Raw genomic sequence first — 72,089 nt, forward strand, 5'->3', positions numbered from 1 at the left:
CCTTTGGAAGGTCTTGTTTTTAATCCTTCAGGGAGACTAGCCGCCCTCCTCACCAAACAAGTCTGGTGGGGGAACCAGTTTAGTCGCCGGTGACCCGACCATGAGGCAGGTAGTACTGGGTTACATGGTACCAGTAGCATATGTCATGACCCTCCTACATATAACGAAACATACATACACACACACACATACACACACACACACACACACACACACACACACACACACACACACATATATATATATATATATATCCTTATAATTGCTTCAGCTTAGTAGATGGTAATTTTTCGTAGTGGTTACTTTGCTTGACTGATGGTTATATTTGGGCGTTCGAAAGTCCAAATTCTTGTTGACAAACTCGCCCCGCTAAGTCTAGTCACGCAGATGACTAAAAAAACGACGGATGAGCTCTCTGTGTATACTATATATATATATATATATATATGTACGCGTGTACAGGCAGGCCTGTTGTCAGTAGTAAATTTAATTGATTCAAAAGCCAATCTTCATCAGAAAGACGCATCTCCTGACAATTCGAGCATTGTATAAAAAAAACGTGGTTAGTCTTATTCCCATCGAGTTATCAAAACTTGGAAGACAGTTATTTCTATGGAAGCCTCGCTTGATCAATATCTTTTCTTGTGGACTGTAGACATTCGATTGCTTCCCATTGTTATATTCGCTACTGGCATTATATAGAATAAAACATGGGGGCATGTGACGAAGAATTAAGGTTGTATTCGCGGGAATGGGTTTTGTTTTATAACACGAAGTTGTCGCAGTGAGTCAAGAGACAACAAGTATCGACACTTAATGTTTATTCAGTCGATTTTTTTTTCTTTCATAGCATACAAACACATTTTGGGTTAAATTACTAATGTGCTTTATTGAAAAATGATTTATGCATAAACTTTTTAATAGCTTTAAGACGTTTCAATCTATATTCATTGTGTAGGTTTCTGATAAGAAATTCATTCCCTTAAACTACCCCCCCCCAAAAGAAAAACAAAATATGGGGCATGATCAAACCTTAAACTACATATAATTTTGGGATATCCATTATTAATATGGATACTAATATTTATTATTATATATCTATATATTAATACGATAACGTGTGTGTTATTTTCTGTGTTACGCTTACGTCCGAGTCGTTTAATTGCTTTAGACATCCGTCTCTTGTAATGAATAATTTTACCAAGAATTTTTCATAAGTTTTGCCTTCGGTTTCGATTATAGCTGATACCACTCCAGTAATCTATACTTTTAAAAATAATTTATTAAGAACCCTATATAAGTTTTAGTTTGGGTTTCGATTAAAACTGATGGCAGTCAAGTTATATGTATATATATATATATATATATATATATATATATATATATATATATATACATATAATCGTTCTAAACATTTTTTTCATGAGTTTTGGTTTCGTTTTCAATTAAAGCTGATGCACCCAAGTCATATGGTTATATATATTTTTTTGGAAATCGCAGCTTTATAATATATAAAAATCGATAGAACATTAACTCTATAATAATATTCGAAATCTGTAAGAATTAAAATATCATATTTAAGCGTATTTGACGAACCTGACGCCTGTGATAGCTTAGATAAATACTTTTGCAGTTTTAACAAAAGAGCTACAATAATATCAAAGATTCTCTATTTACACAGAACATCTACAGAAGTCTAACATCAATATATTGTTTATGAATGAGTCCGCTGTGGAATATCCACAGGTCTTGCAAGTATTATAGTATTCTCATCTTGCGTGTGTTTTATATAACGTTTCAGTCTATGTAACTTCTTACGTTCTCCAGGTGTATCTGTTGGAACATGAGAAAATCTTTCTGTTGAGCTCGGGAATCTGTACGAAGTTTCGAACGGAAGCTTTTATTTAACCTATTTAATATAAAAACAGCCTACGTAAGTCTAGATTCAGGCCATTGCATTGAAAAAACTGTGTTATGTTTGAAGGCCTTGAAAAAAAAAATCTGTCAGCAGTCGGACTGTCGATAATAAAAAAATGTTTTACAAAATTTTACAACATGATTACATTTATGACGTTTTTTTTTGTTCTTTTAATAATAGTGGATCTTTCCTCTAATTTTATAAATATAATATAAATGTATTTTATTTTTATAATGATATCCCTAGAAGATAAAACCATGACCTTTGCGTTCAAACAAACCAATAAAGAATGTTTATGCTTTTTACGAATAAAATAGACGTTATTTTTTTTTCACATGAAAATATCGTTTTCATTTCAGGAACACACCATATTATTCTGCAAAAATCTTAGCACTTGTGTGTATATATGTAATATTGTCATAATGCATACGTATAGCAAGTGAGCTACACAACTGTTTGTCTGATCACTTTCATTTATTTGGATGAATTACTTGAGATATATTTTATACTATTGTAAAACTCCAAGAGTATTGAGCAGTGTTATATATATATATATATATATATATATATATATATATATATATATATATATATATATATATATATATATATATATATATAAGGGAGTAGTCACCAACAATGTGTATTTTTTAACATTATTTTATTATTTCGTGTCTTGGTTTTTCATTGAGAATTATGCTTGGATCATTGTAATAATGTTTTTAAGTCATTGAAATCGTTTACGCGCGTTTCAGACGGTCTGTGATGCGTCCTCGTCAGAAATTATTTTCAAATGTGTAAAAATGGCGATTTTCCTAGTTAGTTTGAAGTTTTTCCAAGGGGCGGAGGCTTGTAAGTGTTTATTATACATTGTTATGCTGAATTTTTATTGCTTTTTTTATTTGGTTTGTCCAGGGAGATTTTGACCTCGCTGTGGTCAGTCGCTATCTCTTTCTGCTAATGTGTTTTTCTTTTCCTTTAGGGTGGGGTAGGGTGTGTGTGTGTGTGTGTGTGTGTGTGTGCGTGTGTGCGTGTGTGTTTATGTGTGTGTGTGCGCGTGTTTGCGCGTGTGTGTCCGTGTGTGTGTTTGCTTTTATTGGTTTGGGACTGTGTATATTGTTTTATAGTATTTTTGGGTTATTTGCTTCCTTAGGAAGGCGGCTGTGGTCCGAGGTCGTTACTAATGTGTATGTGTGGGGAGGGGGGACTGGCTCTGCTGAAGTAAGGGTAGGGGTGCTTTCATTCTATTTTGATATTTATTTTTTGGATTCTTGGATTTTAGTATTGTGATTTTTCGTTTTAGTCTTATATTATGCTTGTTTAGAAAGAGGGGTGTATTTAAAATAGGGGATTTTTTAATGTTTCTATTTATTTGTCTCCCCATGTGGGTATGGCCAGACCCAGGATCGGTTCCTAGTGTGGGGAAGATTTTGTTCCCCAGAGGGGGGCATTGGAGGGGGTGTAGGTATGGGAGGGGGATGATAGAAGGGAAGATAGTCGTTTCAGTCATGAGGGGGTTCTCCTCCCCTGACTGAGGAGGAAGCGAGGTGTTGGAACAGATATTATACTATGGTTCTAGGTGTCTCTTAGTGTTGTTGGTTTCGAGGTTAATTAGGGTTGGTATTGTTCAGTGTGTTGTATTAGAGATAGGGGTGTTATGTCTGTGTGTGGTTGTATGCGTGTGTGTTTTAATGTGTCGGTTCTGATTTATGTGTGGGTGTGTATATGTGTATGTGTATGGGTGTACATGCGAGTTTACCTTGCATTTCATGTTTTTGTGTGATGGTATTAGGTTCTGTTCAGTTCAGGAGTGAATTTGGTGATGAAGTTTTTTTCCTGTGTAAGTAAATAAAAATAATTGTCTGTTTGGAAGATTGGCATTATTTTGAAGCTGTTTCCACTGCATGTGTGTACGTGTTTTGAAACATAGAGGCGTCTGTTATCTGCAATTTTGATGTTGCTCTTATGTAACATGACATCATTGTAAGGAAAAGAAAATGACTCTAAAAAGAACGTATGCACAGACAGAGGGACGTTCGAGAGTACGTAAAAGATAACGCCATAAACATGAGTGACGTCACGATCATAAAGATAAGTTATGCGTGGCAAGAAAATAAGAAAATAAATGTCGTTTTTACCAAAATAAAATGAAAGAAACGAGGTATTACTTGTTTCGGTCTCCTGCAACGTAGACTGCATACACGTGTGAGTCCGGTCTGTAAACGCGTGGACATCATTACACACGCACACACACATGCACACATACATGCACACACACATGTGGACAACTTAAAAAGAGGCATGATCTCTCATATCTTTCTATAATCAATCTTTTTTTTTCATATTAAGCTTCCTAATCTCTTTAAATCAACATTTATTTTTTTAAGTATGATGTTTTCACTGCAGTAGAAAATAGGGATTGAGGAAGCCTAGCTGTTCACTGGATCAATTTAATTTAAACAATGCTACAGGTAATTTAAACAATACTACATGTTATTTAAACACTGCTACAGGTTATTTAAATACTACTACAGGTAATTCAAACAATGCTACAGATAATTTAAACAACACTACAGGTAATTTAAACAATGCTACAGGTAATATAAACAATGCTACAGGTAATTTAAACAATGCTACAGGTAATTTAAACAATGTTACAGGGAATTAAAACAATGCTTCATGTAATTTAAACAATGCTACAAATAATTTAAACAATGCTACAGGTAATTAAAACAATGCTTCATGTAATTTAAACAATGCTACAAATAATTTAAACAAGGTTACCGGTAATTAAAACAATTCTTCATGTAATTTAAGCAATGCTACAAATAATTTAAACAATGTTACAGGTAATTAAAAAAATGCTTCATGTAATTTAAACAATGCTACAGGTAATTTACACAATGCTACAGGTAATTTACACAATGCTACAGGTAAATTAAACAATGCTAAAGGTAATTTAAACAATGCTGCAGGTAAGTTAAACAATGTTACAGATAATTAAAACAATGCTTCATGTAATTTACACAATGCTACAGGTTATTTTAACAACGTTACAGGTAATTTAAACAGTGCTACAAATAATTTAAACAATGCTATAGGTAATTTAAACAATGCTATTGGTAATTTAAACAATGCTACAGGTTATTTTAACAATGTTACAGGTAATTTAAACAATGCTACAAATAATTTAAACAATGCTACAGGTAATTTAAAAAAAGCTACATATAATTTAAACAATGCTACATATAATTTAAACAATGTTACAGGTAATTAAAACAAGGCTACAAATGATTTTAACAATGTTACAGGTAATTAAAACAATGCTTCATGTAATTTAAACAATGCTACATATAATTTAAACAATGCTTCATGTAATTTAAACAATGCTACAGGTAATTTAAATAATGCTACATTTAATTTAAACAATGTTACATGTAATTTAAATAATGGTACAGGTAATTTGAACAATACTTCATGTAATTTAAACAATGTTACAGGTAATTTAAACAATGCTACATATAATTTAAACAATGTTACATGTAATTTAAACAATGCTACAGGTAATTTAAACAAATCTACATATAATTTAAATAATGCTACAGATAATTTAAACAATGCTACATATAATTTAAACAATGTTACATGTAATTTAAACAATGCCACATATAATTTAAATAATGCTACAGGTAATTTAAACAATGCTACATGTAATTTAAACAATGCTGCAGGTAATTTAAACAATGCTACAATTAATCTAAACAACACTACAGGTAATTTAAATAATGCTTCAGTTGATGTAAACAATGCAAGAATGTTCCTCCTTTCTACTACATTTTTTCTGGGCTACTTTTAAGTGGGCGACCCAGTATTACATACACAGGGGTGTGATCTAAAGGAAAATGGAAGAACTGAGTTATAAGCTCCGTTTTCTTTTCAATAATTTTTTTACACCAAATAAGAAATGAAAATTCTTTAGGAGAGGTAAGGGTTAATTGTTTTACTTTCCTAATAAACGAAAGCCAAGAACAAGGCACAAAAGAAACACAAACTTCCTTTTAAACAATAAATAAATGAAGAGTATTTTATTTGTAGTAGGAACTGGCAGGTCAGGCTGCTAAAAGGGAAGAAGTAAAAGAAAATTCTTTTAAGGTCATCGTCGGTCAAGCAGTATCGTGTCGTCCTCGGCTGGATAGAAGTTGGCTCAAATCGAGATCGTCAATGCTATAGCGAGATGTCCGGTGGACAGGAGACGAAAGAGAATAGATGTTGCTAGGCTGGCGGTCCGGATCTGACTGCTGACGTTAAGACTTTTAGGGAGCAGATGAATCAATGCGCCCTGTTAGCTGATTAGTCAGCCTGTGACCGGAGAACTCAGAAGTGTTTAATTCACAAGAGAAAATAGTTCTCTGTGACTGCGACACTTCTATTTTAGTTTACTAATATATTTAGTAAAATAAGTTTCAACATGTCCCCATAACAATTTTTTTTTACTAAAACCATGTTTTTAGGAGAAATAATGGTGTATATGCAGAGAAGATACAGTGCTATTTTCGATAGTTTTTTAAAAGTTAAATTCAGGTTTGTTTATTAAATTGTTAGGGGAAAGTATAAATAATTACAAAATACCCCATCCTTATGTTTAGTCCAGGGTTCTAAATAATAGCATTATCATTTTAGCACACTTTCTCTGTATACGTGCCAACATAATACAAAAAAGCCATAGCAAGTTAAAATATACACGTGAAACTACGAAATAAAAAAACATCCTCGCCATTTTTATAAACTTGTTTTTTATTTTTGTTTTTATCTCTATAAACTTGTTTTTTTATTTCTTTTTATTGCAAATTCATAAAGACGGCTACTTTATTTTTAAGCACAGTTTTCATTTACATACGCTTTTAACGTCTGCGTCCATGAGCTTTGTTATTATTTTTTTCACTAAAAAATGGATTAAATAAACATCCATGATAATGAATGTAATGTAGTTTAAAAATAAAACGAAAGAACTAGTATGGTTTCTGTAGAAGACCAGTTTGTTGTTAAGAAGCATGCGTTACAAATAAACAGGTCAAAATGCTCTTTGAGGCACCAGGAACGCATGAGAAAAGTTTTTGGTTTAAAAATAAAACACTTTTTACATTTGTTTGCATCCAACAACACTTATGCTTTGAAGCCTTAAAATCAATACTGTTAAAAAAATACATAATTTAAATAATAATAAAAACCAAGTTGAAGATCTATTTGAACAATAAATAAATATTTATTCATCTTAAAAGGTAAATAGGTATTTTTATAAAAGAATAAATACACATACCATTTAAACTTGCTTAAATTTCACATTTTTATAATAAATAAATAAATAGATGAATAAATAAAGAAATAAATAGATAAACAGATAAATAGATAAATAAATAAACAAATAAACAAATAAATAAATAAATAAATAAACAAACTTTTTTAAGAATGCAAATATCTCTTACCTTACTGTATTTACCCGACAAGATTTTTTCTCTTTTGATTGCATGCTTTAAAATGGAAATTAATTCATTGTCTTTATTTTAAAATATAATATCTTACCATTTTTGTTAATTCCCCTCCGCAATTCGATAGAACAGAAAAGGTTCTGGTCGTATCTTCAAACTTTATTCCGTGACATAAGCAAGTTACGTGACTTTGTTGCAAGGACGATCTATGTTTACATATGTCGCGGTGCAAGTTTAAAATAATGCATAATTATATTTGTTACATTTGAGCTGGTGCATCTGCAATCAGTCTTTCACTCCTGGACAGGGTTCAAAAGAAAGTCACTAGCTTAATTGGTCCTGACCTATCAGCTATGCTTCAGCCTCTAACCCATCGACGAAATGTTGCACCCTTCTGCCTGTTTTACAAGTATTTTAATGATAGATATTCCGACGAACTACAAGCCCTTGTGCCCTCTCGATGTAAATACCCCTACAAGCAGCAAAATCACACCCCTACACAGTAGAGATCCTTCGATGCCAGAAATCCTTCTACTCTAATAGTTTCTTTCGCAAAATCGCCAAACTTTGGAATTCATTCCCAGGTTCCTGTTTCTCCAACTGTACTCAGATGCAGGAATTCAATTGTAATGTAAACATTCATCTTGCTGCTAAACTTCCAACATAGTATCCCTAAAAGTTATGTCCCGAGATACAATACAAAAAACTAAGAATGAAAACTTAAACCTCTAGAAAAATGTCTCTTAGAACCTGTTATTAATCAGCACATAACCATTACGCGTCAGATTTTTGCTAAACAGAACGAGAGTGAGCTATCTTTGTAGATCTTATGAGAATAACAATTAAGACGAGAAGACTTGTACGAAAAATAGAAAAGAAATTTAATTTATTAATTAATAAATATTGAAAATTTCATTATTATCAGTTGTTTTTTGTCGGTTTCTTTAAATAAAAAAATATATTTTCCGGTTAACAACTATGACTTTTATTTTCATTATTTTACTCCAAAGAACCCCGTTGCTAGTTCAAAAACTACGCTTAAATATTATATTTTAATTCATTCAGATTTCTTATTTAATATTATAGAGTCAATTTTCTATCGATTATTATATTTGGCCTAATATATATTAGGTTGGTGCAAAAATAATGTTTTTTGGCCATCAACTTCATGTCAAAAAACATTATTCTTGTATCAACCTAATAGTAATAATTTCCAAAGTTAAAAAATACTTGCGTGCAATCAGTTATAATGGAAACCCAAGCATATAGTTCTCCAACTTTCTCTGTTAGCGTATGACGTAAATAAATACCTGTAAAAAACTGCAAAACATAACGTCGTTTAAGTCATAACTTTTAATTAACGTAGGCGCTGAAAAATGTCTTTAGCCAACATACTCAAGGTAAATGTTATATATTTTTTTTACTTTTGACCCCTTAGCAGCTTTTTTACCGGCTTAATACAAATCGAAAGTGTTATGGATTAAAATACCATCGATATCAAATAAATATTCTGAAATGGGGTTAGTAGAGACTTATCGATTACACACCGACAGGATCACTTATATATATATATATATATATATATATATATATATATATATATATATATATATATATATATATATATATATATATATATAAGAGAAAGAAAATTAAAACTGTCAGTTGAACTTTACAATCAAAATTTATTGTTCGACTGAATACTCAAAAACCAATTTACAAAGTCCTTATTCCGCGGAGTGTCAAAGAATGCTATTCTTATTCTTCTTCTCATCAGATGACATAAAGAAATCAGCAAATTATATTTGTAGCAATGCTAGAATTTGCTAGTTAAGGCATTAAGTGAAACCGCAATTTATTTTAGTTATAAATTGCCAAATAAAAAAATGAAAAAATGCAGAAATATTGGATATGTAAAAAACTAATATAAAAACCAACTGCGCATAATATGTCAGCTTGAATTTAGAGTTGATCCAAAATGCAAAATAGTTCTTTAGATAGAATGTATTCCAAGATAAATCCAGCTTGACGATTGCATATTGAGCTTTTTTATTCGGTTGGGATTACGTTTTCTATATATAAACACTGTTATTTATATTAGTTTGAGGTATACCATTGTGTATATCAGGTAAACACTACCTCCATTTGTTTTCATTATATATATATATATATATATATATATATATATATATATATATATATATATATTTAGGCAACATTTTTTATTTTATGCACGTTTCATTAAATAGCGCGGACAACTCTTGCTTATTTTTCTTGTAATCCTCCTTTTCTCTTTGTCGGACCATTTTGAGAACGTTTTTTTCAATGGAAAAAAGAAATTTCCCATAATCGTGAACGTTTCGACCTCCATTGGTCATCCTCAGGCGAGTAGTAAAAAATAAAAAATAAAAAATGAAATTGAAAAATGAAAATAGCGAGATGACATGAAAAGACGATTAAAAAAACGATTAAAAGACGATTAAAATCGCTTAAAATCTGTAAAACACTCAAAAGCACTTGAGCGTGCCCTCCGTTTCATTTTGAGTCTGGTTAACCATTAATTTATCAATGTGGATTAACAATGCCTCAAAGATTGGGAGGCGCACCTCGCAATATGAGACAGGTAAAATGGCCGTTTTTTTTTTTTTATTAATATGTCTCTAAATTCAGTTTTAGGGGTGTGGTGTGCTATGAGGCGCTGATAGAGGCATTGTTAATGTTTTACTACTCGATTGAGGATGACCAATGGAGGTCGAAAACTCGCGGTTATGGAAAATTTCTTTTTTCACTTGAAAAAAAAAAAAACGGTCGGAAAATGGTCCGAAAAAGAGAAATGGGGGATTACAAGAAAAACAAGCAAGAGTTGTCTGTGCTATTTAATGAAACGTGCATATATATATATATATATATATATATATATATATATATATATATATATATATATATATATATATATATATATATATATATATCGTCATCCACATACAGTACTGTTTCGTTGTATCACAACTCATCAGTGCGGCTAGACATACACCTTTTCCCAGCCATCGTGTTGACAGCCAGCAGCTCTAACCATCGGACCAAGAATCAGTGCCCGTAAATATTTCTCCTCAAATGCCTATTAAATAAGCATTTGCCCGTCGTACAGTGCTCAAACTGTCAGTTTGTTTACAAACAACCAGTGGGCTTCGCTTAATCACTTAAATACGCATCGGGTGAAAATATATTTACAAAATGCTCAACACAAAGAAGGGCTTCTTATTAGCTTATATATATATATATATATATATATATATATATATATATATATATATATATATATATATAACCATGTAATAGTACTAGAACATTTTAATGTATAATTTAATGCAATTATGCAGAATGTAGAAACTATGCATAAATAGCATTCAGCGTAATTAATAAGTAACTACTTACACTTGTTTTCTAAAGGAATATGCAAATTTGGTAATCTCAATGTAGTCGCTTGCATATACATGACTGAGCATATCAAGACGTTCTCTTTAATAATTTTTAGATAAAAAGCGTAGATCGGGCTAAGATCCAAGCGTAGTATCTGTTCTGATGCTACATTCAAGTTAATTTCTGATTAGTCAATCTAAGTGAACCCTTCTATAATAAAGCAATTTTCATTTTAGCCTATTTTCAGAAAGGCCCGTTTAAGGAAGTTGGTTTTACACCCCATTAAAACCAACCCTGTGTCACATTTAACTCTCGTGGCGAGGCAATTAAATAGCAATAAAAAAGTGAGCATTTAATATTAATATCAGAGCGAAAAAAAAAATCTCAACTTTATAGGTATTATAGATAGAAAACTAGAGATATTTGTATCATTAAAAAAAAGAATTATTTTTATTGACTTCATCTCGGGCACTCTACAAAATGTAACTATATGGAGATGTAAAAAAAAAAATAATCAATGACGTCATAAAAGAAACAACCAGTCAGCGCTAAGAGCAAACCGTCATTTCTAAATGGGGTCGTTTACTGTGATATTTTTTTCGATAATAACGTTCAGAAGTTTATTAATTTCATTTTCTCCCATATTTACTTTAACGGTCATAGTTTTATGCCCATTTCATTTTGTTTTATTCAAATTAGTTGTAAATGTTAAACGACATTAATAAAACACAAAACAGTATACCAGGATGTTCAAAATGTTTCGGCTCGATTCCGATTCAGTTATGATCCATTTCACATGGCCGCTCGAAAACGCCCAGAGTACTTTGCAGCCAAAAGTACATAAACAAAAAGCAATGGACCGTGTTCAAAATCTAGATTCGAAAGAACTAGCTAGGTTTTAGAAGAAGGCGACCAGTTAATTATTATTGGAGGAAGACGTTATCATGTTTGTATCGATGCCTCCGTTCAGTCTCGAAAGAAAAAGGAGACCCCTGTAAGGGCAGTTGCGCGTGTAATTGTGAGGCAAGGGTCGCGCACTCCCTAACCGACCCTCTTCTGAATCGACACTGTTTGGGTCCAGTGGCAAGGAGAAGATCAGGACGACTGGAAACAATGCCGAAATAAGCGCAAAGCACATACAGGACCTGGAAGTCCCAAATTGTCACCCATATAGTACTGACAATGCTCAACGTTGCTTGATTTCGGTGATCCAACGGGAACGAGTGTGTCAACGTGATTATGCCGTATCATGTACTCGCATTATGTAGAAGCTTTGAATAATTTTATAAACTCCAGTTAACGTGTTTACCGAGTGAATCCCCCTTTTTTTTTCGTGTAAGCCAATAGGAAGGGGCTATGTAATCTGGAATATTACTCTCTCATATGCTGGTAAATACGCGAAATCTAGAAGAGTATTGGCCCTAAGAAATTTTAAATTAATTCCCCAATAAGAACAGTTAAGCGCCCATTTATGTTATTCTATTAAGAGTAAAATCAAGACATAATACTACTAAACACTACTTTTTTTTACATGTAGGTCACCACTTATCAAGGCCCGAAGGCCACTTAAGGATAAGGGTTATTGCGTGTACAGTAATCAATGAGATAGTATTGTAGTAATCATTAGTATTGGGGGTTTCGATAGAGTGTCTTACTTAAGGGGGCGGTTTGTCAGGAGTTTGTTTATGTTGGACTTGTAGTCAGGTGGGAAACAGGCAAGCGGCAGAGAGTTCCACAGGCGTGCAGTTCTAAGAAGGAAGCTTTGTTCATGGAATCTACGTTTGGATGTAGGCATAGATAAAGAGTTATAGAAATAGTTTTCTAATTGCCAGCAACATTTTTGTTTAATTCACGAAATTATTATTTTATTCCAGAAAAAGCTTAAGCTTTAAGAGTCTTTATTAGAAATTGAAATTCAGGTAATTTTGTTTTGTTTAAGGTTGTGTCATATATATATATATATATATATATATATATATATATATATATATATATATATGGTACAAATTTCCGTTTATAAGTTTTTTTTTTTAAATTTTGATAAAGTGTGGTGTAGCCTGCAAATATATCCATCCCGGAGGTCATTTATGAATATCAGGAATAATAAAGATCCAAGGATCGACCCCTGAGTCACACCCGCATTTATATCATATTGTTTTGACGTACAACCATCGAGGACAAACTGGACTCTTCTCTATATAATAAAGAGTTATCTACCTTTACGAAACAATATATTGTTTAATTATATAGATTGGCAGTTAAATCTTTCTTAAATGAAGTATAAAGCTACCAATCTAGATCATTAAACACTATATTGTTTCGTAAAGGCAGATAACTCTGCAAATACCTTATCATAAAACTCCTTTATAGATTTAGAACACAGATTAATCTAGTGAAAATAGTACATCTTTTTAAACATTTACATTACTGAATTTTTAAGATTAGAATTGATTATTGCTTGACTCCTTGGAAAATCTAATTGGAAAGTGAAATTCTCTCTCTGTCTAACTCTCTTGCCCTCTCTATCACCATCTCTCTTTATATATATATATATATATATATATATATATATATATATATATATATATATATATATATAATCCATGGAAAACACAATGAAAGTGTTTTCAAATTTTTACTGCATCTCAGAGATACATGACCTGTTAATACGTCAAATATATACTATTTTTATGAAATTCATTACGATACATAAAACTTTCTGAAAACAATGAACGTACTCCCAAATCTCTAAATGAACTCCAAACAAAATAAGTCATGGGGTTGGTACTCCCTTTAAAATTTCAAATATGTGTATATGTGTATAAGTGTATATTTAATTGCAAGTTGTCCCAAATCTTTGTTATCCCCTCATTACGTGGTACATGTTAACATGTAGAGTCCGACGCAATCATACGGGGATGAAAGACATTCGACCTTTTCAGTTTTAGACAAACGGCATTTATTCGTGGTATTTTCAACAGCGCACCGCTTCTTGTTTCAAACAATTTATTTCTCGTATCGACATATTTTCTAAGACGCTCTGTTCACTCACTTGCTGTTATTTTTCGGCCATGCATCGAACACTTGTTATTTCCCTGCACAATTCCTCTTTCGGCTGCGTGTCATACTCTTACTTCTCCGAATACCTTCTACTGTGTCTGCTGTGACGTCACATTGCGCAGCCAGCTTGGTCATTTGTAATATGTTAACACGTTGCTGTTGCTACTGACAGCGCTAGCGGCTCTCTTACACCTCTATGTACTTAATATCTACGAGAAATATAAAAACAGGAACCGCTTAAGAAATACAGAAAAAGGAACCGCTTAAAATTTCAAATACGTTTATCCAATTTTATTGTGAGAGTTAATCACACAATTGACTTAACACGTGAGTGAATTGTTCAGTTGGGAAAGTACAAGGTTGAAAATGTCGAGTGTCCGGTTTTGATTCTCACTCAACTTTCGATTTTTTAAAATAATATTCTATGAAATTAAAAGAAATATTTTGCTTTTTAATAAGACAATAAAATGTTGGCGAGAAATGTTTTTACATTCAGCACGTAACGCCGTTGTTATTCTCTTTCTGACTCGTTCTAACTCTATTTACCGTTCTCTATATAGCCATCTCGGTCACTTGCTCCGTGGCACATATATCTATATCTATATCTTATCTATCTATCTATCTATCTATCTATCTATCTATCTATCCACACACATATATATATATATATATATATATATATATATATATATATATATATATATATATATATATATATATAGAGAGAGAGAGAGAGAGAGAGAGAGAAAGAGAGAGAGAGAGGAGAGCTTTGTCTGTGTGTCTGAGTTCGTTCCCCATGGGCTTCAAAAAGTATTGGCTGACTTTTTTGAAATTTCACACAAATGTACCTTATGTGTGTGGAAGTGTCCTTAGAACAGTTTTGTACCGGAATACCCCCGATAAATATCGAACATCGATAACCGAAGAAAAAACATTAAAAATTGAACAGTTCGATTTTAACCAAAGTTACCAGTTTTACACAGTCTAACATCACAAAGACATTTTGTGAAATTCATTACCACACAAATAAATGTGTCAAGCGTATAAAATGGTTCTTTGATATGGCAGGGGTGCATTTAAAAGAAATGTTTCTGTTTAGAGTACAATTGAATCATGAAACTTAACTTTTGCATTAAAAGCTTTAATTCAAGCTATTATACGATATAGAAATACTTTTATTTATAAAATAAGCAGTAGGTCTACTACAGTGAATGTAGACTACGATTTATCGTTTCCTAAGTCATTGTGAGGAGGCATGTAAAGCGCCCCCCCCCGTATACTACGATATGTCCCCAACTAGAACTCGCAATCAGTCGATTTGATTTTTAAAATGACGATTTCACCGATTCTGATGACAATAAAAACGTGTGATACAATCGGTGATCACTATTCAATTCCAGCAACGCCAGTTCTCCCTGCTAGTATATATATATATATATATATATATATATATATATATATATATATATATATATATATATATATATATATATATATTGTTTTAACAAAATATTGGAGTGATAACAACAAGTAGTGTATTTTCATTGTTCGTTACAATTGCTTCGCGACCATTCGGACAATTTCAAACCTTCTATCGTTGGGAAATAATAACAAGAATGGCCTCTCTTCAGACGTGGAGAAAAATACTTTTTTAATGAACAATATGGAATCCATTTTTTTAGGAGAACTATGTGATAAAAAATTATCTACATACAGGTTTTTTTTTTCCGTTTTCCGTTGGTTATGGATATTTTACGAAAATAGGTAGATATAAAAAATCCATAATAAACGGAAAACGGAAAAAAACGTCTGAAGGATGTAATGTAGGTAAATTGTAAGGAACAATGAAAATACATTACTTGTTGCTATCAATCCAATATCTTTGTCTTGATTTTGTTAAAACAATATATGAATGCTCGATTACAAAAACTGGTAATAATTTTGAAACTAACAAATTAAGTGTTGTGTTTTAATAGTGGATTTTATCCAGCGTAAGTCTTTTTTCGAATTCTCGTCGCCACTGTTGTGTCTGCACAAATAATTAACAAGAACACGAAAGTAAAGGTATACAATAATATATTAGGAAAAGTTATATACATATTTACATGTCTTCAGATATACTTCAGTTGAAGATATTCCGGCAGGTGGCGTGTTGCATGTCTTACTGAAGGCAATATAGGGTTTTTGCCTATTTGGCGGTCGGTTGCCGAACTTCCCCGGTATTGGTGAGTGATACCTTTATATATCTCACTTACCCGCCTATGTTAATTAGCGGGCGTTTCCACTACATTAAGTTACCTTATACTTGCTTAAAATTGATTGGTATATGAATAATTACCGAATTCTCAATTACATAAACATAATTAAATTCGGAATATTATAAATAATATATATATATATATATATATATATATATATATATATATATATATAATAAATCACTTCAAGTTTGTGTGACTATATGTCCTTGAAAACGACGATATAGTAAACAATGAACCTTAAGTATGAGTTTATTTTCATGTACAAACGTACAAGTTTCATGTTAAGTTTCAATTGAAGAAGCTAATGACATTTTTCTAATATGTTCCACAATATACTTACTCTATTTAGAAGCGTTAGGTTTAAAGTACTATAATTTATCTGGAGAGCTTATAGCATAAGCTCTTTAATAATTACACCGAGTTTGATGTTACGCCCTTCTTAATATGATGTCGATATAATAGTATGCCACACTATAAACTGGGAAAAGGCGGGTAGCCCTGCAACTATGTATATATATTAGCATAACGGTTCAAAGCCTTTCGATCTGGCTTTCGATCACTAGCGGTCGGATTTTAATCCAGGCTTGAGGTAGTTGCCTTCTAGTCGCACTGATGAGCTGTGATAAAGCGAAACAGTACTGTATGCGGAGCACTATATATATATATATATATATATATATATATATATATATATAACTGAAATTGTTTTCCTTCAGCATTGAAACCGTTTATCCGCTTTTGCTTTACAAGTTCCGGTTTACGACTTCGTGTTTCAAAAATTCTTCGCATGCCATAAAACTTTTATATAAATCGACAATGTACGGGATCGTATTCTTTTTTCTTTTCTTTATTTTTAATAGATTTATACGTTTTATTTCTCTACAGTTTACACTCATAATAATAGAAAAAAAAATAAAACCCAACATAATTTAAAAAAAAATGGTTTGATTTCCGAAGAAAAATCGAGCAACATTGTAGATTGAGTGGCAAACTTTTCTCGATCCTTATATCACATAAAAGAAAACAAATTACCCTAATCACCGTTATGTAACTATGCAAACACTATCTAAACAATAATATCGGTATTTCAGAAGTTAACAGTTTAAAATAAGTAGAACTTCTTTTTTAAAAAATAAACAATATAAACATAACTCTTTTTGAAAATAATAAACACTTCTTATTGATTTAAAAAAACAGACAAAGGACATTAAAAAAATTTAAAACAATATAGATAGAACTTTTTATAGGTTTAAACAATATAACACTTTTTAATTTTTCATCTTATTTTTTTTTGTATAATTTTAAACAATCTAAACTTTTTTATTTTTATTTTAAACAATAAAAACTGATTTATTTTAAAAACAAATATTACTCACAAATACTTTCGATTATACAGTGAAATACTGCCCCAGAAAGCCGTGTACGTATAAACGATTATTTCGATTATATTTAAATTGCAAGTTTAAAAACAAATAAAACAAATTATTTTTCTGTAAAAAACAAAACAAAACAGGAATTTACTTGATCAAGTTATTTAAAAAAATATCCGGTATTTTTTACGACATAATTTATCTCCTAAAATAAAAGAACAATCTACTTTTTGGGCTAATATATTTCAAGGGCCTTTAAATATAATATAAAAGAATAAATTAAAAAAATAAATTATTTTAGACTGAGGGATGACTTCCCTATGTAAATTTTAATTAAATAAGCACCCACTTATTGGCCACACAGGGGTAAACGAGACATGTAATCGTTATCATATTTCCAAATTTGGTAACGGGAAGGGGAGGGAACTTTTAAAAATACGTAGAAACACTGCAATGCCTGTCTGGAGGGGATCTTTATTTAAAAATTGCTTTGAAAAACCCTCACCTTTATTAATTCTCTTTCTATCCCCCTCTCTCTCTCTCTCTCTCTCTCTCTATATATATATATATATATATATATATATATATATATATATATATATATATATATTATCATATTTTCAATTTTGTAGCGAGAGGGAGGAACTAGGTCGGTGGGTCATAAGTTCTAAACATTTTAAAAATATGTAGAAACACTGTAATGCGTGTGTGGAGGGGACTATAGAAAAAAACTCTTATAATAATAAATACATATAATCAGTCAATAAATTACATAACAAAATTCACTAACTTCCTTTCAGTTACACGTCCATATTTGAATTATAGCAGACATATTTGTTCCAAAAGAATACGAATTGCATGATATCTTTGGAAATATATTAAGGACTATATGATGTTATAAAAATGTTTTACTCTTTTTTACAACGCTGTGCTCTTCCTTTTTTTAATATCCAACAACTTTTTCCGTTTCTGAAATGGAACAGGGTCATACATTTCATTACATCGAAAATATATTTTCAAATATTTGTACTGCTGTTTTGTTTTATTAATTTTATTCATCTATAGAAAGTCTCGAAATAAAGACTAAATATTCATGAACACATAACTTGGTTTCTTCCTTTTTTTGTTTCCCTTTCTCTCTCTCTCTCTATCTCTATCTATCTATCTATCTATCTATGTCTCTGTCTGTCCGTCTCTCTATGTATGTACATATATATTTTTACCCGAATACGATGTCCAACATGTTAAAAATATACCATTTGTTGTAAAAATCTAATAGATAAACATCTGAAGAAGTTTATGAGGACAGGATATTTTTAAGGAAACGTAAATCGTAAAATTGCTAACTCATTAATGAAACAGCTGTAATGGAAAAATCCAGGATATAAACGAAGGTTATAAAAAAGAAAACGTGAGTCTTTGAATTTTCAACAAAATTTTGAAATATTTATGTATATGTATATATATATATATATATATATATATATATATATATATACATATATATATATATATCATTGCTTATTATATACATAATTATACTATGAAATGATACGGTGAATTTTTGTATATAGTTTTGTTTCATAATTTTATTTAATATTCCCAGCACATTATTATTTATTATTAGCAATATGAAATGTACTTATGACAAGTAAACAAGTGGCAGATGTTAATTCTCGAAGTAAATTTTCCAGAAACGTCTCAAAGTAGCACACTCGACATTAATATATATATTATATATATATATATATGTATATATATATATATATATAAATATATATATATATATTCAGCTAACTATCGTATTAGGAACACATGAGGGTTCTCGAAGATTCAGATTCAGTAGTCATTGCTATATCTTATTTATCACTTTATTCATTTCATCCTCTCCCGAAAAACTATTAATAACTTCGTACGCTCTCCAACACGTACTTTCGTAAGTTAATACAGGCAAAAGAATAAAAGTAAGCGATAGAGGGAGAGCAAGTGAGAAAATGGACGTGAGAAAGGTAAAGTGGTAGAAAAATAGAGTTCACACATGTATATAAAGATGGATGCATGTTACAGACCATAACGTTGAGATGGAAATGCACGGATTCTACTTGCATTCGTTTCACTTTTTGCGTAAGCAGTTAAGTAGCAGAACCCCTGCACACTAGCAGAATAACTTTCTGTCTATGCACGGGTGGATTCACGAATGGTTATTGCTGATTTATTTCTGACAAAATGAGAATCTAACGCCACCCGAGTGATTTGTCCAAACCGCAAGAGCGAACATATCCAACCTTACCCTTTTTCTACTTTCCGCCTTTCAAGGCTTAAACAGCCAGAACCCGAGCAATGCTTTCTGTAAGCTGACTTCATTAAGAAATTCTCCGGTTTCATCGCACAACTGTCAGCAACCGTTTTGCGTAGATCGAATATAGTACGTGAATAGACGTAACCGATAAATTGCATTGTTTACACAATGTGAAAGAGTAGAAACTGAACCTTGTATTTACTTTTCCATGCTTCTATTCAGTCTTGAAAGACAAAGGATACCCCTTTGAGGTAGTGGCGCGTGTAATTTTGAGGCAAGGGTTCCGCAATCCCCAAACCACACCTCTCCTGAATCGGCACTATTTGAGTCCAGTGGCAAGGAGAAGACTAGGACGACTGGCAACAAAGTCGAGATACGCGGAGAGCACATTCAGCACCTGAAAGTCTCAAATGGTCACCCATTTAGAACTGACCAGGTTCAACGTTGCTTAACTTCGGTGATCCAGCGAGAACAGGTGTGTCGACGTGATTATGCCGTATATATTTACTTCTAGTAGAGTCGTAACTCTCGTTACCTTCTTATTTTATCTTGTAGTTTACATATTCCATGGGAAATGTTTCCAACAAAACAACAATAGTTGTTTTATGGGTCAGCTGTTTTTTTAGTGGAAGATATACTGAAATTTTAAATCCTCCAATAATATTTTTATTTATTTATTTATTTTTATTGCATTTGCATCTCAAATGAGACACAAATCCACTTTGATGTAAGGAGATACTACTGGGAACATAGTTTGCAGGGATAACATGTAGGGAGTTGAGAAGCATGATGCCTGTTTACATTACAATTGAACTTCTGCATGTCAGTACAGTCAGGGGAGCAGGGACCTGGAAGAGAATTCCAAAGTCTATCAGTCACAGGGGAAAAAAAACTATAAGAGTAGAAAGCTTTCTGATATCTAGGAATCTCTACTAAGTGTGTGATTTACCTGCTTGTCGGGGTTGTCGGCGGTTTTAACGTCGAGGGGGTACAAGAACTTGAAGTTTCTCGAAGTACTTACCATTACAATATTTCTAAAACAGGCAGAGGGATGCAACATTTCGTCAATGAGATAACGATTGAAGCCAAATGAGACCTATTAGATTGGTAAACTTTCTTTTGAACCCTGTATAAGAGTCAGAGACTAGTAGCAGATGCACCAGCCCAATCGAGGAAACAATATTCCATACATTGACGAATAGTGACCTTGTGGAGGTACAAGATACACTCAGGCGTAAGTAACTTTCTAGCACAGTAGATAGAGCTCTCACCTTATTTGCAGCATCCTTGGTAATGTCTTCAGGGATTCTGTTCCAATTCACATTACCTGTGAACATTCAGCCGCGGAGTTTGAACGAAATACTGTCAGGAATGTATCATGAGACATGGTTATCAATGGTTGAGAAGGTTTCTTGTAATTATAAAAGGAAAGAAGCTAAGTCTTGGCAGCATTGAATGTTACCATCTATTTACAGACGGGAGGTTTTCCTCTAGGGTTTCTGTTATTGCCTTGGGTATGTGCTCATTCGTTTTTCTCTCGTATCTGGTATAAAAATATACACATCTTGGCATTCATTTATGAATATCAGGAATAATATAGATCCCAGGACCGATCGCTGAGGCGCACCCGCATTTATATCATATTGTTTTATTGTACGACCATCGAGGACAACCTGGATTCTTCTCTTATTTAAGAAGAATTTAACTGCCAATCCATATCATTAAACAATATATTGTTTCATAAAGGCAGATAACTCTGCAAATACCTTATCATAACGATGATCTTTTTGGATTTGGAACACAGATTAATGTAACTTCTACTGAAAATGGTACATGTATTTAAACATTTACATTTCTGAATTTTTAAGATGAGAATAGCTTAGGGTTTGACTTCTAGGGAAACCTAATTGTAAAGTGAAATTCTCCTGAAGGTGCATCCTTTGTGCGACCGACCAAAAATACAATTGCGAATTACATAGGACCGCTATCAAGTACTGGCTGGCGAAACAAGCGTATGTTACCTTCTCTAAATAAATAAATGGTCCCGTTTTAAATTCCGTCCAGATTCCCGAGTTCGACAGAAACATTTCAAAGTTCGACAAGATACAACTGAAGAAGGTCAGAGTTTACAATGACTGAAACGTTGTGAAAATGATATTGAAATTTTTAGTCAAATAGTCATATGAAAAATAATTGAATTACTCCGCAATGAAAAGCCAATATTTACCAACGCAAAACTTTCAAATACATTCATTAAATCATGAATGAGTATTTTCCGTACTTAATCGTTATTGGTAATTACAGGACGTAAGTGTGTAGAGTAGTCCACTACAATTTTCTTGCTTGTTTCGTTATTAATATGTGTTCGATTTTTCACGAACGATATTATTTAGTTCACGCAGGCTTTGTATGCTCATAATTTGACTTTCGAGATCAAGCCCTCCGTAACTTTTTAATTTGACTGAGATCTAGAGATTGACCTGTCCATTTTAGAACGTCTATTATATTCAAAACCCACAGGTCATTTTTCAGCTACACACGCTTGTAATAAAATAACTCGCGCTGCTAACTCATTTTGAAAAGTCAGCAACGTTGTTACTGAAAATAAAAATTTGCCGCTATCTTAAATACGTAATCTTGAAGCATCTGCTTTTATTTGACATATTATGTTTGTTAATATACATCATAGCGTTGACACATCAGTTCCCGTTTAATCACCAAAGTAAAGCAACGTTGACCTGGTGAGTACTAAGATGGTTAACCATTTGGGAATTCCAGGTGCTGCATGTTCTCTCCGCTAATCTCAGCCTTATTTCCAGTCGTCCTGGACTTCTTCCCACTAGACTCCACGAATGCCGATTCAAGGGAGGTGTAGTTGGAGATTGTGCACCCCTTGCCTCGCAATTACACGCACAGGTACCCCTGCAAGGGGGGTTCCGCTGTCTATTTAGACTGAACAGAAGCATCAATCTATTTTTGTTATTCCGTCATGATGCAGTTTGAAACTTTTTTTTGTCTGTCAATCTTTAGTTTGAAAGATTATTTTTTGCTGGTTCGTCGTGCTTACAGTTCAACTATTATAATCGTTGCAGTATTTTGCAAAAAGTTATTTCGTTCGTCTGTCGCTATTTAGCTTGCAATGATATTTTACTAGTCTGTCGTATTTATGTTTTGTCATATAATTTTCGTGTGTCTGTTATACTGTACTTTAGAATATTATTTTCGTCTGTCAATCACAACTTATATGTAACCTCCACTGGATTGCCATACTGAAATTTGAAATAGCATTTTCGTTGAACTGTCACGCGTAAGTTTTAATTAAGTTTTACTGGTTTGTCATGCATTATTTCGAAATAAAATATTCGTTGGCGTGTCGCGTTTAAGCATATTAACTAAAATACATTTCTAACCAGCTCCCGGCCCTGTCGCTGGGGCATTAGAATACACCGACTGCCTCCCTGCAGAGGGTAAAAGTCCCTCAATGGAGGTCCTGGATATGGCCCTAAACTATATCCAGTGGTGAGGCCCCAGCTTGCGGGCTTTGGGGGGTGTGTGGAGCCACCTTTTAATTACCAATGCTCCCAGGTCCACTCTGACCCGGAGTCGTAGTACCTGTTAGGGTTCCAACTATGGGTTAAATAGAAACCGACTTGAAAACAACAAATATATTCTATTAAAATTTTTTTCTTCAAAATCTTTGGATTCGGCATTAAATAACCCGAAAAGGGTTGATATGCCATAAAACAAAAACAACCAACCAACCAAACTAACAAGCTCCGTTTCTCAGTTTATTTGCCATGCTTAGTTCAAAATAGTATATACATTGATCTCTTGCGTAAAACTTGAAACAGTATTTTTAGATCCGTCCAAACCTTTCTCTAAAGAATTACTTTTCGTCGTGCATACTAAAAGTGCAGATTGAATTGTGGCACTATGGCCGTTTCCGCTGCAGAATGTTAGACAGTGAATCATAAACAGAGAAATAGTTCTTAAAAGTTAAAAAAGCTATTAGTAATACATAAGGTGTTGAATAACGGATCGTCTGGGCGGCAACAGTTTGGTGGTTGTGGTGGTGTGATTGTAAAATTGTTATCGAAATGGAACAGTTAATAGCGGATTTAAAAAAATCAAAATAGAATATTTCCGGTCAAATGTATAAATAAGATAAATAATTCAGCAAAACAAAAACATATTTACAGTTGCAATTTTATAATAAGAGTTTGGAATTTTTGTTTGCATAAAAAATAATAATTTCCAAAAACAAAAGGTGACATAGTTGTTCTCGTCAGAGAATCAAACAAAGAAAAAGTTTGATATATACACGTAGTTAGTCAGGGACAGAAGAGTTTGATAGCAACGGGAGCTTTTGGCTCATAAGAGATTTGCTCCCACGACCAAGCATTTGCAACTTCGAGACGTGAAATATCAGGGAATGAACTGTATTTGTAAAAATATAATAGTGTGTTGATTGTCGTTTCTTTCGGATAGAAGGAATCTTCGTTGCAGTTTTTATAGATCTGTCAGTCGGGACGCACCAAGGAAACAAGGTATGCTCCCTCTGAATATGATCTATCATCACAAAACTATAATTCGTCCTTGTAAAGAATAGTGTTTGTCACGTACAATGATTGTTTCTTATTAACTGCTATTGAAATGTATAAAACACCAGCGCACACCCAAACGAACATTATACACTACACATTAGAAGACACGAGCCACTAATATATATATATATATATATATATATATATATATATGTAAATGTATATATCTCTATATATGCATTCGTATTCCTGTCTGTTTGTTTGTTTGTTCACAATTTGATTAATATATACAAAACGTGTCTTACCTTAATCTTTCATTTATTTCTATATATAGTATGAACTCGCAAAAAATATACAATTAAGAGATCACCTTATTTGCATATAACATTAAGAAAAATCGATTTTACTAAATAGCGATATCTTAGTTAATGTTTTTAGTGAGAGAATTATTTTAATTTTTTTTATTTAAAATTGTTATTTAATACATTTTAAACAACAATTATATTGATAATATATTTAATTTAATTTATTTTGGAATTAACATTTCCAACAGCTACCTTTTTTAAAACTTTTTTTTAGAGTTATTTGCCCCTAGATGCTATTCATGAAAAAAACAAACAAACGTTCACCAAATATCATTTGGTAATTTCATTAAGTTTCTAGCTGGAAAAATAATTCATTACCAATGATGAATATGATTAGTATAGCAGGCGTGTTTCAAACGGAATTTGATGTCTACGCAGGCAACGCTGGGTACCCATGCTAGTATATGTATATGTGTATATATATGCATATATATGTATATATATGTATATATATCTATAATGAAATCAAAATCATGTAGTGTTTACCTGATATACGCAGTGTTTACCTGATATACGCAATGGTAAACTTCAATCTAATATTAATATAAGTATTTATATATACATATAATTTAATCCCAACCGAATAAAAAAGCTAAATTCACAATAGCGAGTGCAGCTTTTTATAAGAGAAAGAAAATTAAAACTGTAAGTGGAAATTTATTGTTCGACTGAATACTCCAAAACACAATTTACAAAGTCCTTAACCTGCGGAGTTTCAAAGATAGTTATTCTTGCTATTCTTCTCATCAGATGACAGAAAGAAATCAGCAAATTATATTTGTAGTAATGCTAAAATTTGCTGGTTATGGCATTAAGTGAAACTGCAATTTATTATAGTCATAAATTGATCCCCTCCCAAAAAACAGGACTTGTTAATTATTTTTTTTTTAATATTCAGTCGAACAATAAATTTTGATTGCAAATTTCAACTCATTTTATTACGTTTATATATATATATATATATATGTGTGTGTATATACGTATATATATACGCATGTATATACGTATATATATATATATATATATATATATATATATATATATATATAACCATAGGGAAAGTAATTCATCAAGGCATACAAATGCGATCAGTAATCAGGCATTTCTACTTATCATTAACACTGAATCAAAGACGAGACTTTTTCAATTCCGAGTCAATAAATTAAATATTCAAGGTTACTTTAAGACAGTTGATGACAGTTTATGATCAGAGCAGATCGGGTGAGATTTTGAAGATCCGAGGTGAGCTAAATTCTACCGAATCATCATGAGAGAATCAATAACCAAGTTATATTAATAGTATGCTAATTGGAGGGCCGTTTTCCTCGATATCATAAACACAGATCTACATAACACGTTTCGGAATCCGTGTTTATTTTGTGTGAGTTTACTTTGTTCTGTTATATTTTATATACTCGTAGGCCAGTGCTCGGTCTCTCGGCAGTCGCCAAAAGATACGAACAGTATAGAAGATAGAAGAGAAGTCGGTAGTTGGCAATTTTTGAAAACGACTCAAATTGCCTCACAAAGCGGCATCTTATTTTGTATGCGTCAAGGAATCTCTAGAATTGATGTCCCTTGCTTTATCTATCATGTTTAGATATGCACTTGTATTCACGTTGATATTTTTTGCGTAAGTTTAACAGATACTTATTGTCATGATCAATTAAAAAATATCACGATTAAATCTGTTTATCATAAGTTTACGAATAGTATGCTAATGAGAATATAATTTTACATTATTTATGCCCATATGTCGGATACAGGTGACATCAGCTATGTTAAGTCTGAAAAGAGTTGAGATAAGTACATATGGTAATGAAACGAACTTGGGGAAATGAATCAGTACTCACATAAAACAAAAGAAAGAGAAGACGACCTGTAAGTTAAGGGGGGGATAAAGTAGTCCAAAGTAGTAAAAAGTAGTCCAAAGTAGAGTGAAAACAAGGAGACATCATTCGACATGACGTATGACGTCACGGATATCCTCATTGATAAACAAGCAAAGGTCGCAGAGGAGTTTTCTTTCTTAGAATTGCACGCCTGTGGAACTCTGTCCCGTCTGCCTGCTTCCCACCGGACTACAACTTGGATGTCTTCAAGTCCAATGTTAACAAATTCCTAATAAACCGCCCCCTTAAGTAAACACTTCATCAAATGTCCACACTAACGTAATATACTTGCAATAACCCTTATCCCTGAGTGGCTTCCGGGCCTTGATAAGTGGTGATCACTGTGTCAAAAAAAAAGTTTCAGAGGAGTTTGTCTTTGAAAAGAGAGATCGGTCGCCAATAATGCTGCAATAACTGAAAGAAAAACTTTGATAATTACCAAGAGCAACATATCTCCCGAGATCTATGTTGGTGTCGTCTACCGGTTTATCCTTAACTAATTAGTTAAGAGAATGCTAGGCTCTTTCCAAAATAAACTTAAAACTAAGACCACCAAACGAATGTCTTTATCTTTCTTCTGTACACTTTAAGAAGTTGTATTTGTCTAACTAAATGTATCTTATATATATATATATATATATATATATATATATATATATATATATATATGATACATAAAATGTATCTTATCTATATATACATAAGAATATAAGATACATAAAATGTATCTTATATATATATATATATATATATATATATATATATATATATATATATATATATATATATAAGAATATAAGATACATTTTAGCTGGTCGGTTGACAATTAAAAAAGATGAATCGTAGCCGACGAAACACGTGTCAGCTAAAATGCATCTAATATATATATATATATATATATATATATATATATATATATATATATATATATATATATATATATATTAGATGCATTTTAGCTGGTCGATTGACGATTAAAAAAGAAGTATAGAACTTACGATCTAATGGACGTGCGAAAGACGCGTAAAAGAAAGCGAGCGCATAATAATAAGGTAACATTTTTTAGAAACTGAAAATATTACATTAATTTTAGAATTTAAGGGAAAAAGCTTTGTTGCTACAAAGATATTTATATACAATAGAATAGTGTGATAAACGAATGATATCAAAAATTTAACATCAAATAAAAGAGGCGATATTTTTTTGTTTGTTTTTCGTATCTTTAATTTTAATTTTAAGTCTGCGAGGAAAATATGCTTCCAAAAATACTAGGACAATTCTGACCTGAAGGACAAGTAAAGTGTTTTTTAGTCTTGAGTAACGTGACATTCCAAGCGAAGATATTTGCTCCATGACGAATGATCATAAGCAACAATGTCACGCCTTACAAGTTAAAGAAACTTACAGAGGTTTGAACAACGATCATCCCTTCCCCACAAGGAATTGTCCCTCTGTCGTTCGTTCGATCACGTTTATTTTCGAAATAGACGAAATAGAATTTTCATTTCGAAACGCGCACATTTGAATCGGCAAGTCTTAAAATATCTGTCATTATGTTTTTTTTTTTTTACCGATTTCTTTTCCATATAAATTCCGATTTTCTTGAACAAAGCCACAAGTCTTGCATCAGATAAAACGTAGTATTTATTTATATTATGACAAGAAGAAAATAAAACAAACTCATTTTTAGTGAACGGTTTAAACGTCAGCATCAACATCCGGGTCAATTCTTTCATCTTCCCTCATATGAATCAATAGCTGGCATCGTTCGCTTTTCCGATTTTCAAGACAATTCTGCCTTTTTGTTTGTTGCAGTCTCCAAAGAATCATATGACCATGTTGAGGGGGAAAAGTGTTGACCTTATCTTCATGCACAAAAGTGTCATCGAGGATCGAATAATAGATGGAATATTATGTCTCGTTTTTCATGTCTAGTGAACAAGACAACAAACGCAAAGAAAGAAAATTTATATTGCATCGCTTACTCTCTCCTTTGCGCCATGCGTCTATGTGTCTCTTTCTCTTTTCTTCTTCAGCCCTCTCTCACTCTCTCTCTTTCTCTCTCTCTCTCTCTCTCTATATATATATATATATATATATATATATAAATATATATATATAAGTTTTAAAACAAACGCAAAGAAATAACATTTATATTTCATCGCACTCTCTTCTAATAACCGCTCACTCTCTCCTTAGCTCCATGCGTCCATGTGTCTCTTTCTCTTTCCTGCTTCAGCCCCCTCTCTCTCTCTCTCTCTGTCTCTCTCTCTCTCTCTCTCTCTCTCTCTCTCTCTCTCTCTATATATATATATATATATATATATATATATATATATATAAGTTTTAAAAGCCAAAAGCAATGCGGAAAGAACCGGACCCACAATAGTAAAGAAAAGAAAAGAAAAACAAACAAACAAATAGACGGGTATGTTCGAGTAGAGAAATGTCTAACTATTATTCATCTATCATTCCTCATCTCGGTGTATAATTATTTTGCAACCAAGTTGTTGTTATGTCCGGAGTATATAAAGTCCATTAGTGGTATGGAACTTTGAAAAAACAAAATTATGTTCAAAATGAATTAAAGTTCCATATAACCAACATACCAATAATTTTGTTACAAATTAATTATATAACGAGGTGACGAAATGATAGATGAATAAACAGTTAGACATTTCTCTACTTAAACATACCCGTCTATTTGTTCCTTTGTTTTTCTTTACTTTACTCTTGTAATTCCGGTCCTTTCAGCATTGATTTTGGCTTTTAAAACTTCCATATATTCCTTTACCACCAATGCTTCAAGCAAACTACCATTTACTCTTATATATATATACATATATATATATATATATGTGTGTGTGTGTGTGTGTGTGTGTGTGTGTGTATGTATACTAGTAAAGGTACTCGTCCTTGACTGGGTTCAAAAACAGCCTACAGAAAATGGACTCTGATTTATGAAAGTATGATAGGTTATGAAAAGGAAGGGTTGTAAAGAGATAGCTTCGTATTTAGGGGTATCAAAACCAAAGCAAAATATGATGAAAGTAAAAATAAAATAGATAAACCTCATAATTTATTATACCATACCTGTTCACACTGAAACACTTATTACAATATTCTGTGGATCTATATTAAAAAAAAAAAGTGTAAAACTTTGTGACATATTTCCAATCTATGGAGTTCAGGCGCGAACGAACACCCCACCATTTTATTATACCATATTTCTTCCAACTGAAACATAATTATCAAAGTATACTTACGCAGATAGATATGAAAAGTCTTTATTAAAGTTTGTGCCTATTTCCATTCTCTGGAGGCTAGGCGCGAACACAGACCCCACAATTTTATTACACCATCCTTATTTAAGTTAAAACATACTCATCAAAGTATTCCTATGTACATCTATATCAAAAACACTTGTAAACGTTTTTTTAAATTTTTAAATTTTTTATTTCCATACTTTGTGGACCAGGCGCGAACACAGACCCCACAATTTTAATGAACCACCGTTCTACCAGATCAAACATACCCATTCCTGTGTCTTGATACATCTTCTATCATTATATATAATCAGTTTTTTAAAATAGTCAACAATATAGGAGCCTATTCGTGACCACACCCACACACACCCACACACACACACATTCAGCTTTATATTATAAAAAGATATATATATATATATATATATATATATATATATATATATATACGTGTGTGTGTGTGTGTGTGTCTGTGTTGGTTAATCATTTACTTAGTAAACATACTCTGTTTGTATAAACCAATCGTAATATATTAAAAAAACTTTTGTCATGAAGTGTTTCATAATGAAAAAAAAATTAAATATAAATTCTGTAAATTCCATCCCTATTTGTTAGCGTCTGCTTGAACTTTATTTATTTAACCTAATACCCAGTAGTGAGATCAAGACTAATATATATATATAAATATATATATATATTAGTCTTGATCTCACTACTGGGTATTAGGTTTTACATAATATTCGAAGGAGAATTGTTTTTACAATAATAAATACGTTATATGTATTGATTGAGATTGTCGGACTGACTTCCTCATCTTGGTTGTTATTGTCACAACGTTTCGGCCGTTTTGCTCTCCGGCCTTCGTCAGGTGAACGGTTTGTTAGGAGTCTCGAACCCAACCCTTTATTATTATTACGGGGGTACCGTGTTCGGACTCCAGCTAGGCTTTGGGACATAGTTGCTGATTCTCTGTTTTTCAATGTTACTTTTTCACTGCCTTCGTTCAGGATTGAACTCAGCACCTTTGGGTAACTGTAAACTTTGATACAACGTCTAGGACCACTCGGCCATATGTCACTAGGACAATTCTTAGTTGGTTTTTGTTAATGTTAAACCTATGTTGTTATTCAAGGTTTTCTCTCTCTATCAGAGGTGTCCAAATTGCATTCAGTTCTATGCTTGGTTTGCTCAGTAGGTTGTTATGTCCGAGCATGTGAGCTGTTTCTTTAAGTTTTCTCGCTTTCCAGTGGGTCTCTCTGTTTATTATTTTTACTTCATCCCATAGGGGGCGATGATCCCCCCTCTCCATCCAGACATGGTTGGCTATACCCGATTTTTCCGTCTCCCCTTTAGTTACCGCTTTTCGGTGTTCTTCCACCCTTACTTTAAGGGGGCGGCATGTTTCACCCTTGTAAACCTTTCTGCAACTGCATGGGATGGAGTATATGCAGTTTTTGGTCATGTTCTCATCCATGCGGGGCTTCACTCGTACCAGGTGTCGTCTGAGTGTTGACTCGCTTTTGAATACCGTCCTGATGTTGTAGGGGGCACATATTCTCTGAATCTTTTCGGAGATGCCTCGTATGTATGGTAGGCAGACCGTTGGAGGTTTTTGGGTTTCATTCTCCTCTCTTATACTATTAACACGTCTGGTGGATAGTATGCTATCGGGGTAGTTGTTACGACGGAGGGTATTCTTCAACCTGACCATTTCTTGGTGGTATGTAATGGTGTCGCTACTTATTGTCTCTGCTCGATGTTGTAAGCAGCGTGCGATTCCATGTTTGATACTGTATGGGTGATGGGAGTTGAAGTTTAGGTATTGTCCGGTGAAGGTAGGCTTGCGATATACGGATGTCTTAAACCCATGCTCTGTGCGTGATATGAGTATATCAAGGAAGGCCAGTTGGTTATCTTTTTCTTTCTCCATTGTGAACTGTATCGATGGTCTTATTGAGTTCACATGATCTAGGAGAGCCTGGATGTCTTCCTGATGGGGCCAGAGTATGAAGGTGTCATCAACGTATCTTAGCCACATGGTGGGCTTTAAGGGAGCTGAACCTAAGGCCATGTCTTCGAAGTATTCCATGTATATGTTCGCCATCACTGGTGATAATGGCGAGCCCATAGCTAGTCCCTCCTCTTGTCGATATAGGTCAGTACCCATTCTGAAGTAGGTTGTTTCTATGCAGAATGTCAGCATTTCCATTAAGTTTGGCAATGGTAAACGTTGTGACAATAACAACCAAGATGAGGAAGTCAGTCCGACAATCTCAATCAATGAAAACAACTCATCTCAAAAATACAGACAATTACTACGTCATATGTATGAATTACAATATCATATTTAAGCCCTGCGTCCTGCTAGGGTATATATATATATATATATATATATATATATATATATATATATATAACTATTTCATTTACTCATATAAATTAATATAGGGAAGTATAAATTTATGCGTAAACTTTAAGTATTTACTTCAACAGTACTCAATACGTAGGTAGAGCTAGTTAGTAAGTTATAAAATATATATGGCGATTATACACTGGATATTCCGCGCTTCATCAACTCTAGGATTAATCCTAAAGTGGACCAAACGCGGAATATTCAGTTTAGCTTAATCGCCATATATATTTTTTAATTTACTATATATATATATATATATATATATATATATATATATATATATATATATATATATATATATATATACTAGCAGTTCAGCTTGAATTTCCTTGGGTTCTAGGCACTGTTCATAACTTTATGTGCATATATATATATATATATATATATATATATATATATATATATATATATATACATATTAAAAAGTTTGACCCACGTCTAGGTAACCTACATCTCAAATTTTAAGTGTTTACACCCAAAATTGGAGGAGTAGTTTGGTGGAGTCTGGAAAGGTCAACTCTTTCAACCTCTTAACAGCCAAATTGTCGCCCCCAAACTGATTAAAACGCTTGCTGCCTGTCTGAATACCCTTTATGTAAAAATTACAAGGTTTAGACCCAATATTGACTGAATAGATTACTAGAGAAAACAAAGGTAACACCTTTTGAACTAGGCAGCTAATTTTTTTGTCAAAAACCATTAAAAAGCTTGCCTTATGTCTAAATATACTTTATGTAAAAGTTTAAATGTTCAGACCAAAAATTGGCTGAGTAATTTGGTAGACACCACAGACGTCAGATTTTTAAAAATTTGACTCCGATTTTAACCCTTTAACATTTATAGTTTTGGGCTCAAATCGAATTAAAATGTTTGATCCATGCCAAAGTAACCTACATCTAAAATTTCAAGTGTTTTGACTCAAAATTGACAGTGGAGTTTGGAATAGTTTTCTATAGGTCAAATCGTTGAACCTTGACCCCTTGACAGCTAAATTTCTAACCGAAAACCGATTAAAAATGATTTTCTTAAATCTCAATACTCCTTATGTCAAATCTCGAGTCTGTAGACTAAGAACTAACAGTGTAGTTTGGTAGGGAAATGTACACACACAGACTCACATGCATACAACAGACAATTTCACCCTCATAGCTATATAAATAGGTACATCAAAATGATATATTTTAATTCTAATGGAAATGATTTGAACGATATTTTCACACTAAACGACAGAATTATTTACACTCAAGAACTAAACTATTGTCGTTTTATTTAAATTTGTTTTCAGTGATTTTCTATTAAGAGGTATCTTCAATTAACTTTTACACATGCATTGCTTTCAAATATAAACTTTTATCACATGACACAAAATGGTAAATCATTCAGCTTTTAACATGCGCGCAGACACACCTATATATATATATATATATATATATATATATATATATATATATATATATATATATATATATATATTTAGAAATATGATTTTCCAATATTTCTACCTTATATTTATACCAATCCTTTAATTTAAAAAGTTTAATGTAATCAAAGTAAATATAACAAATCAATGGCAAAAGTCACTATTCTACATTTCAAGATGTTGACCATCTTACAATTTATTCTTTTAAGTTCGTTTCACATATTCTTTTATATATATATATATATATATATATATATATATATATATATATACTTAATTGCATAATAAGTAAGATCTTTTCAGGATTTCTATTTCTTTCTACCAATTTTGATCCTTTTTAAACCAATGGATAAAATCTCTTTGTCGTTTTTCTTAGGGATATAATCGGTCTCTACTGGGTTGTTTGCTAAATTTCCACTATTCAACAAAACATCTGTGATATGAATTATACTACTAATGGCATAAAATGAGTCCTATTTAAATGTACATCTTTAGTATCGTATGTTTACTTCCGATATATATATATATATATATATATATATATATATATATATAATGAACGAATGACAAAAGTCTTTATTCCAAAGTTCATGATATTGGGCATCTTACAGTTTATTTCTTTAATTCGTTTGATATTTATAATTCTTGATAGTATCTGTTTCGTAGCACATAATCAATCACTTAATTATTATATCAATCGGTGAATCTATTTTGCCCTTAACTCATCGGAAGAATAAGTAACAATCCACCCATCAAAAACAAATAAAGTGTGTTTGGCATGATTATATATATATATATACATATATATATATATATATATATATCTGTCGGAACTCTTTCCCCAAAATACAGTAAACAAATATATATATATATATATATATATACACATATATATATATACATACATATATATATATATATATATATATATATATATATATATATATATATATATACAGGGTGTCCACAAAGTCTGGCTACATAATCTACAGGGAATCCACAAAGTCTGGCTACATAATCTACAGGGTACCCACAAAGTCAGGCTTCATAATCTACAGGTGTCCACAAAATCTTGCTGTATAATCTACAGGGTGTCCACAAAGTCTGCCTACATAATCTACAGGGTTATCACAAAGTTTGGCTACAAATTCATAAAGTCTAGCTGCATGATCTACAGGGAGTCCATAAAGTTTGGCTACATAATCTACAGGGTGTCCACAAAGTGTTGTTACATAACCTACCGGATTCCCATAAAGTTTGGCTGCATTATGTAGTCAGACTTTGTGGACACCCTGTATATATATGCATGTACCTTTGTGTGTGTATGTATGCATGTATGTATAATTTTATATAAGTTTCACTGATACATTTAAAAACCATTTAGACTACTCGGAAATTTGAACGCGAATATCAGTGTTGAAATATTTACTTTTTTCCTAAGTTGTGTTGATTCATTCTCATCAACAAACATGTTTCTTTTCGCGTACGATCAGAAAAACTCTAAAACCCCATAATTTGGAAAAAAGCATATACATAGATGCACATTTTATAATCTACGCAAATGCAACATTGTTACTGCAAGATCATTATCATTAGATTGGTCTAAATTTTAGGAAAACTGGAGTTTTAAATATGTGATATTCTGTGCTTCCGTAAATACAAAATTCAGCTTTTACCATTAAATACTTGTATGGTATAGTTATAACGTATCCAATTTTATGATGGATATCCACGATTTGAGATGAAGACAGACGCTATCTCCTGTCATGGCTCCAATACGCTTTTCTCTGAAAATGATGAATAGTTTGTGCATGACAGGAATTGCAATTTCCTGAGAGTGAATTTTGGTTTCGAATTTATATTTGGTAACATTTGATTTTCGTGAGGTTATATCAACCGGCAATAATAGGGACATTTATATGATATACATGCATGTAAGCCCCCCCCCTCCAATGTTCCAGTCATCTTTGCACTCAACCAGCAGATGTCTGGTTAGTTCTTTCTCCCCTCGATCTTTCCAACCTCGTTGACCCTCATTTATTTGGCGCGGTGCCAGTTTATGGTGACACCCACTTAAAAAGGAGTGGGCGATATCTTACAGTTATACCGTTGATTCCATGTCGTATTTCTTTTGTCTTGTACATTTGTGTCTGTACTTCCTGTGTGTTAGTCTCCACATTAAAGGGGTTTACTTAATATTTCTGCAGTTTTCATTATTGTTATCCGTTGTATCTTCTTAGCCATTCATCTGATTCCAATCTTTCCCACTCTTTTCCATAATTTTAGGTACTGTTCCCAGTGTTCCTAATATCAGTGATGTTATCTTAACTTTATTCATTTTCCAGATCCCTTAGAGCTCTCTTGATATTTTCGTGTTTTTGCTCCGCTTCTCCGTGTCCTTCATCTACACTCTGTGTTTTGCTGGAACAGCAAAATCTAAAATCGGAAAGGACTTTTCTTTCTTGTTAGCTATTATGATATCTGGTATTCTTGCTTTGATGGGTTGATTATTATTATTATTATTATTATTATTATTATTATTATTATTATTATTATTATTATTATTATTAGGTACGGGCAAAATGAATGCCGATGCTCAAAATGTATAAACATTTTGACCCCTCCCTTTACATGAAAAATCACCAAACATCAGGAAATTAACAAATTTTAATAAAATTTTCAGTATTTATCGAATAATGATCGCGGAATATAATGAAATAATTATTTTTATTTAAATCTTAGTGGAAATGTATTCTTTTGTTTAAACAAAAAATACCATTACTAATATTATGGTTTTGAGTAGTAAATAAAACACGCAAGAATTTATTTTTGCTTTTTTTATATAAATAAAGGATCGTAATTTGTAACAATAAAAACATATTTCTACTTTTTTTTTAAATTACATGTTTCGCATAATTTTTATATACAAGATTTTAATAATTTCCTTGTTCGCAAGAATGTGAAACTTTCGGCGTAACATATTTATTATATAATATTGAACAATAATTAAAAAAATTAAAAACAGGAACATAGAAAAATAATTAAATTAAAAAATGGAAAAATGTATACAAACGTTCAGAATAGAAATGTACGGATGCACGTCTGGGGGAAAAATCATCCCACGCCTTCATCCCTTTTTATTGCATGACGTCATTTTCACAGTTTTTCGACTGGCTGAAATACTCCGTGTTTAGAAAAACTTTAGTTTGTTGCGTTTTGCGAACGGCAGAATCACTCGGTTTTGGGCTGATTAATTTATGTTTTGTACAAAGTGTTTTTTCTTAATTTAATTCAATATCTTAGAACTATGCTTTACTAATTATCTTTGAAATAGAGCCAGAAAACTAATTTTTATCTTTTAAAGGATTTTTTACAATGAATTTATTTAACTTCAAAATTTAGCTGAATTGAGTAGCTCGCTGTGAAAACATTTTTCATAACTTTTTTTTTCACGTGTACAACTATTTTTTTCTTTGGGAAATTAAGTTTAGTCTTTAATCTTTCAAATACAATCAAAAAGTAGTCGGAAACCTACAAAAAAATTATGATAAATCGGCTTTCAAAACTAGGCCCCCCTATCTTTGTCCATACCTAATTATTATGTACACGCATAAATATCTTTATTAGAAGTTAAGAGACGTTGATCCTATAATTTACGTACATTCATGCAAATGAGATGGCAACATGAATTGTTAACAGGGATATTAGAAAAATATAAGAGAGTGATGGAAAATATATCCTGAGAGTGATAAGCGGAATACATGTAGAACTACGAGAGAAATAGGTAAATTGTTAGGTTAATTTCAGATTAGGTTTAATTAGAATAATAAAAATATTTTCCAGAACATACAGCAGAGTATATTTCACCGTATATATTTCTTTAGTAAAGTATATAAGAATACACATAATGGAAAACAACGTCAATTGACACTCATTAATATATATATATATATATATATATATATATATATATATATATATATATATATATATATATATATATCCCGTTGACACACCGGTTCTCGTCAGACCGCCGACGTTAAGCAACGTTAAAACTGGTTAGTATCAGATGGGTGACTATTTGAGAATTCTAGGCGCTGTATGTGCTCTGCGTTTATCTCGGCATTTGTTTCCAGTTGTCTTTTTTTTTACATAGGCATCACCACTTGTCACGACCCAGACACCACTCGAGGATAAGGGTTTAGAGTGTACAGTAGTCAATTGGACAATATAGTAATCGTAAGTAATAGAGATTCGGTAAATTTGTTAACTTAAGTGGAACGGCTCATAAAGAACTTGTTTACGTTGGACTTGAAGACAGATTGTAGTCAGCTGGAAAGCAGGAAAACGGAAGATAGTTCCATAGGCTTGCATTTCTAAGAAAGAAGCTTTGTTCATGGAATCTACGTTTAGGTTTAGGCATAGATAAAGTGTGGGGAGAATTATTGATAGTGTTTTGAGCTAGACAAGTGTTTCTTGTCAAAGCTCAGTGGAGCACTTGCCATGATAATAAAAGACAAACATGCAACATCTCTTCTGTGAGAAAGAGGTTGCAGGGAAGAGAAAAAAGACATCTCCTACGAGGCTACGAAGTCTATTATGAACTCTATCAAGGCAGGAGAAGTCCTTTCTAGCAACTCCTGCCCAAATGTGGCAACAGTACTCCATCCTTGGACGTATCTGGCTCTTATATAAATACAGAATTGCATCAGCAGCGAGATATCTACTGGATCGATAGAAGGATCCCACCATTTTTCCAGCGGCCTTGGCAACGGATTTAATGTATGTGTGCCATTCCAGATCAGGAGTAAAGATCAAGCTCAGAAGCTTGTCAAAACATGAGGCCTCCCCAAGACGAGAGCCATTCATTTCAATTGATGCCAGATGGGGATCAGAGCGTTGATGATGTAAAGATAAAAGCTGGGTTTTAGATGCATTAAAAGTAACCAGCCACTCCTTTTCTCGCTGTACTACGTGCTCAAGATCGGAGGAGAGAGAATCAGAGAGAACTTGGTCGCTTACGGTCTTAGATGTGCTACCATAACGGTAGTGTCATCAGCATAAATGTCTACGAATGATGTAAGGATGAGATTTGGATGATCATTAATGTGGAAGAGAGTTGGGCCCAGGATGGATCCGTGAGGAACTCCAGCATTAATACCGTGAACTTCTAAATTTTGCTCATCAACTATTAGTCTTATGAACCTATCAGAGAGAAATGATTTAATAATTGAGAAGGCATTTCCAGCTACACCATAGCTGGAGATCTTGTGAAGTAAACCTTTATGCCATACCATATCAAAGACCTTTGATATGTTAAGAGCAATTGTCCTAGAAAAGTAGCCTCCGTTGAGAGATTAGCTAATCCTATGAGATATAACTGTAAGCACATCTACTGTAGATCTAGCAGAACGGAAACTATATTGCGTATCACTAAGAAAGTTATTTTTTGTGAGATGGTTGATTACTTCTCTATTTAACACAGATATTGGCAACTTACTCATGACGCACAAGATAATTATTGGACTGTACTGAGATGGAGATGAGTGATCGGCTGAATTCTTAAATAGAGCACATACTGATGAGATTTTCCAAGGTGATGGTGAGCAAGTCTCTTAAAGACAACGTTGAAACAGTTTTGTAAGTATGGGCGCTAGTGAAATCTAATTTCCCTTCAACAGTTTGCATTTTGGAGATGGAAATCTTTCGAGATAAGTCGTTGCTATATTCATTTTTTTTTCTTTTTAGATTCAAATATTAATAACTACATTTTATTTCAGTATTTAATTTATATTTTTATTTTTTGACTGTTTTAATTAATAATAGCTTTTCTCGTCCATAAATGTTGCTTATTATATCTACCACATTGATTGCATTTATACATTAGGCAATTGTATTTATTTCCAGTCTGTGAGAGGGGAATCTATCAGCATACTTTCCCTTAAACACGCCTATTGGACCTTTATTTACTACACTTCACTTGCCCCTGGTATTTACAAAAGTCGACTCAGGAGAAAGCTGATTGGCTAACTAAAAATCCTCAACATATATAAAAACAAGAAGCAACCACAGAATTCGCGCATAAGCCTGACGAATCCTATAGTGGATGAAACGCAGAATATTCAGTGTAGCTTAATCGTCATATATATTTTATAAATTACTAACTAGCTCTACCTACGTATTGAGCACTTTTGAAGTAAATACTTAAAGTTTACGCATAAATCTATACTTTCGTATATTAAATTTAGGTGAGTAAATGAAGTAGTTATATATATATATATATATATATATATATATATATTGTTGTGTCTGTATCAATACCAACACGAACGCAGAAAGTAAAGGTAAAACAAATATATTAAGACGAAAATATAATACATATTTACAAAGGTGCAGTTGTACTGCAGTTGGAAGATTGTCCGGCAGAGGGTGTGTTAAAGTCTTTCATGGAGCAACCGGCACATACGTCTTGCCTATCCGGCGTTCGAACACAGCTCTCCGGTCTTGCTGACTTGATACTTTATCTATATCTTGTTCACCCACGTATGCTAATTAGTAGGCGTCTCCACAACACACACACACACACACATACACACACACATATATATAATATATATACATATATATATATATGTATATATATATATATATTTGTGTGTGTATAATTTTCATTAGCTCTGTAAGTTTAAAAAGAGAATATTAACCCTACATAGAAATTACCTTCCCGATCAGTAACGTGCAATCTGATGCACCCGTTTAGATGTCAAAATTTATCGGTTTTTCTGACTTAGTCAATAATCCTATAAATAAGTAAACCCCATTGCAAAGAGAAAAACATTTACTACATTTGTGATCAACATTCTACAACGATACATATATAAAATACGAAATAACTTACGTCAACCTGCATCTAGTTCAAGCTTACTGGAAAGGGACAACGTGATTTAATTTGGTTATTCTTAAATTGTACATATTACATAGCTATGAATTTTTATCTATGACAATTTTCTAGTTTTTATAAGAACCTGGTAGAAAATATCTAATTCCGGCATGTAAATATTGATCGTTCCTCATGACCGAACAGATCTTGAAAATATACTGAATTGTTTTTTTCTTTTTTGAAAATAAAATGATTAATAGTCTAAATAAATATAGCAACACACACACACATATACACACACATATATATTTCTATCTATCTATCCATCTATCTCTCTCTCTCTATATATATATATACATATATATACATATATATATTTAAAAAAGTATATATATATATGTATATATATATATATATATATATATATATATATATATATATATATATACTTTTTAAACGCCCAAAAGAAGGTGCGTTTTCTGTCTCGTTATCTAGTTTAAATATTTCATTTTTCATATTTACCTTATTTATTTATTATTCGAAAAAGTAAATTTTAAAATCTGAGTTATTTTAAAAATATACACAAATTGTATTGTAATTCAAAATTCATATAAATTAATAGTTATTATTTATATAAATTCATATTTAAGACATAAAAATTAGTAATGCTCTATAATAATGGAAAGTACTAGAATGGCATAAATAATAAATATATACAGTGAAATATAAAAAATAATAGACTAATAAATCAAGATAGGTAATAATATAACATATCAATATAATCATAAAATAATATGCGATATTATTAATACTAAATAATAACTAATAAAGAAAAAATAATATGTATATTTTATCTAAAGTAAACTAATAAATGATACTATAATAATATTGAATTTAGTTAATATATAAAAATAGAAAAAATCATAACTATATATATGAAAAATAAGAAAATAATAAATAGCTATTATTGGCAGAAATAAATAGTATAATACTACAATAATGAAACAAAATATTATGTCTTACATTGAACATTTAAAGTAATAATAAAGTAATATAACGTCAGATAATATCATATAATAGTTTATTAAAAATTGTACCATAGTGGAGTAACAGAATGACAAGAAAGATAATTGTGGAATATGAATAAAACCCCGGGGTATATCAGTTTGAAAAAGATTAGATGAAGATAATTATAAGGAAGTCGAATATATAGGGATGTGCCTAATAGTAAATATTATTATGGAAACAATGGAAGAGCAATAACCGAAAATAAAGCAGAAATATTAATTTAAAGATATTTAAGGGAGTGCATAAATAAAGGACTAAAGCCTTAGGTATTAAATGCTAACATTGGATTTAGGGGACTATGTAAATTGTTAAAAATGTGTAACAAGAAATACTTTTATTTATTGATTTTTCACGTTTTTTTTTATTTAGGAGCTTTTTTTTATTCAACCTTTAAATCTAATAATATATAATTTTTTATTGAGGCGTAAATAACAAAGTGAATGTAAATATTGGAAAGTGCTAGATCTCTTTAAAACAGTCCATTTGGTGTAAGAATTTGATTAGCTAGTTTGAGATAGTTATACAAAGTGGTGTATAAATTGTGTAATTTAAATTTTTCAAGGATCATTTATGGTCTGGCACAATGGAAAGCATTTTTTTTAGGGAGCTGGAGGCTTCTACATTAATGAACCTTGTGCCTAACTTGTTTGTACTTGTGAGGTGCAGACGTGTTAAGCAGGTGCTTGTGATTTTGAAAATGTTCTGGTAAGACTCGAGCCAAGAATGACAGTTTGTTTAGAATATTGAACCAAGTCATAACGATATAAGACCTTAGGATTTCAAAGGTCAAACTCGAAAGAACTCATGGATAAAAAAACAATGTTTAAACGGTATGCATAAATGTCCCTCTCTCTTTTTCTTTATCTATTTCTCTCTTTTACTCCCATTCTCTCACTTTCTTCATAGAAAGAGAGAATTAAATACAATTCGATTGTTTTAAAACAGTTGAAGCTTGCGCCCCGTACGCGCAGGATATAGTAGTTTTGTGTGCACGCAATTGGTCGACAAATATGCTTACTACTTGTTACATGTTTAATAAATTATTATATTTTTTATAAAAATGCATTTGTTCGCTATTTTTGTACAAGCATTCGATTTCAGTGGTTCCTCCCATAATGCGACGATGGAAATGCTGCATATAACGACGCAAGGAAGACACAAGAAGCGACCCATGGCAGCCGGTTATAGCCAATGACATATCGATTCGTTGCGTTGATGTTTCCATGTGCCTGTCGTTGGATATCGTGTCTAACACCCGGGGAGTTGGTTGCATTCCCAGGACGTTCCTCAACCAAGTCACTCTCCCCGGGGAAGGGATAGTGCCATAATATTTCTCTGAAGATATTTTCAGGAATACTAAGATAATAACTGTGTATTGTAGGATTGATATATCGGAATATATCAGCAAAGAAAGATATGCTGGCTATAAATGCTCCTTCAACTATACAAATTGCAAACTTACGTCTCTGCATAGCTACCGTTAATCACTAGCAAAATGCATTTAAAATTGCAGTGATAATATAGAAAAAGCAATTCTAGAGGATGGAAGGTTGCTCGTCAACGTTTTGATTGAGACAAAATGGGAAGTTTATATTTGGAACGACCCTTGTATAATAACGGTAACAGGATTTGCTACATTTCCTATTGAGGAAGTGATATTTGGAAAGCCGTGGGATTTTAAGCTGCATTTTTATTTTATTTTAATATTTAAATCATACTCTCTCACTCTCTTTCTCCTTTAACCAAACTACCCATTCACGTGAAATCACTTTTTTCTTCACCCTATTTCCTCTGCTTCACTTTTTGTTATCAAGTAAGATCTTTGACTTGTAGTTTCATCAAATACTTTTGCAAGCAAAATCCGATCCCGCATTTTGCTAAATTCTATAGTCTGATGAGAAGAAAAATATTTATTCGAAACTCCGCGGATTAAGGACAGTCCACTTATTTAGTTATCCTTTTCTAATTAAATATGTTTTTAACTCTTTTTCAAAGTGTTTTAACATGTTTTATTAACTATTTCTCTTATATATATATATATATATATATATATATGCATATATATACATATACATATATATATATATATATATATATATATATGAAACAATAAGAGTGGAACATGAAGTCAACACAACTATATATTAGTGAATATAGAATGGTTCATTTATTTAATAAAGGTATACAAATATTTACTTGGGGGATAGAGTGGGATCTTTATACCAAGGTATTTCGAAACCTAATGCTTCTCATATGAAGAATAGAGAAGATGCTAGGTAACATTTTGTGACTTCATTTTCCACTCTTATTGTCTTCTATATAAGCTCCAATTAAATTTGTTGAGCTTTATATTATCCCGATAAGTCTCGTCTTATAGAATTGAATTTACTCTATTCTTATAACTTTCTAAGCTGTATATATATATATATATATATATATATATATATATATATATATATATATATATATATATATATATAATTTTTTTTTTTTTTAAACCTTAATTTTTTTGATTCATCCAGCCTTGACAGACGTGTTTTTAAATATTCTCTCCAGTACTTCTCTTTTAATGATTTGGAATTCATTCCATTTGCGCTTTTTCCAAGGAACTCTGCCTTTTGGATTATTTTGGACCATTTGGAATTTACCTATCGGATTGAAATTTTAAATTCTACCGTTTTAGATTTTACCATTTTTGGATTTTTACCCTTCACCGGACTGTCCATTCATGTGAAATCTTTTTATTTTTATTTTGCCTCCTGTTCCCCTTACCTCACCCTTTTTTAACCAAGTAAGATCTGTGACTTACTTGTAGTTTCATTAAATACTTTTATATGCAAAATCCGATCCTGCATTTAGCTAATTCCTGCCCTCTGGTGAGAAGGAGAGTATTTCTTCGAAACTCCGCGGATTAAGGACTATCCACTTATCTTGTGTTTCCTTTTTTAAAATTAAATATGTTTTTAACTCTTTTTCAAGATGTCTTCTAACATGTTTTATTAATCATTTGTTCACATATATATATAATTTGTATCCCATACATATATGCATATATAGAGAGAAAGACACAGATATAGAGATTTCACAATTTCAATAATTGAACACATGAAAATGATGTCTTGCAACACAGATAATTTATCGGTCTAACACTTATGGCCGAGACGTGTAAGCAAGCGGTTTCCATAGAGATAGTACTGTAAATGTTTTGTTCATCCTTCTTACTTTTTCACCCCCAAAATTCAGAGTCTGCCTCATTCCCTCCCCCGCATTTTTTTTGTAAATACAAAACGGCATGTGTTAATTTGTTTTTATCTTCCTAAATTGGACTGCAAATCCTGATCAGCTCTCTCACTTGAAAATACTATTAGCTTGAAATATACTCATAATGAGATCGCGTTAAGTTCTTGGCTGTTATATTCTTTTAATATTTAGTTTGGCTTGCCTGCGCATTGAGTGCTTCGACTTATGATTTCCTAGAGAAAGTGCTCCATCTTTAACGGATATAACATAATATATATATACATATATAAGCACACACACACATACACACACACACACACACACACACACACACACACACACATATATATATATATATATATATATATATATATATATATATATAGAGTCTAAAGAAGCATAAAAAATGCAAAAAATAAAAATAAAGAATACAGTTTAAATTCCAGGAAAATATATTAATCTTAACCTATCGCAGACTAAGCATCTTCATCATTCGATTATATATATATATATATATATATATATATATATATATATATATATATATATATATATATATATATAAAGTAATAACGTTCGTGTGTGCGTTTGTCTGTGTGTACAGCTCCCTATGATCAAAAAAATATAAAGTATCTATAGTGTGTATACACCTCTCCTAGTCAAAAAATATTAATGCCCATTGTAGGATTCTTCTGTCAAAGGAGACATTTGTTTTTATGTGTAACTTCTAGATATAACATTCTTCACATCACATATACATTGACTGAGTTATGGTTATTAGCATATCACATTAAATTAAATCATTTTAAATAATTAGCTCGATTATATTACTTATTGGACATAATAGCCTCGTTAATACTGTACTATTTAAAAATATAATTTAAAATGTAATTATTTAGTTTATTTTCATTTCAATGTATATTTTATTTAACTTAAATTTACTTATTATTATCGTAAATCTGAAACCTTTTAATTTTCAAACCAGAAACCCAAGGGGAATAACTGTGATAGTTTCTTTGAGCACGTTATTAAATATTTTCTATAATAGATTTGTTTTCATTTCAAAATATTCTTCTAAGTTGAATTATTATTTTTATTTTTAATTCAGAGGCAATATTATTTTCGCTTTTTCTTAATTTTCAAGTAACCTTCTGGTACTCATGCAGAGAGTGAACTCTGGGTCTACATGCCTTTCTCCGGAACATGACGCCAACAGCCGGAGTAAACCGAGCGCCGCTGAGAAAATTAAGCCGAACGTCGCCGATGAAAGCATAACAAGAAAAGAAAACCTACCTTTAATTTTAAATTTTATTAACTGTAAAGAAAAATTTTATAATCATACTTTTTGTTTTGTTATGTTTTTACTATATATATATTTGGTACTCATGCAGAGAGTGATCCGTGCCGATATAATAACGTTATTATTTAAAAAGCCATTCTTAACATGGGGAGGGGGGTGTTTTGTATATTCTGTACTTTAACCTTACAATTGAAAAAAAACATATCATAAAACATTAATTAAACGTGAACATACGATTTAAAAAATAGCGCGGATCACTTTCTGCATTAGCACCATATATTTTTTTAGATAAATAATGTTAAAGATTTTTGGTCAATGTCAAGTTTCTTTCCAACTCCTCCAAAAACTTTAAAATGACGACTTTTATAGGTTTTCGGTGTTTTTTTTTACAAGGTAGTCACCACTTATCAAGGCCTGGAAGCCACTCGGGGATAAGGATTATTGTGTGTACAGTACGTTATTGTTGAGATTTGATAAAGTGTCTACTTAAGGGGGAGGTTCATCAGAAATTTGTTTATGTTGGACTTGAAGACATCCAAGTTGTAGTCAGGTGGGAAACAGGCAGACGGAACAGAGTTCCACAGACGTGCACTTCTAAGAAATAAGGTTTGTTCATGGAATCTACGTTTTGGTTTTGGCACAGATAAAGAGTGGGGAAAATATTTAACAGTGGTTTCAGCTTTCGTGAAATATCGGCGAGGGGGGACCAGGGATTGGAGCTCAGACGAGCACCTGTCATGGAAGTAACGATAAAACAAAGACTCGCAACGTCTCTCCTATGGTGCTAAAAACGAATATCACATTTAAATTTGGGGCATGATATGAAGAAATTACTTTTTCAAAAAGTGGGGAATATCTGTCCTATCTAAATTTGACGTAAAATGAGCATCCACTTTCTGGCCACCTAATAATTTCGTCATATCATAAAACAAATTTAACTGTGATTTTCGTTTTTAGCACCCCCGAAAACCGGCGCTTTTTTAAAACTAAGAGATTCGTTCATTTTTAAGTTAGGACGCTAATAATGCTATCAGTAATCTTACATGATCGGTTTTGTTTAGGTGGGTATTCAATTATAGAACTTGTACAGTTTTTAACAGGTGCTTCTGTAGTTGAATTAACCGTTTTTCCGTAAGTAACGTGCCGACATTAACCATTAAACCATTAAAGCAGAATCGTTTAATATTTCACATAAATTCTGTTTACATTAGGGGGCTCCACAGCCCCCTAAGTAAACATATTTTTTGTGAAATATTTAACTGCTGAAGCACCTGTTAACAACTATACACGTTTTATAATGGAAAAAACTGTATGGTTTTGTAAACTAACTGACATCATAATTAGCGTCCTAAATTATGAGATTAAAAAATGAACAAATCTTAGTAAAAAAAAAAAAAAACAGTTCCGGTTCTCGGAGATGCTGAAAACGAATATCAGTAAAATTTGTTTTGATATGAAGAAATTACTACATGGCCAGAAGGTGGGTGCTCATTTTACGTTAAATTTATACAGGAAAGTGATCCCCAACTTTTTGAAAAAATTCTTCATATCATGAAAACTACTTATCTGACCCAAATTTAAATGTGATATTCGTTTTCAGCACCACCGAAAACCTTAAAAATGTTTTTTTGAGGAGTTGGAACGAAACTTGACATTGACCGATTTGTTTGTTCGAGAAAAGGTTCAAAGGTAAGTCAAATGAACACTTTTTTAAAGTTTTTTTTTTTAAAAGAAGAATTGAAAAAAATTATCTTTGTTTTTTGGGGTGTTATTTTCATTTTTTTATTTTTATTTTTTTTTCTCAAGGAAAACCTGAAAACTAAAAAAATTGAAACAAAACTGGGTGGGATATAATTTTTTTTCTTTTTTTGCATATTAAAACAGACTTGGCAAAAAAAAAGGTACCAGTCCTCCAGGCATTGCCATCGCTTACCATCCCCTGTCCACATGATGCACAAGTTTTCGTCCTTGTCAGTATTTTTTTTTCTTGACAAAAGTCGAGGACTCCAGTTGGTGTTTCCAGCTGCTCACTTAAGGCGGTAAAATTCATGTTTTTTTTGTTTTTTTTTCTGATGTTAAAGTACGAAACGGTTTGCTATTTTTTAACTAATTTCTTTTCTTTTCTTCCTCTTTCAAATTTTTTTCTGCTGCTTTGAATTTTCAACTCGCACGAACGCGCGTCGCGTTGAAAACCATCGCGCTACATTATCATTGGTTCAGCTTTATGTTTCGGCTTAATTTTCTCGGCGACGCTCGGCTTACTCCGGCTGTTGACGTCATGTTCCGGAGAAAGCCGGGCGTGCGCTGACTTACGTCTGGATCACTCTATGCATGAGTAAAAACCTTTTTTAGTTGTTATTGCTGAGTTATCCTGTTTTTTTTTCACTGGATTAAGTAGTTTTACGCCGATATAATTCATCGTTTTGTTTATAATTGTTTATTTTTTATTTAAAAAAATTACAGCCATTGAACTATAAGTGGGTTGTTTGCTTACTTATAGGTAAATGTGCACTGAACAGATAGCATCATACTTAATGTTAAATTTAAATTTTGGTGTATCTTTTAATTTAAACGCGAAAAAAAAAAACAATTGAGACGTTTACAGCGGACACAGTAAAACAATACATTGTAAAATGCTCTTATGGTTGTCAACGGGTTAATGTAGTTTTATTTGTAAGAAAATTGCGTTAAAATAACTTAAACGTAATACGGAAATGAACGATGTAAAAAAAATGCAGAAAGTATTAGCAATTTTTTATTTGGATAATTTAAACGCGAAATAAAAAAAACAATTGGGACGCTGAAAACGTACACAGTAAAACAATACGTTGTCAACGGTTTAAATTCGATTATTTGTAAGAAAATGGTGACTGTATAGTTGTAATACAGGACAGTTGCAAAACATCTCCACCCTTCGCATGTTAAATAATAATTTCTAAATAATAGCGTTAATATTTTAGTGCGCAGGTCAAATTCTTCAAAAAGAGCGATTTATGTTTATTTGTTTACGCTGTTATGGGCTTATGTTTGCATGGTATGAACTCCCGAACCCTGGGACTTTTGAAGAAATGTTAGTTTCAATGAAGTGGCGAATCACTTTTCTATGATGATTTAACCTAACATGAGCACCCACACTTTGATCCCCCCCCCCAAAAAAAAAAATGTTTGTTTATATTGAGTCGGGGGGGAAGGGATGTCGGTCGCGGCCGGGGGGATGTTGGGGCGTTGTTGTAATTATTCTATCTAGAAATGTTTCCTGTGAAGGTGTGTTTTGCAATGAGCATAAATAAAAGTCATGGTCAGACGTTTAAAACCATTGGCGTAGACCTGACATCAGACTGCTTCAGTCACGATATGTTCTACGTCTCCATCAGAACAGGAAGTTCAGAAAAACTCTACATTCTGGCTCCAAATCAAAGAAGCAGAAATATAGTTTACCACGAGATTCTTCAATGAAAAGTTCTACAAAAGGATATGACGAAAAACTGTTCTGATCTGAGTGTGGTATGTTTTCAGTATTCAATGTGTTGGATAACATTTAAGCATCGAGTTGAAGTTTACTTCCCTCTTACAACATCCACTTACCGGGAAGGTGCCCACAAATCGCATACCTAAGTGTGCAGAAAAGTCCCGTGCGATGCGCGGGTATCTTTGCTAGTATATATACATATATATATATATATATATATATATATATATATATATATATATATATATATATACTGCATTACGCCCATTTTGGATATTTCTAATAAAAATGCTTATTTGATTGTTAAAGGAACGAAGAGAAGTTAGCGAATTTCTTGCGGACAGTTCAAGGCATGCACCGAGGGAGACCTCCATCCGTGTATTCATTCGGGTTTATTTTTCGTTGTTAAGAAACCGGGTCCGCTCGATTGTTAAATTCATGGTTCTTTCTAATCACGTTTACAAACAAAGAAAGTATTGAGAAATTACAATCAGCTTTGTAAGAGTTGCCGACGGCTTGGAATTTTAAAGTGTTTTTTCACTCTTAGATAAATATACATCGACACACATACACAAGTCTATATTCCTTACCGTGAAGTGACTTCATTTTTTATATTCTATGAGAGTTTAAAATTGAATAGGCAGACACACCATGCTGTGATGTATTTTTACATTGTGTACTTTCAAATTTTATTGCGAAATCGTTGGTAGTGATGTGCAGTTCGAGCTAGATCAGAGAAGTGCGTTTGCCTCCATATCGGTAAAGCTGCATCATATATTAAAGTTACTTTTTTTTATTCTTATCAGCCCCAAACAAATGACCCTGGCACTTAAACGTAAGGACCTATTATTTCAGACCATATATACTTGGACACAATCTACGGAGATGAGCAGCAAGGTGTATGAAAACATTAAACGTAGACTTCTGCATTACAGTAAAGGAAGCAGGGGACCGGGGGTGATTTCCTAAATCTTTCAGTTTCGAAAAAAATACAACAACAATTAGATTAGAAGGTTATCCAGCGATTAAGGAAAGGGATGGGGCAATGTTTCTTGTCAGATAAATCGGAGATATTAACTCTGACGCTGCACAAGTGCTACGAGGTCGTCAGATCACATTTCATTACAATCCATGTAAAATAGGCGCAGGGATACAGTATTGAAGCGATGAGTCAGGGGTTGAAGTTTAACCGATAGTGCGAGACCTTCTAGTATAAACTCTTTGCTGAACCCTGTCTAATAGAAAAAGTCTAGTTGTAGGTGACATAACCCAGATGTGGCAATTTTATTCAGTGCGTGGGCAAATGCTAAGCTTTTAACGATTACGCCATGAGGTATTTTGAATCCACTTCAATGAAATTACATTTTAATTGTAATTGTAGTTTATTCTGTGAGTATTCTATATTATTGCCTTGGCGGACTTCCCAGAGAAGAAGACTAAATGTTTGAATCACCTCGCGGTTACCATTTCCTGATCAACGTTGTATATATATATATATATATATATATATTGCGTAAAATGATTCATAATTGTTAAGTAAAATCAATTTCATAAGGCAAATAAAACAAAAAAAAACAAGATCAATTCGAGCGTAGATCGTTTCGGAAACGATGTTTTTATTGAAATAGACAATATGTCTTGAACAATAATTTGATAAAAGTTTTTCTTTACACAATGTCTCCTCATCAGAAAAAATAGGGAGGGAGGGGTTAAAGACACCAAAATAAAACAACCTTATGTTTGTGAGTAAGACAGAGATTCCTTTTTTTCGCTCCCCTTTAAAGCTTTCCCATTATTTCAGTCAATCTATTCCTTGGCATGCTCGAGGTGATCTTGTTTGTTTTTCCCTATGAAAATGATTTTAATTCAAAATTATGAATCATTTTACTCAATATTAATAAAGCTCTAGGATATATATATATATATATATATATATATATATATATATATATATATACCTATTGAGCTTATTATATATCTACAGTACAATGGGCACTGCTTTCTTTTAATAGTATTAATACATTTACTAGTACATAATAAAATCTTTGCTCTTTGGACTCTAAATGTAATTCCCTCTATAATAACAATTACATTGAAAGCGTTGCCAGGGCCGCTGCAAAGAAAATAGGCTTTCTCTTCCGTGCTAGAAAACTACTAACACCCGAAAGTATCCTGTACCTCTATAAGGCCACTATTCGCCCATGTATGGAGTATTGCTGTCACATTTGGGCTGGTGCATCTGCTACTAGTCTCTCGCTCCTAGATAAGGTTCAGAAGAGAATCGCAAATCTGATAGGCCCTGAACTGGCATCGTAGATTCAACCTCTGTCCCATCGACGTAATGTTGCATCCCTCTGCCTGTTCTACAAATATTTTAATGGTGAATGCTCTGGCGAACTGCAGACACTTGTGCCCACACGACGTAGACACCCTCGACAAACGCGACAGGCAGCTAAATCCCACCACCACACAGTAGAGATCCCTAGATATAAAAGATCTTTCTACTCTAGTAGTTTCTTCCCCAGAACCGCTAAACTCTGGAATTCCATTCCAGGCCACTGCTTCCCTAACTGTACTGACATGCAGAAGTTCAAGTGTACCGTGAACTGACATCTTGCTGCCCAAATCCCAACATAGTATCCCAGTAGTTGTTGCCCCTGATAGTAGCCCCTTACACCAAAGTGGCAATGTGCCTTGTTTGGGGTGAAAATGTAATAATATATATATATATATAAAACGTTATATATATATATATATATATATATATATATATATATATACATACATATATATATATACATATATATATATATACCTAATTCACTACTTTATATATATTTTATATAATATATATATAATGTAGAGGTATTATATATATATCTTACACGAAACAAAGTGAATATGTACTTTATTATTTCAGGTATCATTGTAACTTCTCAGCAACGTGTCCATATACTTTTAGGTTATTATAAAAAGGTTTATTTATTAGATTCCTTGCGAACGAAAATAAGTCAATGGTGTCTATGCCTTGAAGGTAGATTGAGACACACATCGATGATTCCGCACTTGTGGTGATTCCTGTTTATTTACCGTTGGCAAGAAACTGGAGTTTTGTCGATTGTCAAATTCATAGATTTTTCCAGTCAATTTCTTGGAGAACAAAAACCATTGAGAAATTAGAGCCGGCTTTGTTAGAATTGCCGTTAGCTTAGAATTTTAAAGTGGATTGTGCCGTCAATTGTCTAATTTGAAATATCTAACTTTGACTTAGTTACCCGCCTCATGTACACGTACACAATTCCTATCTGTAAATAAACGTCTGCTTATATCCTATATGAAAATGAAGTAATAAATTGGTAAAATAAAATGATTCAAATTATTTTTACATTATTTTTTTCCACTGTATTTGTTTTGACTCACACACATATATTATATCATGTATCATGTACAATATTACGTACCTATCATCAGCATTTATTTCTACAGTGTTCAATACGTGGGCAGAGCAAGGCAGAAAGTTATGAAAAACTATATATTAAGCTACACAAAAGTTTTCCACATTTTAACCCTGTGAAGATCTATCAGGCTATTTCACGGAATTGATGTTAACGTATGTTTTTATATATTCAAGTGGTTTACTAGTTTACTAGTAAGCTATTCAGATTCTTTATTATTTACGCGCCCATTTATAACCCCTAATGATCGCGCTTATATCAGGCAGAAGTCCACTTCACCTGTAATTTACTATTTTCTCTGTTCGTTTTTGGATGGGCTATTCATTATTGTTTTGTGTGTTATAAGGTGACATTGTTTTATTTATTTTTCAATTTTCTTATTTTGTTCAAGCTGATGATGAAATCTTACAGGATGCCAGAGATTCTTTCTCTATCTCACGTGCTTTAACCGAGATATTATTTTAAGATTCTAATAGTCACTTTTGAGTGTAATTGTTGGAATTTCTCTTAAACTTGGTTCACCGTGTATATTTGCTAGGTAATTCTTGAAATTTTGTTTCATGAATCCAGTTGCTTCTATAATTACCTGAGTGATGTAGATCTTCCTAAGATTCCAGTTTCTTTTTAGCTCGAATGTAAGACCTTAGTATATCATTATCTTTTCCCTCTCAACTCTGTTCAACTCAGAATAATTCGGGACGCTACTACCAGTTGCTTCTTTCTCTTTCTTGTCCCAGATCATTATGTCAGGGGTAATAGTTCCGTTTTAAAGGTGGGAAGCTGTAGGAATCGCATTTGTATGCGCTTAAACATATATGCTTATTATTATTATTATTATTATTATTATTATTATTATTATTATTATCTGTAAATGCTCAGGCATACCTGCTTAAAATAGAAACTCATGGACATACATATGGCAATTAAACTGCACAAAAGGTTTTCATATTTCATCATCGTGAGGATACATCAGGCTAATTTTTGGAATTCATGTTACCGCGTGCTTTTATATATTCACGCACTATTAAGGTCGCTTGTTTGCCAATCAGATTCTTTGTAGTAAACCATAGCAAATGGGCGCGCGTTTATCAGGTGGAGGTTCACTTGAGCTGTAATTCACTTGATTGTTTATTTGTTTTCGTAAGGAATGTGTTATAGATTACCTAGTTTTAATCTCGATATATTTTATATATATATATATGTGTGTGTGTGTATATGCTTAAATTATCTTTTATACTAGTTTATTATTTTTAATCATTCATTGAGTAATTAATAATATTATAATTATCATTATTGTTGTTGTTGGTATTATTTATTTTATTATTTTTCATTGTTATCATAAGCTAACATTTATTTTCTGTATGCAGACGTTTGCTATTTCATTATTGCAGAAGAGTTGGCAATTTTTTTTCTCTGGATATTCAAATTAATTATAAGAATTCCAGTTGGGCTGAATGAACAAGCTACTTTTTCAGCTCTAAACAATGACGTCCGCAAACTTAACGATATTATTCAGTTTACAATTCCACATACAGGTGCATCGGCACTGTTGTGGAAGCAGTTGAAGCGATTAATTATCCAACAGAAATTTTGAATTCACTAGATTTGCCAGAGATACTACCGCTGGTAGTACAATTGGAAATTGGCGCACCAATTATCATGTTGCAAAATATTAACTACCACAAGCTTTGCAATAGAATGCGCGCGACTTGCAGTAAAAAAAACAAAACAAGAAAAATCTTGATGAACAACATCATAGAAGCAACAATGTTAACAGGGCTTTCAAAGATGAAGATGTCCTCATTCCACGCATTCCTATGATTTCACCGGATACGCCATTTCAATTTAGGAAATTGCAATTCCCAATTCGCTTGTCGTTCGCAATCACCGCTAACAAAGCTCAGGGGCAATCTTTACAAATGTAAGACTTACTTCTACACACTGACTTTTTCTGACATAGAAAATTGTATGTTGCGTGTTCTAGAGTCGAAAACAAACAAAAAACCTCTATATCTGCTCAGAAAATGGAACAACGAAACATATTGTGTATCCGCAAGTACTGGGAAATTAAACATATAAGAAACATGCATTTTCTCTTATTTGCATTTTTCTATTTCACTAAATTGAACCACAGCAACGCGTGGCTGGGTACAGCTGATATATATATATATATATATATATATATATATATATATATATATATATATTATTTCTATAAAAATATATTTTCTTATAATATATACCAATACTTATTTTAGAAGCTCAATGTAATGACAGAGCAATATAGAGAAATAATGACAAAAAACTATATTCGAAGATTCATGATGTTGACCATCTTATAATTTATTCTTTTAATTCAGTTGACTTATACAATCCTTGACAGTATCTGTTTCGTAGCGCAAAATCAATCAACGCATTATTATATCAGCCAATGAATCTATTATGCTCTTAACTCACCAGAAGAAATAGCAACAATGCATCCGTCAAAAAGAAATGAAGTGAATTAAAGGAATAAATTATAAGATGGTCAACATCATGAATTTTGGAATATAATTGTTTGGCATTTATTCTCTCTCTCTCTCTCTATCTCTGTATATGTATATATATATATATATATATATATATATATATATATATATATATATATACTTGCTGTACTCCGAATATACAGGATGTCCACAAAGTCTGGCTACATTATGTAGCCAGACTTTGTAGAAGCATCCTGTAGATTATGTAGCCAGACTTTGTGGGCACCCTGTATATATACACACACGCGCGCGCACACACACACGTGTATATATATATATATATATGTATATATATATATATATATATACAGGGTGCCCACAAAAGCTAGCTACATAATCTACAGGATGCTTCCACAAAGTCTGGCTACATAATGTAGCCAGACTTTGTGGACACCCTGTCTCTCTCTCTCTCTCTCTCTCTCTCTATATATATATATATATATATATATATATATATATATATATATATAAATATGTAAAAAAAGTTTTTAATTTTTTTCATAATATTATTTTATTATTTTGTATTCCTGCACGTTACCAATTTAAAACGAATAAAGAAAAGTTTTTTTTTATATATTTCCATATATATATATATATATATATATATATATATATATATATATATATATATGTATATATATATATATATATATATATATACAATTCATAGGTTTAGATTGTTTAAATCGGGTGAATTACGTTAATTAAATAAAAAAATGAAATACAAAATTATCAAATTAGTATCTTTAACTGTTAGTACATAATATTTTTTTTTCTGTTGATCATGAACCATTATACTATACTTATTATTACTTTCCTAAATAAATTATACTGTTAATAAACAGCTAGTATGTTTTATCTCTCAGGGGATCGTTTGACACGGAAGCAGGTTATGAAACTCCATCGGGATCGGTAAAGTGCAATAGGGGTTATAAAAATGCCTGCTTTACTCTGGTATTTGCTGATATATATGCCACCTGGAGTGATTAGCAATAAACACATTAGATAGGGATAAAATAAAATGTAATTAACAAAACCAGATAGAATAGATTATAACTAAATAAAATCCTTAGCAGGGAAATCTGACGTTGCTCAGGATTGAATGATGATCAACAAATGTTACACATTCTTATATTTTTTTATCATCGAAACTCCCCATTTTTCAATCAAATCGATTGATTGTTTGCTCTGGTTGGGTCCCATCGCAGTTCACCGGGGGGAAGCTTTACATTTTTTTCCTGCAGTTACTTGATCCACAATACATTGTAGTTTAAATTGCACTGTAGAGAACTTACTGTTGATTTTATAAAATTATTTTTTATATATTATATAAATTATATAAACGTGAATTAAAGTTTAACATTCAAAGGTCAAGTATTATGCTTCAATTGTGCTGGAAACAGAAACATTCATTAGAACGCGTCTCTGTCATATCAAAGAACCTACTGTTGATTTTATATGCTGGACCTTTCTTTTTGTGAAGTATTAACCCTTTTTCAAATGCCTTTGTGATATTAGGCTGTATACGGTGTTAATTTTGGTCAAAATCGCCTGTCCCTTTATGGTACTATCGCCTCCCCGAGGAGTGTTACTTGATCGAGAAACGTTCTGGAAATGCAACCAACTCCCCGGGGAAATAAACGATATCCTCAAATAAGCACATGGAAACATCAACAAAAACGGGTGGAGATGTCGGTGGCTATTATTTTTGGTTATGCCGTGGACTATTTTTCAGTGTCTCTAAGAAGAAAAGCATAGTTGAGGTGTTGGATGTGGGTGTAGCTCCTTCCTTCTCATAAGATGACTACTCCACCCGGGTGGCATTCTAGTTGGAATATTCTTTCTTCGTCCTCCGGACCGCTTCGTTGTTTAATGGAGGTATTTATGACAGACACGAGAAAACACACAATACAACACAATTTATTTATTTATGAAACATAATTAACTATTTATTTTACATTATGTATATACACTATATATTACAAAAACAATTTACACTTTACATATCCTACAATTATTAAACTAACTATGCTTAACTAGTGTTGGGGGGGGACGGAGTGCCCCCTCTCGTTTACGGAGAGACAGAAATATGCGTGCTTACCCATTGTTATCCGGACGAAAAAGGAGAGATCAAGGAAAGGAGATTCTGGGCTGCATTTCTGTGTATCTCAACGTTTATGGCCAAATCACCACCCGACCATGTTGAAGAGTGTGTTAACAACCGTGGCACTGAGAATAAGTGCCACACCTTCGTCTATCGGATTATTACAATTATCGATACTTATCAAAGGCATTTCCATACAACACCTATCTAATGACACTGCCAATCATAGAAAGTACCTTTATGTGAAATTTGATAAAAATCAACCCAGTCGTTTTCGAGTCCATAGGGATGAGACTCACACACAGACACACACTGACAAAGTTCCTTTTATATAACAGTAGACACAATTCATCTTTTATTCTTAAAATGTTTTGATTATTATCATCCTTCTAAAAAATCAATACTTTATCTGTTTTCTGAGATATTTTGTGGAACATCATTACACTTCCTTCAATAGTAATCGTGTATTTGGATTTAGTTGCGTGCAAATATAATTAATCCATCTAGAAATACTTTTAAAATGGACGCACATATCAATATCGACCTGGTTAGCAATAGCAGAAGCAGAGCATAGATATAAATCTCCTAAGAATTTCAAAATGCATTGCAAACATAAATAGCGTAACACAATACAATAAAAGTTCGCTCCGTTGATACGGCTTCAAACTTAATATGTGTCGAATAGAAGATAGCACTATGTTATAAACTAAGACAGCATTGTACCAGGCATTTAAACGTGGCCTTGTCAATCACATTTCTTCTTACCTCCGGCGTAAGATTTATTGTCGTTCGATGTCTGAAGATCAAATTACCACCGGCTGACATCTGGTAGGGCGAAAGCGGTATGAGTATGGATATGCGAATAGACTACAATGAGCGATTTTGTCTTCTCTTTTCTTTTTGTTGACCATTTCTTTCTCTCTTCATTGTTCAACTTTACTTTTTCTCTTCTGCTCATCAAGGGAAACAAGCATAATAGTGGAAAACCATAAAAAATCTAACACGCATTTTCTCCAGCGTCGACGATTCGAGTTTTTTTTTCTACATATAAATACTATTGTTTAAATAAAATGTCTTGTCCATATTTTTTTAGTCCCCCCCGACAAAAAGTGAGTTGATCTGTAAATTCACCCTTGTCCGTTCGTCCGCACTTTTTTTGGAAATTTTTGAAATTTTGCACAAACATTAAACATAATATGAGTAAAAAAGTAACATTTCTGGGACTCTTCCGGTTGCCCCCTAGAGGTGCCTTTCGGGTTTAAATGGCTAAAATTGATATTTTTGTGCTTATTAAAAAAAAATTGATGCCTTACATTTTTTTAAAAATGCTTTCTGACAAGTTGTAACTAACTAATTGCTATATACTTTTGTTTGTCTATACTTCGCGATAACTTTTGGGTGTGCCTCGAGGGCTCTTTTAGGGCTAATAAAAACACTCCATTTTTGGGACTATTTTACCATATTTATCCAACTTTTTTTGTGTATGTTTATTTAGCCGTTTTGCATGGTGATGAACTCAAATTTACATATGTTAAGACCTTGGGGACTTTTGGGCTTAATGGAGGCGGCAAATAATGGACTTAGTCATATTTTTTTTGCATGGTGCAGAACTCAAATTTACATATATAAAGGCCTAAACTTCATTGTTTGTTCATTTAACGTTCCCTGGGTCCTTTTGGGGTCTATATGAGGGGGTATGCTCAAATTAGTCATTTTTTATGTCTCGTTCACTGTGGACTCACGGGGGACGATGCCTGCTTCACTTGTTTTCTTCTCTTTTCTTTTTATTGAACATTGAACATTTCTTTCTCTCTTCTGCTCATCACGGAAAACAAGCATAATAGTTGAAAACCATAAAAAATCAAATACGAATTTTCTCCAGCGTCGACGATTCAAGTTTGTGATTTTCTAAATATAGCGAGAAAATAAATACTATATGTATATAAAATGTCTTGTCTACATTTTTTCTTATTGAATGTTTCATTTAAAGCAGATATGGGTGTTCCCCCCCAGAACAAGATAATTGTCTACAAAGAATTAATGAACAACACCTAATTACACTGCTCATTACCCATTACCCATTATACCAGACAGAAGGCAACATTTTAGGGAGAGGTATCAAATGTCAACGTGGGTTTAATGCATTGGACAACCGCTGCATCAAACATGAATGTGACTATCGTCCTTCCAAGGTTCCGTGCTGCCGTACCAACACAATAAGATTCCACACCAAAATATTTCTGTTGGCGTGACTCAACCAAAGTAATCTTTCAGCTACGGTAGTTTAAGAATATCTTAATTTAGTAATGCTATGGCATAAAAGTCATGTTTTTATTTATATGTTTTTATTTATATATTTTCCGCTGGAAATTTTTAATTTTTATACGTTATAATAGAAAAATGACAGCCCAAACGTTTGAGTTTATCTTGACGGAAGTCGATAAAATTGATAAAACCGTGTGATTTCCGGCCAGTTACTTTATGTCTCTTTGGCTGGCCGAGCTCCAAGCAGAAAAAAAACACGTCTGGTGGTATCAGGAATAGCAGGGGGTAGCAAGAGGAGCTGATTTTAATTCTCTTTAACAGCGAATAGGTGTAAAACAGGGGTCAGATAATATGATTGAAGGGCTGATAGTCCTAGGGAGGAGCATTCCGTCCTGCAAAAAATGTATGGGCAGCTCTGTAGACATTCTACGGTAGAAATGCCCTAGGCGACTAGCAATAAAGTAACCTTTCCTCAAAGAGAAAAGGCAAAACCTGGCAGGATCGTCTTCGTATAACTGTCAGAATAGCAACACACTGCAATAAACTGGGGAAAAGCCATTTTATAAATAAGATAGACTCTGTTGATTTTAGTGTTAAGAGAAAAAATATCCCGGCTTTGCTTCTGAGATTTCCATTTATCAATGTTTCCCTCACACTCATCAATTGAAATGGATGGCTCTCGTTTTGGGTAGGCTCCATGTTTTGACAATCTTCTGGGTTTGACTTTTACTCCTGATCTGGTTTGACTTTTACTCCTGATCTGGTTTTGACTTTTACTCCTGATCTGAAATGGAACACGTACATCAAGTCTGTTGCCAAGGTCGCTGGGAAGATGGTGGGACCTTCTACCGCTCCAGAAGATATCTCACTACTGATGCAATTCTCTATCTGTATAAAAGCCAAGTGCGTACAAGGATGGAGTACTGCTGCCACATTTGGGTAGGAGCTGCTAAAAACAGCATATCCTGCCTTGACAGAGTACAAAATAGACTTCGTGGCTTAGTGGGGGGTGCTCTTTTCTCTTCCCTGCAACCTCTCTCCCCATAGAGATGTTACGAGCCTGTTTTTGTTTTATCGTTATTTCCATGGCAAGTGCTCGTCTGAACTCTAATCTCTGGTCACACTTTATCAAATCTCGAATACTAACGATTACGAGGATACTATCCCATTGATTAATGTACACGCAATAACCCTTATCTTCAGGCCTTGATAAGTAGTGACCTCCATGTAAAAAAAGCAAACAAAAAAGAAACACTCGTTTACAAGTAGACCATACTGTTTTTCTGTAATGTACTGTCTTTGTAAGTGTTACATCGATATCCAAGTGGGTTTAGGAGCAGCCGTAAATAACCTGGGTTAACAACAACGATACAGGAGTATAACGGTTTATGCATCTATCGACAAGTTAAAGTGTAACATACTTATTTAATTTAACCCTGCGTTAGTAACATGTCGTGTTTTGCCATCCTAATTTTTCTTAATTGCTTATAATTCCTAGTTGGCAATTAATTTTCTTCTCCGTCTCAGTACTCCTCTGAATCTGTAAGGGTATAGCGCACGTGGTATGACGCAGTTGTGTCTCATTTTATCTTGGAGGTGAATCAGATCGAAAGAAAAGATATAAAAGCCAAGTACGTCCAAGGATGGAATACTGTTGCCATATCTGGGCAGGAGCTGCTAAAAACAGCCATTCCTGCCTTGACAGAGTACAAAATAGACTTTGCGGCTTAGTGAGGGATGCCCTTTTCTCTACCCTGCAACCTCTCTCCCACAGAAGAGACGTTGCGAGCCTATCCTTGTTTCATCGTTATTTCCATGGCAGGTGTTCGTCTGCAATCTCTGGTCCCCCCTCGCCAATCTTTCACGAAAAACACCCGTCTAGCTGAATCCACTGTCAAAAATTTCCCCCACTCTTTATCTGTGCCCAAATCAAAACGTAGATTCCATGAACAAAGCTTCTTTCTTAGAACTGCACGCCTGTGGAACTCTGTTCCGTCTGCCTGCTTCCCACCTGACTACAACCTGGATGTCTTCAAGTCAAACGTAAACAAATTCCTAATGAACCGCCACCTAAAGTAAACACTTCAATAAATCTCCACACTAACGTACTGTACACGCAATAACCCTTATCCCTGAGTGGCTTCCGGGCCTTGATAAGTGGTGACCACCGTGTAAAAAAAAAGGTTGTATTACTTATTTTTCAATTTATGTAAACCTTTTGTATTTACATATGAGAACATATATTCATTTTTTCATGGGAAAATTTTGTTTTTACATTTTAGAACGTTCATTTTTCTTGCTATTATAAATTAAAAGAAATAACAAAAACTGGTACATTTTTAAATAAATATGATCTAAATCTAAGATTTTTGACTATTTTCATTAGTTTTATAATTTATTTTATTGTACTCTTTTATATTTATATTAACAAGCTACAAGTGATTATAAATGTCCACCATGGACTGTAGATATATCCTGAAACAGTAGGATAACTATATTTCACTAAAATAATAACACTATAAACATTTTTATATTGGGATGTATAAACACCCCATGAGACTAACCATGTTTCGAACACCCAGGTGACTGCTGAGGAATTAAAATCATTTGGTATATCGCAAATCCAGACTGTGCTATCTTTATCTGCAAGAAAAAAAAACCATCAAAATTATCAAATTATGGGATAAGAAACTCCCGAATCCGAGAAATGATTTTGTCTCTAAATGCAGCACAGAAGAATGTGAAAACTACTTACACACACTTTCTTGGTGAGTTAGAAAACTCTTTTCTTTTTCATCCAAAGAGATTTCATAATATGGCGTTATTTTACACACTACCTGTTTCATTCTTTATAATAGCATATATATATATATATATATATATATATATATATATATATATATATTTATATATATATATACACATATATATATATATATACATATGCAATTACATATATATGCATATATATACAAATATATACATATATATATACATATATACATAAACATATATATATGAATATATATACATATATACATATCTATCCATCTATATATATATATAAAAGCGAAAATGTATGTTCGCATTTTGTGTATATCCAAGAAAGGCTTTTTCAGAGAAGTGGTCGGTCGCCTAACAACTTTTAAAAACTTTTTATATCATATGTAAATCGTAATATCTCAGATTTAACGACGGAGCTCGCCTGTCTATTTAATTTGCTCGACTCCGGGAAGATAAATATTCAACAGTTTTCGCTCGCCGCACGTAGGTTAGGCCTTTTCCTTTTATGTTTCGCCTTACCCCCAACGTCCTGGGAGGTGGGGGGAACGCATTCCCGAACTAAATGAAATGCTACCCCGCAGTCAAAAGTTGACCTCATTAAGTCATTAAAACGCACACCTGCCAAATCCAAATAATTAAATAAATTCAAACGTCTTCCCGTTGGCATCTCGCGGTGGCCGAATGGTTAAAACCGTCGCACTCTTTTTTTTTTCACACTTTAATTTACAACTTTTTCTTAAGGGTTCGGGTTCGATCCTCATACTTACCTACTAAAACTTTTTTTATTTTACTCCCCCCCTGGAGGTTTTATTTACCCAAAACCACACACACCTCCAAACACCCGGGCAACGCCAGGTACTCCTCGCTAGTATATTTATAAAAGTGAAAGTGTCTGTGTGTGTCTGTTTGTGACATTTCTCTACACAATAATTGGTCCTGGATAAGACCTTAAACTATATTCGATGGTGAGGCCCCACCTCGCGTGCCTTGGGGAGTGTGGAGCCATCCTTTAATTGCCTTTGCTCCAAGGTCCACTCTGACCCGGAGTGGTAGTACCTGTTTGGGTCTCAACTATGGGTTTAATAGAATCCGACTTAAAAAACAGATATACTCCGTTAAAAATCGTTCCTCAAAATAACCTGAAAAAGGTTGATATGGCGAAAAACAAAAACAACCAACAAACTACTACACGATAATTGTCAATTTTCAGTATACAGACTCAAAATTTGATATACAGGGTACTGAGATTTGGGAAAATCGTTCTAATCCGTTTTCGGACAGAAATTTGGCTGTTAAGGGGTCAAAGTTCAACGATGTGACCTTTGAGACCTCTACCAAACTCTTCCGCCAATTCTGGGTATAAACAATTGAAATTTTAGATATAGGTTCATTGGACATGGATCTAACTTAATAACTTGATTTGGTCCAAAACAATAAATGTTAATGAGTCATAAGAGGAGTTAAAGTTTAAAAAAAAAATGACCTTTGAGGTCTCTACCAAATTACTCAGACAATTTCTGGTCTAAACATTTGAAATTCTACATTAAATGTATTCAGAGATAGGGCAAACTTTTTAATCGGTTTGGGTCGAAAATTTGAGCTACCAATATATAAATGAATGCATGTATGTATGTTTGCATGTCTGCCTAAAACTTTTGACAGAGGCGATGGATTTTTCACAAGATTAGTATCTCTTTGAAGCCCGACCCTTCGGACGACGAATACCGAAAAATTGGCTAAAAACATAAATATCTTCACCCTAAACTGGCCACTTTTGTACAAGGAGGGGTCGTTTTTTTTCACCGATATTTTCCAAAGTCATCCTCTCTTTTCGATTGTCTAGCTTTAATTTAAACCTACGTCACTTCCGGTTTGGTGGTGGTCGTTACAGCGAAGACGTCACGTTTCTTACCGTTCTTCTCTCCTTTGCGGTACGGGTTCGAGCGAGCCTGCCTTTATACTACAACTTTTTCTTTTACTAAACATACATCCCCAAACACCCGAGCAACGCAGGGCTGAAATGCTACTAAATATATATATATATATATATATATATATATATATATATATATATATATATATATATATATATATATTAGTGGTGGCACGATTCCAAAATTTTTCCCGATTCCGATTCAATTACCGATTCCGTTCTAAGTTTCCGATTCCGATTCGATTCCCGATTTTGATTATGTGTATAATAATTCAGTAATTATAATTTTATGATTTGAAACTGTAGAATTTTTATTACATGCAAGACAGAGAATAAGTATATTTCCTTAACTCATGCGTTTTCCATGTTTATTCATCTCCTTAGAGGAAAAGTATTAGCAAATATTAATGGTTTGCACATAATTTGCTAAATGTAGCAAACATAGAAAATTACGATTAAGTTTTTAAAGCTTTTAAATCATAGAATAAGGAAAATTAGACATTGGTGCAGAATGAAAAGGATATTTGGATACTTCACATCCAAAACGTATGGTAAATCTTAACGTGAGAGTTTTTGGTAGCAGGAAAGTAAAACGATCCAATGTGTATTATAATTCTTCCAAGGCACAAGGTAAAAATCAGATGTAGACATGATTCCTTGGTTTCTTCTTTGGTTAAATGAGATATCCAACAAATATTTGATTATATCAATCCGGTGAAGATGTTCTTTTTATTAATAAAAATATATATTTTTATTGTTGTTTAATATATAAGTTTCATAATCCACTCCAAATGTAAACTCGATTTGTGAATAAAAGCACAATTATCCGGCGACAGACAAAACAAAAAGAAATAAAATAAAAGAAAGAAATTCTTAACAAAGCAAAGCAAAATAGACATAAAAAATAGATGAAGCTTTAGTGACTAAAATTATATTTATGAGTCATATTAATAAATCAGCACAAGTAAAATGATTTAAACTTACTATTACTGATTAAATTATAAATTAAATTGTAGGGGATGTCCTTTTCTCTTCCCTGCAACCTCTTTCTCACTGAAGAGATGTTGCAAGTTTGTCTCTGCTTTATCGTTATTTTCATGGCAAGTGCTCGGATGAGCTCCATTCTATGATCCCTTCTCGCCAAACTTTCACAAGAAACACCCGTCTAGCTGAAAACATTATCAATAATCCCCCCCCACATTCTTTATCTGTGCCTAAACCTAAACGTAGTTTCAATGAATAAAGCTTCTTTCTTAGAACTGCACGCCTGTGGAATTGTATTCCGTTTTCCTGCTTTCCAGCTGACTACAATATGGTTGTGTTCAAGTCTAACGTAAACAAGTTTTTGATGAGCCGTTCCATATAAGTTAAATTTACCGAATCTCCATTACTAACGGTTACTATATTGTCCAATTTCTACTGTACACTCTTTAACCCTTATCCTCGAGTGGCCTCTTGACCTTGATAAGTGGTGATGCCTATGTAAAAAAAATATCATCCAATTAAATCCTTATTGTAAAATTTCAATGTTAAGGGAAAACGTGGTAGTGGAAGAATAAAATTTGAAGGGAAGAAGAAAAAGTAGAAAAGAAAAAGAAAAAAAACATCAGACCGTAAACGAGCAAATTCTCTCCGATTATTTCTCCTCTGATTTTGAGCACGTGGTACAATGGGGAAAGAAGTAGATGGTACATACATCAAATCCGTTGCCAAGCCCGCTGGAAAAAATTGCTAGCTCCTTCTATCGATCCAGCAGATATCTTACTGCTGATGCAATTCTCTATCTATATAAGAACCAGCGACGTCTAAGGATAGAGTACTGTTACCACATCTGGGCATGAGCTGCTAGAAAGGACTTATCCTGCCTTGATAGGATTCATAATAGATTTCGTAGGTGATGCACTTTTCTCTTCTCTGCAACCTCTTTCTCACAGAAGGGATGTTGCGAGCCTTGCTCTACTTTATCGTTATTTTCATGGCAAGTGCTAGGTTGAGCTTTAATGTATGGCCCCCCCTCACCAAACACCCCTCTAACTGAAAACACTATCAATAATTCCCCCCACTCTTTATCTGTGCCCAAACCTAAACGTAGATTCCATGAACAAATTTCTTTCTTAGAACTGCACGTCCGTGGAAGTTTTTCTTACTTTCCGGCTTAACAACAAAGATCGCCTGTCTATTTAATTTCTCGATTTCGGGAAGATAAATATTCAACATTTGTCGCTCGCCGCATGTGGGTTAGTCTTTTTCCTATAACATCTTGCGTATATATATATATATATATATATATATATATATATATATATATATATATGTATATATTTCGACGCTACATGTTTCTCATCAGAAGAGGAGGGTCAGAATTATACAAAATGCAAATATAAAAAATGGTTATATATATATGTGTGTGTGTGTGATAAATAAATTTCCACCCTAGAAAAGATGACATGGTTCTGTTTCCGTTTGATTAAAACCGGTTTCCTTCCTTTTGTTTCAGACCATCTACTAGTTGGCTAGTTGTGTACAAATCCCAAGCGCAATAGACACCTTCTAACCTGTCTGAAAGTGACACCATGTCTAATGAGCGACATCGGAGATGCGCCGATGTACAACTCATGCTCTCTACCGATCCAAGTTATGACAAAAGGATTATTGCCAACACCCACAAAATGAAAATCCGGATAACAGGGACGTGCCCAAGGTGATAAAAACAAAATTTTCGGTCAGGCTTATGGTTTTTGGTGTTGTTTCAAGTTAAGGACACATCATGCCACCTCATACCTTCGACGTCGGCTTAAAAGTCAACACCAAATGTGCTGAAGATTGTAGTGATCCCCTGGTGCAATCAAATAGCCGCTGACAGACCATGCATGTGGCAGTAGGACTCAGTGACGGCTCATAAGTCCAAAGAGACACAGGCTTTGCTTCAGAAGAAATACTATAACTTTCTACAGTCTCCAACTGGTCCCCTCCTCCCCCGAACTGAACCGAGTGGACTACATCGTTTGGTCATACGTGGAGAGCATCACCAACATTACTTCTCACTGCAACACAACCAGCCTGATCGTCGCCATCCCTCGAGTATTCGCCGAGCTCCTACCGGAGCCCTTGGAAAAGGCATGCTCCCATATCCGGACCCGTATCAAGGTGGTGATTGAGGCTGAAGGCGCCTACATTGAATGTCAGCTCTAGTACATAATCAAGATACCTGAATTGATTAAAAAAAAATCTAAGCGTCTGTAATTCATATCAATTGGACTGTTGTTTTGCGTCGATTCGTACGTTGAGTTATTTGGAAAATAATGTGTGAATTTGTCAACACCATCATCATCATTATCATGCACTGCATGATAATATGTGAGTCTAAAACAAACTTTTTATTTAAAAAAACAAAAAAAAAAAAAAGAAGGAGGAAAAAGATCAGGTGGGGAAAAGGGAAAAAAACGGCCCAGCCGCTGATCACTTACTATGTATGACTTTTGGAATGTTCCTTCATATGTATTTTACATGTATGTGTGTGTACGTGTGTATAGGCATATGTATATATGTGCGTATATGTGTGTTTCTACGTGATTATGATTGCATGTGTGTGCACATGCATACTATGTTGGCGTGCATATGTATGTACGCATGTGTTTATTTTCATGTGTATGTGGGCTGGAGAGGGCTCTCGTAAGCAATGGTGGAGGCAACCCCTCAAGAAGCAAATCTTTAAAAAAAAAGACCCCAAACATAAAGCGGGAGACCAGTACCCGCTTTAAGTGGTCTGCAGTTTGACTTGTTGCTGGCTATCTTGCTCTTGCTTGTTGCTGGATGTCAACATTTTGAAATGAGAGAGAGATTTAGCTGTCGTACAAAGCTAAAACTCTGTAACATCATCTGTGTATAGATACTCCCTCAGCCATGGAACAGGTGTGACGAGTGTAGACCTGAAATGCTGGAAGCATGTAATAATTGATCTGCCATCATTATCTGTATATATGTATGTATAGGTGTATGTATGTTCATGTACATGTGTATGTATATGTGTGTATATCTATGTGTATATGAATGTATATGTGTATATGTATGTATATATGTATGTGTATGCATGTATATACGTATATATATATATTGTTTGTATGTATGTGTATATATGCATGTGTTTGTATGGCCATATATGCATGTGTGTATGTGTATATATGCATGTGTGTATGTATGTATATGCATGCATATATATGTGTATGTATGTGCATATTTATGTATGTGTATGTATATGTAGGTAAGTGTATGTATATATATGTGCATATGTGTACATATGTGTATATGTATCTATATGTGTGTATATATTTGCATATGTGTGTATTTATATGCATGTGCATGTGTATGTATGCGTGTGTGTATGTATATGTATGTATGTGTATTATGCATTGTGTATGTATATATGTATATATGTGTGTTTACAGATATGTATGTGTGTATGTGTATATATGTATATTTGTATTTATATATATATGTATGCCATTGACTACTTGTGTATGTTTATGCACGTACATGTATGTGTATTATGTATTGTGTATGTATGCATATATGTGTGCTATATGTATGTGTGTATGTGTATGTATGTGCATATATGTATGTATGCGTTCATGTACATATGTATATGTATACTAGTGACCGTCTTCAGTGTCATATCTGTTTGAGCGTGTGAATTTTGCCGGCAGGTCTAAAGTAATTTTCGGCTCATGGACATTCAGTGCCTGAGGGAGTTGCACTCGTCTGACAAGATGTTGCAATCATATATATATATATATATATATATATATATATATATATATATATATATATATAAGAACAAGTAGTTATTAAAACATGTTAAAAATGTTAATAAACTACTTGTTCTTATTATAAGCTCTATTTCCTATTTGGTTTTATCGAGCTTTTACATCTAGTTGAGATTACTTTATAAATATTAACTCTTCAATATTTATAATATACTTTAGTTTTGCCATCTTGGATTATTTTGTTAAACTTAACTGTAATTCTTATTTCATTTATATATATATCCAGTGACGGTAAAATCCAAATGTATAACTATATTTTTCTTGAAGTTATACATTTGGATTTTACCGTCACTGGATTATTATTTATCTTCCACCAGACTATCAATTCATGTGTAATCACCTTTTTCTTCACGATATTCCCTCTGCTTCACTTTTTTTTTGTTTTCAAATAAGATCGTAGACTTACTTGTTGTTTCATCAAATACTTTTGCATGCAAAATCCGATCCTGCATTTTGCTAATTCCTACTCTCTGATGAGAAGGAAATATTTCTTCGAAACTCCGCGGATTAAGGACTATCCACTTATCTAGTGTTTCCTTTTCAGATTAAATATGTTTTTAACTCATTTCAAAGTGTTTTTTAACATGTTTTATTAACTGTTTACTCTTATTATAAGCTCTATCTCCTATTTGGTTTTATGGAGCTTTTACATCTGGCTGAGATAACTTTATAAATATTAATTCTTTAATATTTATAATACAATTTAATTTTACCATCTTGGATCATTTTAGTAAATTTAATTGTAATTTTCATTATATATATATATATATATATATATATATATATATATATATAATTTTTTAATTTTTTATTGAGCCCATAATAAATTTACATTACTGTTTCCATTAGATTTTCACCCCAGGAGATGAGGTAGAGTACCAATTTCATCAGAATTTATAGGTGGACTGGAGTTTAAACTTACAGAAATTGATAGAAAGTTATTTGCGGGGATATATATATATATATATATATATATATATATATATATATATATATATATATACTTAAGTTATGAAACAATAGATAAAATGGTAACACTACTTTATATATTGCATATAATGTCCGTATAATGCCGGCTTATCTCAGATAATTCTTTAGAACAACACCGTTGCGACCAACCTGTCTCAACTCGTAACTATTAAAAGAGATTATTGTCTTTGTTCAATAAAGATGCCATTCTGTGCTGCCTGACTCAACGCATACCGAAAGTAGCCATTCAGTGGGCTAATCCTAGGTGCATTGGTAAACGTCACGTTTCACTAGCATCTCAAGTTGACTTCACTGCCACGGGGGTTCTGTTTGTAGAAATTTCGATGAGAGTTTTAGTAGTTATAATGTCCGCTTTAAATCGGAAGTAAATCTGAAGTTACGCTTTAATCTTTGTGGGGATACGCGTGCATGAAACTTTATGTGAGAAAGTATGTATGTTTCTACTACATATGTAATAACTTAGTGGAAATGTCAAGCTAATTAACTTAATTATCTAGAAAAAGAAATCATAGCTTTGTTTCGGTTTTGTGTTCAAATAGTTTTTTCCGTCTATATATGTGTGTACATGTATAAGTGTGTTAAATATGTGTGTGCATTTGTATATGTATATGTATTTATGCATACGTATATATGTGCGTGTATGTATATGGCTATATATATATGTGTGTATGTAGGTGTATGTATGTTTATAAGTGTATATATTGTGTGGATATGTATTTACGTTCAGTGTAAATATATATATGTATATATGTATGTTTGTATATTTATGTGTATATGTGCGCAGATGTATACGTGTGTATATGTCTATGCATGTATATGCTGTATTGTTACATTTTATGTTTTGTATTCTTATATTTTTATATTTATTTCTGTATGCATGTGTATGCATGAAGAAACATACTAAATTTTGCGTGTATGTATACTTTCGAAACATGCGTGTGTATAAATTGGAAATATCGTTTTGTCCCTACTGGGTGGCCATTTATAATTGTCGACCCCTTTAATAGTTGGTTGAACGTCATTGTCGCCAAATTGGCGGAATTCTCCAGTATTTTCTAATAGTAAGCATGTCTGACGTAATGAACATTTAAATTAAAATGTTTAAAATTCAACGCTATTTCACATGATTAATGGTAGCCGAATGGATACGGCCTCCGCTAATCGAGCCAGAGATGTCTCGTGTCGCGGGGTTCGAATCGTTCGACTGGTAGTAATCGTGACACCCTGCACTGAAGAATCCCGAAAGGATGAAACACTAGTGTCTGTAGGTATTTAATTATTATAGTAAAAAAATAATTATGACAGCCCCTTTAAGAAATACGTTTCTTATCGTTGAGCACTTTCTGTTGAATTAAAAGTCGGTCAATTTAGCTCTTATGCGTAGATCATCGTATAACGATTTGATCACTGTCTGTCTGACGTAATGAACATTTAAATTAAAATGTTTAAAATTCAACGCTATTTCACATGATTAATGGTAGCCGAATGGATACGGCCTCCGCTAATCGAGCCAGAGATGTCTCGTGTCGCGGGGTT

This window comes from Euprymna scolopes, chromosome 24 (assembly GCF_053919585.1).
Source record: "Euprymna scolopes isolate OS-2025 chromosome 24, ASM5391958v1, whole genome shotgun sequence".
Taxonomy (NCBI): Eukaryota; Metazoa; Mollusca; class Cephalopoda; order Sepiida; family Sepiolidae; genus Euprymna; species Euprymna scolopes.